This window comes from Cryptomeria japonica, chromosome 9 (genome assembly GCF_030272615.1).
Source record: "Cryptomeria japonica chromosome 9, Sugi_1.0, whole genome shotgun sequence".
Lineage (NCBI taxonomy): Eukaryota > Viridiplantae > Streptophyta > Pinopsida > Cupressales > Cupressaceae > Cryptomeria > Cryptomeria japonica.
Window position 1 is genome coordinate 447,573,731 of NC_081413.1, and position 72,089 is coordinate 447,645,819.

Genomic DNA, 72,089 nt, shown 5'->3' on the forward strand with positions numbered 1-72,089 from the left:
ATTTGGAGATGCTCTTCAAATTTTCAGTCAGAAGTGAAATGAACAACAACAACAAATTTACTCTAGGTATTCTTCATTGTTGAGATATTTATTTGTTCCTTATAAGGTGAAGCAAGTCACAAATAAAAGGAGTATTGGTTCTAAGGTTACATACTTCTTCTTTTGAAAAATATCAGTCAGAAATATGGTGAGAAGTATGTCTAGTTAGAAAGTTAATGATTGCATATGTTTTAAAAAGAGAGAAAAATAGTAAGATGCATTATCATGGTAATGGTTCAATAAATGTTTCAAATTTCATGGATCTAGATGTGGTTCCTAGATCTGAAACTTCTTTGTCAAATTTGAAAGACATTGATAGGGAGATTGAAATACATCTTCAAATGATCCAAGATAGGTGCATGTTGTTTTTAAGAAGGAAAGTAGGAAAGAGGAAGGTAGAATCTCACATGTTTTTATGAAAGATTTATTGTTGCATTAAATTAGATTCCAGTTGATGTTAGACCTCATGAGTCTATTTGGATTGAGTTATTCTTAGAGCTTGATGAGACCAAATCAATTAATTAGTCTACAACCTTGAGAGAAGAAAGTGTTGCCAATATTAAAGAGTGGATAGATGAGATTGAAATCGATAAATCTAAAAATGCACATAGTTTTGAGTACAATGATGGAGATGAATCCGTGAGTGGATATACCTCTTATGATACTGAAGGTGACTCTTATTCTTAGCATGACAGTGCATGTGTATTTAGAGCAAGAAGAAAATTGTGAGAGCATAAGTTATTTCTCAAATAGTCATGAGCCTATTGAGGTTTCAAATTTGAATAATATAGATCACCTTGCTGTCAACCTCAATCCACAAAGTGTTTGCAACCAAGGTTATGAAACTATGTTGCAACATATAGCAACACTTTATGATCAACATGATAAAGGTCATCATGCAGATGCAATTTGTTGTAATGATAAAATAAATGTGCATGAAGACATGAGCATTGTAGATTTAATGCATGCATCAGATTGGGATAATGTTTATAGCATAGAAGAAGAAGCTAGGGAAAATAAAAATGAAAGAGAAGGTTCACTAAGTAGTGAAAAAATCTTATAGCTCTTAGCTACTGATCTTAAGAGGTATACATCCAAAAATGTCCCCAATCTCTCATACCCAATCAGTATATGTTTTGATACTGATGATGTTCTTGAGGGTGTGAGGTATGATACATATGATATTTCTTTCACTACATTTGATTTGAACAATGGACAAGATGAAAATGCATATAAGGTTGATAAATGTGATAATGTGGATTCATATGAAATTAGAATTTGATATGCATTATGTGGATCTTGGTGTTAAAGAGAAAGACTAATCTGAAGTGGTTTTCCCAAATTTGCAAGTGGCAAATGAACCAGTGACATGTGATCATGCATTTTCATGTTTGCAAAAGGCTGATATAAGGTGTAATCAGCATGCTAAGTTGCAGTCCTTTTATGAGGAAGTGTTCCTCTCTAGTTTACAAGCCTGTATTATGGATGAGTGTTTTCCATTTATGCAAACTAGCAATCATCATGTGCCTGATGTTCCCAATGGTCAGATGGAGTTGGGTTACTTTTCTTTTCAACTGGGAAGTAATTGTAAACAATATGACAGTTATGTGTCATTTGATGACCAACATTCAGAAGTGGGTTATATTTTTCAAAGATTGAATGATTACCAACATGTTGATTATCTTTTATGTGATGAGCTAATGAGAAGTTGTAGAGTTTGTGATCAGGAAAATGTAAATGAAACTTCTAGCTTACCCTTGATTCATGGAAATGAGAATCATGTGCTTGACAGAGGTAAGCATTGATTCCAATTTTTATCAGCTGAGGCCATATGTAAATAAGTTCTATTGTATATTTGCTTTGCTTTATGTTGTGTGGTTTTCAATAAGGAGCCTTATTGTTGGGTGGAATAAGGAACCTCTATTTTGGAGAGTAAAGCTAATTGAAGAATTTAAAAAGCATAAATGCCCTATTTTTTTTTGGGTGGTCTACTCTGCCATAGATTCTAAAATTCTTGTGTTGATCTTGCAATCAACCATCCCTAGTCAGAGCCACTATTGGGACTCATTAAAAATTAGGTGACTTTGAGGTTGTTTGTGGCATTTTTTTGAATTTTTGCGTTATCGGCAAGACCTACCCCGATCGGCAAGACTTACCCCTATGAGGTTGCTAGAGTGAGTAATGGACTGGAGTAGAGCCATCGGGTATCAGGTGGAGTAGTTTAATGTTACACCAATGACCCGATAAGATGTGTGGAGCATAGAAAGTCACCTCAGCCATTAAAAGTCAGGTTTTGATGTCTTCTTGATGACTTGATGGAAAGTGTTTTAGTGATGACTGATGGTTCTTTAGCTCTCTATTACTCTCTATCTTTCTCATGTCCCTGATCTTGTTGTTCAGTCATTTGAACATCTTCAGCCTATATATTTTTAGTTTGTTCCTCCTTTTGTCCCTCAGTACCAGTTATATAGATTTCTACATCATCATTAGGAATTACAACTATCTCATTCTATACATTAACCGATTTATCATCTTCTTGTTGATTAGAAAAAATAATCTCATCCAGTGAAAAATCATCAATATCTACATCATCTGGGAGATCTTCTACCTTAATCTTCTTTGGTTTCACTTCTTCCTCATCAGGTATCAACCCCAAAAATTTATTTAGTATTTCCTTAGTCTCAATTTGGACTGAGTGGGTCTCACCAATAAGAATCTAGTAAGTCTTTTCTTTGATCTAAAAGAATATTTTATTTTCAAAAGAATATCATCTAATTCTTCTTTAGAAGCTTCCGGTTGAAGATTCTTAAGAGTGAACTCAATAGATTTGGTGTCTTGTTTAATGGTTGCCTGCCATCTTGCATCAAGTTTATTATACAAAGTAGTGGGAATTTTCCCTTATAACTCAATTAGGGCTTTCCTATACTTATTCATCACCAAAACAATTGCATCTTCTAACTCCCTTTGCTCATCCTCACTAAACTTATCATATAGTTTATTCAATCCAACATGAATACCATATTAATTAATACTTATTAACATCTTTTCAAAAGGTGCAGATTTAGTTATCAGTTTCTTTGTTGATTTAATAGTAGATACTCCTACAACCTTTGTCTTTTTACCACTAACTCTCAGAGATTTCTTCTCACATTATGATTTAGTTTCTTCTTCATCAACAACTGTTGGTTACTTTGCTTCCTCCTTTTTCCTTTCACTGGTTACTATGGGTGCCTTAGATGTAGGGGGCTTAATTTCTTTCCCCTTTCTATTGAACAAGATTTTAGAAGGTTTCTCCTTCTTAACCTCAACACTTCATGTCTGCATACTGGTGCTAGTACCAGTTGGGGAACTAGATGATTCAACCTTCCTAGCTTCAAAATTTTCTCTAGCCTCAACTATTGCCTCCTTGATAAATCCTTGTTGAACTAAAAACTCTTCAACTTCCTTTCTAACCTCCTTTGCAATTACCGGTTTGTTAAGTTTAGAATGTACTAGTAAATATTTCTCTTTATAAGTACCAAACCTTTCTGTAGTATAATCTATCAGTTGTACAAGCAAGTGTTCAACATAAGAAATCAAAAGATCAACTCCAATTTCATAGCCCATAGGCATCACCCAAGACATTTTGGGATCAACTACCTCCATCTAACAAGTGTCAGTGTCAACCATAAAGAAGATGGTATCCTCATATTTCTTAACAACCTGTGCTAGTATCCTCTCTCTCTCATGCATCTTTTTTTAAAAATCTTTGAAATAACCCCAAGCAATCTTGTTGAAATAATTTCCCAACATCCTTATAGTGTTCTTCATTTGTAACATTGTCACTGTGTCCTTAGACCATTGAACATCATTGATACCTAGAAAATAAGTTCTGAAAGTAAAAGAACAGACCAACAATCAGTTATCCAAACTTGAATTTTTGTCTTTTATCTTTCTTTATGGATTCAAGATTTAGTACCAACTGACTTCTTAATGCCTTAGACAAATCATAATCCACATTTTCCTTAATCATCCAGTAAGCTATGTGAATGGTTGCAATAGGGATGTTGTTCATCTTGCTAGAATGATATACTTGGTATCCAATGACCATAGAATCAAATTTCACCATGGGATCGTCAATCTCATTGACAATCATCACTCTTCTATCCCATCGTGACTTGGTCATCTTGGCTACATCATCCTTAGGGACTGATCTTAATACAGGAACTTCATTGATGACACACAATCTGGTTACTCCATGAATTGCTTCCTTAGTGATCTTATGTGGTTAATCAAGCCACATAAACTAGTCACACACACAACTCAAAACATATCTCACATGATCATCCTCAAGATCATCAATAGAGTTCAGTGCATGGTGAAAAACTTTGTCGGTAACACTCTTAAACTATTCCTTCAGTAGTCCATTCTTATCAAACAATAAGCTATAGTCATCAAATATAACAAAGATTCCAAGATCTTCCAACTTACAGCGAATATAGGATCTAACATCTTCTACATGCAAAACTCCATATGGAAATCCACATAGGGCTCTGACGGGATTGGTTTTGATCATTTTAAAAGGGTGCCTCTTAAACTCCAATTGAGGTCTAACAGTTACATCTACCAAATGTGGTGTATCCATCTTCAAAGACCCATACTCTTAAATAGATAGACAGATTTTCAAATAAATACCTTTTGTGTCGACTTGAATTTCATCATCAGAATACTAACTGCAACATGTTCATTTCACAAAATACAAAGGAAATGCTATAGGAAATCCAAACTCAACCAATGAAACTACATGAAATGAATATTAAAATAGAAACATTATTTTTACCTTCATGATTTAAGTCTCATTGTGTCCTAACTCCACTGTTCTTGGTTGCAAATGATTTGCTCTCAGACAAACACTGGTAGCTTCCAAGATGGCATATGAAGAATGGACTGATAACTGATAGTTAACTAATACTATGATATGCAATGCAAATGATTTAAGATTAAATGATTATGCTAAATGAGAAATGCTAAATTGATAATCACTTCAAGATTAAAACTCACGAATGCATAAGTTTTCTCAAACTGTTAACTTGAAAACTCACTTGAAGACTAACTCTATCTCAACTCAAACTCCCACATTTATAGACTTTGAGAGGATAAGATGATGTGGCCTAAATCAATGGTCATGATCAAATCTACAAATTTGGATGGCTGTGAGCAAAGGTGATGGTTGAGAGAAAGGGGGAAGAAGAAGACAAGTTTCACTCATCTCACCTTGACTAGGCTGTTGACTGAGGGAATCTAGGGATGGCTGGAGAAGATTTAGGCATGAGAGTTCACATGGAATCAAGTCCTTCCTAATATATAGGGATGTTGGAGAGAATATAGAAGGTTAAGAAATATGTGTACATACACAATATTTCATTTATTTTGGAAGTTTGAAGATAAGTGGCTAATAAATGATTTTTCTTTTAAATTTTGTTAAATTAATTTAGCCACATGATGGATGAGTTGGCAAAGGAAAGATGAAGTGAAGATGGAAGATGAGTTGTAAAATGAAATTAAATAAATAATAAATCATTTAATATTGGAGACTATAGGATAGAAGAATAACTATTAAATATTAGATATTTAATTGATTGAAGGAATAATTAAATATTAGATATTTAATTAATTGATTATAGGAATAATTAATATTAGATATTTAATTAATTGATTAGAAGAAAAGGATAAATGAATTAATTAATAAAATATTTCAATTAAATTAATTAATAGAAGGACATGAAATGAATTAAATAAATTAATCTTTTCAAATTAACTATTTAATAGGAGAATAATTATTAAATAAATATAAAATATTTATTTAATTTCTCATAGCCATTTTTATGTGTATACATTTTGCCCCTCTTTGAAATGACACCAAGACAACATTTTTTCAAAGATTAAATCAAGTCTTGAGTGTGCTTGATGGAGATAAAAATCCTGATTGTGTAGCCTCTGAAGAGATTGATCGTGAAATTGTTGAAAATTTTGGATAAGCGATTGATCTCATGATAATTGAAAAGGTCCTCAATTAAATCCATTTCTGAAAAATAAATAAAATTGCCCCATTTAAAAGCATTAATTACCCTTCCAAATGGTAAATATAAAATTAACCAAAATTAATTTTCATCTCATTTGCATCCTTGTCAGCTTGTGGAGAGAATTTTCGTTGGTGAGGTGGCAAAATGTTGATTTTGTTTGAGAACCATTGATTTGAGTGCGTTTGACGATATCAATACCCTCCTAACTATGGTTATCCGGTATGTACCTAATCCTGAGCTTTTTTGCATCTTGTCATACGATTTTTCTTATTTTTTGGCGCATGTGAGGCTATTTTAAATTTTTTCAATTTTTGGCTTTATGTTTTAATGCTTTTGTTTTTTATGTTAGCGCATATGCATTTGATGTTAACACTTTTGATAGTTTTAGCGCATTTGTTTTTTTTGTTCATGCCTCTATGATGTATTTGAGCTCTTATGCTTTGAGTGTTTGTGCATATGTTAAAAAGGGTAGTGCATATTACTGTTTCACGCTTTTGTTCCAAGGGTTAGCACTTTCATGAAAAAGATTCACGCATATGTGTGTTTCAGCACTTGTTTTCAATAGAATAGCGCTTTTGTTTAAAATATTAGCGCTTTTGTTTCAGATGAATTTGTTTGATGTTAAAATTCATTTTGATGATGTGATTGATGTATTGTGATGCACAGTTGTGATTGATAGGTATTCGATTGATGTCTTGATTGATAGAAATTTGATAATGTTGATTGATAGGATTAACGATTTATTGATTGATTTGATTTTATTGGTAAATTGATAGATTAGATCTAAGAAACCAGTTTAGTTTCTGATGAAGAGCATAACAAGTGTGATTGAACTCATTGATTGATAGGTTTAGATTTATTTGATAGCGTGATTTGCTTCATTTGAAAAGATGTACCAATTGTTGATGTGATAGATTAGCGATCTCTTTGATTTGATATATATATGAGTGATGATTGATAAAGATCAAATTATCTTGTTAAATAGGAGAAACTCAATGTTCTCCAGTATCGAGAGAAATTATTGACTATGTGCCACTTAATACCAGAGCTTACATAGGTCGAGGTTAGACACATAGATGCCTGCAGATTACGCCATTTATTATATATGCTTGATATTACCCATAATAGGGGATTGTTGACTGCCTTAGTAGAGAGATGGAAAAGCGAGCATAACACTTTCTGTGTGCCCACTGGTGAGATTAGTGTGATAGACAGGGATATCTATAGGATTCTTCACATCCCCGTGACTAGTGAGTTAGTCCAGTATGAATTTTAGGATCGTGGAGGGACAGAGGATTGTAGAGCCATATTTGGTGATGAGAGCATTTCCAAAGGAGAGATCCAATGGGAGGATATGCTTATGTATTACAAGACTCTCCCTGTTATTCTTGCAAGTTTAATTGCGGGATTTATCTATCCAGACATGAGATCTCAAGGTTTTGTTGTTGGTTGGGGTGAGATTCTTTAGAGCATGATGTAGCATCATTTGTATCATAATCTTCATCAGGTTGTTTTTGATGAGAGTGCTAGTCTTTCTATAGGATGCACACTTTTACAGATCTAGTGCTAGGAGCACATTGCTATTAATCGGCCTATCCATCATAGAGTTTATGGTGAGAGGCGGCCATATGTCTATTTATATGCAGGTATCCCTACTTAGCATAAGCTGGGTAAGATGGAGTATTGGCTTTGGGTTCTAGATTCATTGGATAATGTTATCTGGAGACCTTATATCGATTGTGAGCCATGGATGGATGTTGCACGGATATTACCATATATTTTGCAGAGTAGATATCTCATTGGTTGGACTCCATACATTATTGAGTGGCAGTTGATTAGTCGCATTTTGAGATAGTTTGGTATCATTCAACACATGCCTACTAGTGTCACTATATATGCACGATGGTACAAGGATAGGCAAGACTGGGGACCATATTTTTCTTTTGAGATAGCACACGTAGAGTTTCTGGATACTCCTAGGGTGGCTTTGTTAATAAGATGAGAGGGGGGGGGGAATCATAAAAACTCACTATGCAATATATTTATCAGATTCAACCTTAGTAGCCTTTACTGCTATACAACTATGATTGTAAATCATTCAAACTCATAAATAGATCCACTTAAAACATCATAACACATTTAACACCAGATTTAACATGAAAACCCAAATAGGGAAAAACCACTGTGGGATTTCGAACCCACTAAGAAATATACCCTTCTAGAATATGCTTGGTTAAAAGCCAATCTTGTTACAAATTACATAAACACATTGCTAGATGTGACCCAGTTAAGGGATTTCCCTCAGACTTGTTAGAATCTTACACTTTGTTAGAAGTGACCTTGTCAAAGCATTTCAAACACTCATTCAAAATTTTACCTTGCTAGAGGATTTGCAAATAAGACTGTTAGGTCCACTTGGTTAAGAGATTTCCTATCACTTACAAAATAAATAATAGTATAAGATATATCTGTGCTGTATATCTAACTCCTGTATTTTCATTGTCATAGATCCTTAACAAACTTCTTACATGACATACCAATCATCTATACATCTCCAGCTCATTTGCATCCTTCATTTAATAATACTTTTATCCATCCAATGCATTCTATTATTACTTGGTAAATACTGAACCTCACTCGGTATATATTCTACCTTCTTTAATCGATAGCGATAACCTTAGGGTTTACCAACTAACATCTTGCTCGGTAACATAGAACAATATCAAACCTTAACTAATTCTCTAGCTTGAAATATTTTCTCCTTCTTATTCAGTCTTCGAATACTCATATATAGGATATCAAAACAATCAAAACAACAAAATCTCATCATTGTCTAACTCGGTAATAGTTTCCCATTGAATAACTTATTACTCCCCTTCATTTTCATTCTCTCTATGTCACTTACCAACATCTTTATACTCATCAAAACATACTCATTAAGATATGGCAACATCATACTGAATCACAAAATCAATTGCTTGAATTCAATGACAGAATAATATTATTAAGACAGTAATCATCCTTTCTCAGTTATATCCACAATCTTCAACAACCTTCTCAATATCCTCATTCTTTGTGAAATGTTAACAATCCCCCCCTTTGGCATTGATGGCAAAACCAACTTTTAATGGAAATACCTAACTTGATTTTATTTCAATTGATTTGGATTCAGATTGTTATTAATCTTTTCCTGTTGTTATCCTTGAACTCTGCAACCAGTCATTAGTCTTCTCCCATCTTCACCTATTAATCTTCACTAATTAGTCTTCTCCCCCTTTGACAACAATGCCAAAAAGTAAAACTAATTCATGATTCCTTCTGCTGTGAAGTAATTTTCTTGCTGAAAATACAAATGTATCATCTCAGTCTTGATCAGAGAAACTTGTCTTCAGTCACTATTTCCTACACAACTTTAGGCAACCTCCTAAAGTGTGTAAAGCAGCATCAACTCATAAATAGGTATCCTATAGATTCATAGAATTGATGCTTTCACCGAACTTTGTGAGTGAGTACTAGATAGGGGTAGGACCCCTAACTTACTTTTGAGATACTCAAAAGTGTCCCTTGGCAGTGGCTTAGTGAAAATGTCTGTTATTTGTTCCTTTGAACTAATATATTCTAGCACAACTTTCTTCTCTTGAACTTCTTCTCTGAGATAATGATACTTTATAGAGATATGCTTTGTCTTAGAATGCATTACCAGATTCTTTGAAATGTTAATGGCACTAGTATTATCACAGAATATAGTTACTGGCTCGGTAACTTTCTCATTCATACCTTCCAACAGTTGTTTGATCCATGCTATATTGGTACAATTCAATGTTGCAGCAATATATTCAGCTTCAGCTATTGACTGTGAAATGCATCGTTGTTTCTTGCTAAGCTAACTTACTAATTTGTCTCCCAAAAAGAAAGCTCCACTGCTTGTGCTTTTCCTATCATCAATGCTCCCTACCCAATCAGCATCAGTGTATACTTTTAAGTCAAAATCATTCCTCTTTTTATACACTAAACCATAATCTTCAGTGCCTCTTAAGTATCTGAAAATTCTCTTGATTGTTGTCATATGGGTTTTTTTGGGATTTGCAAAAAATCTTGCAACTATACCTGCTGCATGTGCTATATCCAGCCTGCTATGAACCACATATTGCAACTTTCCATTCATAGATCGGTAAAGTATCTCATCAACAAATGTAGATTCATCATTCTTTGATAGTTTACAATTGGTAGTCATAGGAGTACTTACAGGTTTAGAATCCTCCATTCCAAATTTCTTCAAGATTTCCTTTATATACTTGGATTGAGTAATAAAAATCTCATTTTTCATTTGCAGTATTTGTAAACCTATAAAATACTTTATCTCACTGATTAATGACATCTCAAATTCTTTTCACATTTCATTTCCAAATTTCTTGCATAAAGAGTCATTTTAACAAAAAATAATATCACCAACAAATATGGCCGAAAGCAGTATTCCATTGTCTTCATCATTCTTCATATACATGTTGTTGTTTTCAGTTGTCCTTATAAATCCAATCTTGATTAAGTAAGAGTTTAGTCTTTCATACCATGCTCTAGGTGCTTTCTTTAGACCATATAAAGCTTTGTTCAACTTAGATACCTGATCTTTATTCTTGTCTTCAATAAATCCTTCAGGTTGTTCAATATAAACTTCTTCTTCTAGTATATCATTTAAAAATGCAGATTTAACATCCATTTGACATACCTTTAAATTTTTGTACGCAGCATATGCCAACAATGTTCTCACTCCTTCAAGTCTTGCCACAGGTGCAAAAGTCTCACCATAATCTATTCCTTCTTCTTGAGCATAACCTTTGCAAACTAGTCTTGCTTTATTCTAAATGACCTCTCATTTTTCATTTAGCTTGTTTCTGAAAATCCACTTTGTACCGATCACATTTTTATCTTTTGGTCTTGGGACCAATGCCCATGTTTCACTCTTCTTGATTTGTTCAATCTCTTCTATCATAGCATTTACCCAATCTTCATTACTAAATGCCTCTTTTACTATTCTCGGTTCAAATTCAAATATCAGACATGTGTTTTGTCTCAGTTTGTTCCTTGTCATCACTAGATCATCCTTATCTCCTATAATTTGACTTGATGCATGATTTCTTCTGACATACTTGGCTAATATAGGCTTGGTAGGCTCTGTATGATCTTCTTCATCACTCGATAACTGAGTATTTTCTTTATTTTCTTCATCAACTTTCTTGGTAGGACTTCTCAGTCGAACATATACAAACTCTTCATAATCTTTTGGTTCTTTGGAATTTCCTTCATCACTTCTTTCTGCAAATTCGTCAATTTTCACATTTGCACTTTCCACTATTTTGTTAGATGATTTGATCAGACATTTAAATGCTTTACTTCTAGAAGAATAACCAAGAAATGTTCCTTCCTTACTTTTTTGAACAAACTTTCCATTTCTATCATCTTTGTGAACATAACATCCACTTCCAAATATTTTAAAGTAACTTACATTAGGTTTCTTGTCATACCAGATTTCATATGGTGTCTTCAAAGTTCCTTTCTTCAGTTGTACTCGATTCAGGGTGTAAACTGTAGTGTTGATCACTTCTCTCCAAAATGTTTGAGGTACCCTCTTTTCTATCATCAGGGTTCTGGTACAATCTACAATTGATCTATTTCTTCTTTCATCTATCCCATTTTTCTGAGGTGTTTTCGGTGCAAATACTTGTCTCTTGATACCATGATCGTTGCAAATAGGTTAAATTCATCAGAAATGAATTCTCCTCCTCTGTTAGATCTTAGACATTTCAACTATCTTCCCGTTTCTTTTTCCACTCTAGCCTTGTACCATTTGAACATTTGAAAGGCTTATGATTTCTCTTTTAAAAACATAACTGACATCATCCTTGAGTAATCATCCACAAATAATATAAAGTATTTATCACCATAATAACTTTGAAATTTCATAGGGCCATAGAGATCAGTGTGCACAAGATCTAAAATTCCTTTAGAAGTGTAGGACTTACTTGTAAAGCTTGACTTTGTCATCTTACCCATGTAGCATCCTAGGCATATTGCTTTCTTAGGTTTTTCCAAGCTCGGTAGACCTCTTACTCAGTGCTTCTTACTTATTTTGATCAGGTTATCAAAATTTACATGACAAAACATTTTATGCCATAACCAGGTATCTTCTATTTTAGCATATAGACAATTGTTCCGAGTTGAGTCAAGATGAAATGTATTATCTTTTGTTTGTGTCCCAGTAGCAACCAGCTTTCCATGTTTGTCATGAACTTTGACACTTCCTTTTTGAAATTCTATTTGGTATCCTATATTGTTTAGCTGTGCTACACTCAACAAATTGTATTTCAAACCTTCAACCTAGTACACATCATCATATTTAGCATTGTCAAGAAGTGTGATAGAACCTTTACCTTTCACTAGACATGGTGCATCATTACCAAATCTTACATAGCCTCCATCATAGTCTTCTAATTTAACAAACTTGTGTTTATCACCTGTCATGTGATGTGAGCATCCACTATCTATGATCCAAGAATCATTTTTATTTATGTGAGGTATCAAGGCTTTTTCCTCATACCTTTCTTCATCTAGTCCATCTTTGGTAGCCACATAAACAGCTTCCTCTATCTCAGTCTCATCAGATTTGTCATCATTAGATTCCTCATTAGCTACTAGGCATGTCTTTCTATCTATCCTTCTGAAGTCTCGGTGTCCTCTGTATTGATTGTCTTTCTATCTGTCATCTTGGTATTCTCTCTTTTCACTAGATTCTTTGTCAGGATAGTTAGAAGCCATGTGTCCTATTATATCATAGTTAAAACATTTTAAAGGTAACTTTCCTTTATACTTACCTTTGCCTCTTGGTAACCTTCTGGCTAATAATGCTTCAAACTCTTCTTGCTTTCTAATTTCCTCATATAGTTTATGTACCTCTTCCATGTTTTTGCAAAATCTCTCACTTGCTCCACTATGATTTACTTTAGTATACTTATACATTCTATCATTGTAATCATCAGATTCACCAAGATGAAAACAACTAAATGCAGATTCAACTTTATTTATCGAAGACCCATTGTTATCAAAAGTACTTAACTCAAATGCATGTAGCTTACCGATAGTAGCATCCAGAGAGACTGGCATGTTTGGTACAGACCTTAATTCATTGATTGCAAAGACTTGAATGGCATAAGTAGGTAGAAGTGTTCTAAGCAACTTACTTGTTACATCCTTTTCTTCAATAGTTCTTCCTGCTCCTTTGGTTTGATTGACATTTTCCTTTAACCTTGTATTGTATTGGGTTATGTTCTCACCTTCATTCATTCTCATGGATTCAATTTGACCTCTTAGACTATCTACTTTTTCTCTCTGAACATGTTCATCACCACCATACACAGATATAAGCTTGTTCCACATTGCTTTGGCATCAATGCAGCCTTCTATATCATTAAATTCTGAGTTAGTTAATGTTGATGTTATCTCAATCATTTCTTGAATATGCTCTTGCTTTGCCTTTATCTCTTCCATTGTCATTGGGTAGGTGCTAGGTGCATTGTAATCATTCTCTAGATAATATATTGCATATTCTCCAATTCCTAATAAGTGTAGCTTCATCCTTTTCTGCCATGTGGAGAAACTAGACTTGTTCAACTTTGGTGCATCCTTTTTATACATCTTCAGATCTTTCCTCAAGTACCTTTAAACTTTTCTTTCAGAGTCCAAAGCTCTGATACCAATTGTTAATAAGATGAGGGGGGAGTGAATCATAAAAAACTCACTATGCAATATATTTATTAGATTCAACCTCAGTAGCCTTTACTGCTATGCAACTATGAATTTAAATCATTCAAACTCATAAACAGATACACTTAAAATATCATAACACATTTAACACTAGATTTAATGTGGAAACTCAAATAGAAAAAAACCACTGTGGGATTTCAGACCCACTAAGAAATATACCCTTCTAGAGTATGCTCAGTTAAAAGCCAATCTTGTTACAAATTACATAAACACATTGCTATATGTGACTCAGTTAAGGGATTTCCCTCAAACTTGTTAGAATCTTGCACTTTGTTAGAAGTGACCTTGTCAAAGGATTTCAAACACTCATTTAGAATGTTACCTTACTAGAGGATTTACAAATAAGACTGTTAGGTCCACTTGGTTAAGATATTTCCTATCACTTATAAAATAAATAATAGTATAAGATATATCTGCAACTTCACATCTGAAATGCTAAAGCAAATTCTATGTGCTCATTGTACTCAAGGTAATCTTGTCATAAGACTTATCTTGCTTCTTGATGGGCTTCTCAATCTATTCTTTAACCAGATATTCAATCTTCTGTGCTCGGTGATCACTACTGTAGTATCATTGTTCTTCTATTTTCCCACATCCATTGGTCATCAACAATTTCTTATTTATAAACAATTCATCACCGCTTAATCTCCTTGATCACATTTCCCATGATCAATCTTAGCCATCAGATCTTAAAATTTGACTAGGTTCATTGTATCTTTCGATCTAAAAACATTTTATCTCACCTTGGAACTTGTGCTAGGTTATGATTGTTCAATCTGTGCTGTAGATCTAACTCCTATATTTTCGTTGTCGTAGATCCTTAACAAACTTCTTGCACGACATACCAATCATCTATACATCTCCAGCTAATTGAAATCCTTCATTTAATAATTCTTTTATCTATCCAATGCATTCTTTTATTACTCGGTAAATACTAAACCTCACTCGATAGATATTCTGCCTTCTTTAACGGATAGCAATAACCTTAGGGTTTACCGACTAGCATCTTGCTCGATAACATAGAATAGTATCAAACCTTAACTAATTTTGTAGCTTGAAATATTTTCTCCTTCTTGTTCAGTCTTCGAATACTCATATATAGGATATCAAAATAATCAAAACAATAAAATCTCATGATTGTCTAACTCGGTAATAGTTTCCCATTGAATAACTTATTACTCCCCTTCATTTTCTTCTTTCTGTGTCACTTACTGACATCTTTATACTCATCAAAACATACTCATTAAGATATGGCAACATCATACTGAATCAAAAAATCAATTTCTTGACATCAATGATAAAATAATATTATTCAAACAGTAATCATCCTTTCTCAGTTATATCTAAAGTCTTCAACAACCTTCTCAATATCCTTATTCTTTGTGAAATGCTAACAGGCTTATGATTTGAGATTACACATTCTAGATCCTAGGGTAACTGCGAATTATGCTTAGTACATGCTTGCACACCCATTTCCTCAGATTACCGATCTAGCAGACCCTCTTCCCAGCTCAGTAGATGAGGAGGATGATTCAAATGATCCCATCATTAGGAGATGGAGACAAAGACAAGAGCCTAGAGTTGCTTAGGAGGACTAAGGTGATGGAGATGAGGGAGGAGATGGAGGCGGAGGTGGTAGGAGACCCAAATGGAGAGGAGGTCACTTGAGGGTCCGTGGAGGACCTTTTGGACTAATTGGTAGGATTGGGAGACCACTTCCCATGGGTGGGAGAGAGGTAGGATGGATTGGGAGGGATACTGGAAGGGCGGGTATGATATCAGTGATAGGGTTGCCCTCTATAGGAGGAGATAACATTACTGGACTGGATGGGGGTTGTGGGAGATGCATTGATTATGGTTAGACTCAGCTAGACCCTAGGGTTATTGTAGCTCATGGTAGAGAGGAGGAGGATCTAGAGGATTATGTTCCTCTTATTAGATGACGGGTGCTTAGAGCTACTCAGGCTAAGATTACAGGAGGTGGATAGGGAGGTGGAGATGAGGGGATTGAGGGTCATGTTCCTCAGTAGGATGTGCCAGAGAAGGATACCTTGGAGAGTCTCAGAGCATAGGTATAGACACTCATGACAAAGAGAGACAGGGCTGTTAGGAGACAATAGGATACTCAGGGTCTTCTTGATCACATTTAGCAGGTTGGATTAGGCACTCTCTTAGCTGATACCGTTACAACACTATTTTGGGCCAAGAAGGAGACATCACATTAGTGATGATTATATGAAGATTTAGTCATAGAGAGCCAGAGGGAAAGTAGCTATCATACAACTATGAGGATGGATACTACAAGCTGTGGAGTCATGGGACCTCTTCAAAGGAGTGGTGATCGTGTGAGACAAGCATCAGAGGATCTTCTCACCCACAACCACAAAGATAGATAGAGTCAAGTGGTAGTGGTACATGACAACCTTGACTTGATTTATATTGATGAGGCACTTGTATTTTTTATCTGATATCATTGTATACTTGGACTTTTTATTGTTTTATGATGATCTATATGCATTGATTACATGGATGATGTTCTTTTCTTTTCTTTTCATGATGATGATGTTCCATATGATGATGCAATGAAAAATGCTTTTGATTTTTGATGATTTAAAAATGCAAATGAGAATGATTACTAACTTAAATAATGCAAATGCAATAATCTATATGAAAATGCAAATGAATGATTAATTTAATAAGTAATTCAAATGTTATTGATTTTGATGATTTAAAAATGCAAAAGATGATTATGAAATGCAATTAAATGGCCTTAATGGATAAAAAGAACTACAATGATAATGATCCTAATGTAAATACTAATGATGATATACTACATGATTGAAATGCAACTAAATGAAATGAATGATGATAATTTAAATGATTCTAAAGATGAATGCACCTACAATGATCAAATGCAAATAGTTTTTGGTTTGTCCAAGTATACTCAAATTTTATTTATGATCATTAATCTATGAATGAAATGAAATTCTTATAATGCAACTGACAATTAATGCTTATAATGCAGACAAATAATGAGCTAATCTAAAAAATGATCTAACTAAAATGATACTTCCATTCTTCATATGTTGTCTTGTAATAGTGCTTGATTTCATCACTGAGATTTTAAAATGTTGTAAGAAAATACAAGCAACTTGACATAATGATTCAAGCTGACCTAAGTATTTCTTACATGGCTTTTGATATAGCAAGTTTATACAAGCAACATGATATAATGAATCAAGTTGACCTGAGTATTTCTTGCAGAACAGACAAGGATTATCTCCTTTCATTCATGACTCAGAACATCCTCCTTGATCTTTTTCCAATAATATCCTTAGATAAGTACATACCTTAATAAGGGATAAACCACAGACAACAAACAAAGAAAATAATCATTCCCCATTATAAATTCCCTAGTCATGGACATCTATGAGTCACATAAAGTACATGATTAGCAATAAAATCAAGATATAAACACTAAATCTTGTAAGTCATTCACATGTTCTCATGGTCATTACTTGTTATAATAATCTTGATGAATGATAATTGATAATTCTTTATTACTTACTGGTTGATTCTTTGTTTCCTGAGTTTCATGATTAGTTGCTATAAAATGCCTTGATTTTTGCTGCTTTGTTACTCGTTATATGTTTTAAAACCCTAGGCATTTTTTGTTTTTCTAAGTTTTCTGAATGTTTTGAATTTTCAAAGATTGAAAAGATCACCTTAGCAAAAGGAATTAGGATTTTTCCCCTAGTGGGAACAAAACTTTATTATGGATGTATGAAGAATGACCCAGACCATGGTGGGATAAAATGCAGATATGATTGCTAAAATCCAAGACAGTGACTACACTAAGTATGTCAAAGATTGATAATTATTGGTAAGCTGCATATTTCCTTCTAAATGGTGCAAAGCGATGGATGTGAAAGATGAAATAGATGAGCTAGGATAGATGGAAGCGATAGATGAAAATAAAATGGTTAGATGAGATAAGATGGAGTGGATAGGTGCACGAAGCGATCTCATAGATGGAAGAACTCACTCTTTTAGATAGCGCCTATTTACCAGGTTTTCACTGTCTAAATTTATTGCATTTTTTCCATATTTTGATTTTTTTCTTCTTTTCTGTTTTCGCTATTTTATACTTTTTAGGGATTTTCTACTTTTCTGATTTTTATTGATTTTTTCAAGACTTTATATGCTTTTTTTATTGATTTTTTCAAGGACTTTACATCTCAAGCATAGAATTTCTTGAGATGGATAGAATTGATAGGTTAATCAAACCAATCACCTTCAGGGGTAGATAACTTGTATGCTCATAAGCCATAAGTTGCTACTATGATAAAAGTACCTAACCAATTTGGTTCAAATTTACCTTTCTTTTCTCGGTCTTGCTGATTTCTTGGATTCTACCTTAGAACTATATATCCAATCTAAAAAATGCATGGCTTGAATCTATGATTATAACTTCTTGCCATTCTCTATTGATATACCTTCAAATAATCTATTTCATTTTGGCAACATTCCTGAATCAGCTCAAGTTCTTGAAGTCTAGAGACCCATTTTTCTTCATCTGGTATAAGACCTTTCAAGGAAACTTGTAGAGAAGGTATCTCTACTTATATTGGTAATATGGCTTCAGATCCATAGACTAAGAAATATGGTGTTTCCCCTATTGGTGTGCGGATTCTAGTTTTGTATGCCCAAAGAGAAGGATTTAGTTGAATGTGCTAGTCTTTTCCAGCTTCATTAACTGTTTTCTTCAAGATTTTAAAGAGAGTCTTGTTTGATGCCTCAACTTGACCATTTCCTTGTGGATAATATGGAGTAGAAAACCTATGTGGGATATGGAATTTCTCATAGAGTTCCTTCACATCTTGATTCTTAAATGGTCGTCCATTATCAATGATAATGGCCATAGGATCTCCATAGCGAAATATTATATAATTCAAGATGAATGATGATATTTGTTTTCCTCTCACTTTTGTCAAAGGTACTTCTTCAGTCCATTTAGTGAAATATTTAGTAGAAGTCAGAATGAACTTATGTCCATTAGAGGATGAAGGATTTATCTTACCTACCAAATGAAGGCCCCATTGAGAAAATGGCCATGATCCTGCTATAGGATGCAATTCTTGTGCTGGTGCATGAATGAGATTCCCATGGATCTGGCATTGTTTGCATTTCTTGGCATATGTGAATGAATCTCTCTCCATAGTAGGCCAATAGTAACCCATTCAAAGAATTTTCTTAGCTAGCGTTAGTCCACTTGAGTGTGTGCCACAAATACCTACATGAACTTCGTTAAGAACTTTTTTAGATTCTTCTTGTTCGAGACATCTCAATAAAGTGCTATCTAGACCTCGCTTATACAAGGTATCAACAATAATAGTATAGCAGAAAGACTAATGGATAAAATTTCTTCTTTGATTATAGGATAGGTTAGGAGGAAGGATTTTCTCTTTTAAGTATTGATAAGTTTTCCCATATAAGGATTGATCGGTTCATGATATATGGAAAATCATGTAGGTATGCTTGGATTGAATGGTAGGGGTTAATATATCTTCCACCAATAATTCATAATGTTGTTGATTCTCCTGATTCTGCAAGATAGATGCTATTGTATCCATTGCATCTGTTGCTTTATTCTCATTTCGTGGGATCTGAGTGAATGATACTTCATCAAAGTGTTCTTTAAACTCTTCTACCAACTATTTGTAGGGCATGATATTTTCATCCTTAGTTTGATAATCATCATTTATTTATTTGATGATAAGGTGTGAATCACCATAGGCATGTAATTCCTTGATATTCCATTCAATAGCCAATTTGAGACCAATAGTCAATGCTTCATATTCTACAATATTGTTTTTGCATGGAAACCACAATCTATATGATTTTGGAATTATGTGTCCCTGAGGTGTGATGAACAAAATTACTACGCCTGATCCACATTGTGTATAAGAACCATCAAAGTACAACTCCCAAAATTTTGTACTTATTGTCAGAATGTCTGCATTAGGAAATTTAATGTGGAATGGTATGTCATCTTGTAAAGGTTCTTCAGATAATTGATTAACGATGACTTGTCCTTTGATATCTTTTTGATCAACATATTCTATATCAAACTTACTTAGTACCATAACCCACTTTGCCATTCTGCCTGTCAAAGTTGACTTGTTCAGCAAATACTTTAGTGGGTCAATTTTTGCTATCAGTTTCACAAAATGAGTCAGCATATAATGTCATAGCTTCTAAGTTGCAAATACAACTACTAGCCATGTCTTCTCTATTTATGTATAATTCAATTCATAGATGACAAGTGTTTGAGTGATGTAATACACTTCTCTTTCTTTTCCTTCTTCATCATGTTGAGCTAGGAGAGCTCCTAATGATACATTTGTCACTGAGATATAAAGTAGCAATGGTTTCCCTTTGATTGGTGATACAAGTAATGGAGGATTCATGAGATATTCTTTGATTTGCATAAAAGATTCTTCACACTTATGATCCCATTTGAATGGAACATTCTTATGTAAAAGATGAGTAAATGGATGACATCTATCTACTAATTAAGAGACAAATCTTCTAATTGATTGCAATATTCCTTGTAAAGAATACAATTGACTTATGTTCATAGGTGACTCCATTTCTATGATAGCTTTGACCTTTTCTAGATCTACTTCAATTCCAAGAGCTGATATAATGTACCCAAGAAGTTTTTCAGAGGTTACTCCAAATGCACATTTCTTTGGATTTAATCTTAACTGATATCTTTCAAGCCTATGAAAGATCTTGCCCAAGATGTTTAAATGTTCTTTTCTTTTATGAGATTTTGCAAGTATATCATCTACATAATCTTCCATAAATGTATGCATCATATAATGAAAAATTGTTGTCATAGCTCTTTGATAAGTTTCTCTCACATTCTTAAGCCCAAATGTCATAACATTCTAGCAATAAGTACCCCATGCACAGGTGAATGCTATATTTTCTTGATCTTTAGGGACAATTATATTTGATTGTATCCTAAGAATCTATCCATTAATGAAAACATCTTATGTCTTGTTGATAGGTCCATAATTAGATCAATGTTGGGTAGTGGGAAATCATCTTTGGGACATGCCTTGTTCAAATCTCTGAAATCGGTGTAGACTCTTATGCTTTTATCCATCTTTGACATAGGCACAATGCTTGAAACCCATTCTGGATAGGCAACAAGTCTTATGAAACCCACATCTAATAGTTTCTTTAGCTCAACTTTTACAAGGAGAGTGATGTGTGGATGCATCTTCCTTATATATTTTTTAATTGGTTTTGATTTTAGATCCACATTGAGATGATGCATGATAAGATCTAGATTAATTCCTAGCATCTATGCATATGACCAATCAAAATTTATCTGTCTCTGTTTGAATAATTCTATGTATTTTTTCCTCTCTTTATCTGATAATGATGCAATAGAATGAAGTATCTTGGGATCCTTTGGTGTGCCAATGTTTATTGCTTCTGTTGGTTCTATTATAATAGCAGATCTCTACTAAAAATATGCAGGGAGGATGTCAACCATTCAATCTTCTAGTGCCTCAAAGAGGTTTTCACCATCAGATACATCCTTTATTTTTCCTCTTGATTGATCTAGTGTTGCCATGAAATGGTTTTCGACACTAGGTCTTTTTCCTTGTTTTATTCTAATTTTGTCACTCGAAAGTTTGGCATTCTCCCAAGTGCAAGAAATTTTACTTGATTCCATGATGGAATATATCTTAAGTATTATGGGTTCAACAACATTAAGATACATAGCTAAGTCATGGTCATTGGAAAAGACATCCAATTCAGGGTTTTCTAGGTTATCCCAATCAATTAGTTCTAGATGAAGAAGGGGTAAGTCATAGTCATCGTCATTGTTAGGTGCTTCAAGGTTCATGACATAATAGTCATAATTTGGCATAGAGTAGGTAATATCATAGATAGAATGATCTTGAGGATAGTCTCTCACAAGTGTTCTCCAATCAGTTCTAACAAAATCAGTATTAGTATTTTGTGGTTCACACTTAAGTGACTCTTCATCAAACGTTTTTCCCTCAAATGAATAGATTATATCAACACACACATATTTAATACTGCAAGTTCCTTCTTGATTAATTTCAATAGATTCATTTGTATTTTTAAGTTGACATACTTGTGCACATGATATAGAGGATTCTTTTGCTAGGTTTTGTCTTCTCTCAAACTCAACTTCTTCTAGACTAATAGTCAATCCTACTTGACTATCTCTTAGTTCTTATATGGTTCTTCTATACCTTGGTACATCTTGTTCCTCATTTGATAGAAATCTGATATTTCCTGATGCTTGATCAATATCTATTTGTGCTTCTTGTGGCGTTACTTCTTGGTCTTTTCATCCTCTTTCTTTTGTTTTCTTGTATATCACTCTTTTCTCTAGATTTTGAGTTCTTCCTATCTTCTTTCTAACTCCATCTCTTTTTTTGTAAAAGACAAGTCTTCATTTGGGATAGCTTCTTTCTCTTCATTCTTTTCTTCACTTGATACACTAGATGATACATATGGACCCCATTCATAGTCATTTGAATATGTCTCTGAATCATTGTCTAGGATTACACCACTCTACCATATGAGAATATTGTATGGTGCAAATAGTTCTCTGATTTCTGCCATCTCTTCTTTTACTGCTTCTGGAATATCTTGTTGAGATTTAGCATTTTGTCATATTCCTTGAACTTGTTTACAAGATTCTTCTTCTCTTTTGATTGCAAGTTCTTCTTGTTGTTTCTCATATTCTTCTTGTTTTTGCTTATTGGCTACTATTTTTGTTGCTTGATGTACCTTTTCTTGCCATTGTTCTTCTTTAGGGACTAATTTCTTTCTCTACTTTAGCTATTGATAATTATGTTGCTTTTGATTTGGTTTTGAATATCCAAGTCCTAATTTATCTTCTTTAGATTGTGAGTGAGGACAAATAGGTTCTAAAATACCTTGATGTCGCTTAACAATTGGTCATTTTCCTTCATATCCCATTTTTTGCATGATCCTATAACCATTGCCATATTTCTCTATGGGAATATTGACTTTTGCAGTTGTTGCCATATTTTCATTTTCATCTTTGTACAACCATCCAAGAATGTCCTTGTCTTCAGTTTCTTTTGTAAGTGTTCCAGCTCTAACAAATGCTCCATTAAACATTTCTTTTGATTTTTTTGAGATCTGTGGTTGGATATTTGTAGGCTTTCCATATGATTTAGGTGAAAGTAGAAAATTATGCAAAGAATATTTTCCCTTTCCTTCATCATTTAATTTCATTTTTTTCTCAAAGCTTTCCCAAAACTTTTCTTTAATTTCTTTGGTAGGATATACTGATTCTCTGTTATGTGCAACTCTTGTATCTTGTGCTAGCTTCAAATTATTGCAATATTGGCTAGAGTCTGCAATTATAGTGACCTCTTGTCACACATGAGGAAACTTTACACATTGGTGATATGTTGCATGTTGTGAATCCATGGCCTTCCTAGAAGAATGTTATAAGAGAGGTTCAAATCTTAAACCTAACATAATGTATTCCTTTCCATAGGTCCTATTTTCATTGGTAGCACCACAAATCCTTTAGAAGAACGATCCTCTTCATCATAAGCCTTAATGGTTATTTTCTTCTTTCAATCTACTACATTTTTTGAATATCCCCAAGCCTATTAAAATTAATGCACAAATTTTTAAGCCAGCTCCACCATATATGAGTATATGTTTGACATGAGTTTTATTAATGGTGACTTCAACATGTAAGGGAGAATTGTGAGGATGTTGCAAGGATGCATCATCATTTTCAGAAAATGATAAGCAATAAGGGGCTATAAGATGTCCCACCATGTTTTGGAACTGATCTACATCCAAGTCTTTTGAAACTATTATTTTTGTTAGAGATTTTTCTAAAATTTCCTTATCATATGTGAAACTTTGAGAAGTTCCAAAATTGATATTTGAGAAGGTATTCTTTGAAATTGTTCCACTAAGTTATATTATTGTGACGTGGAGGTCGATTCATTTATTATACCTAGAAAAGTGACCTTCGCTTTGCTTCTCATAATAACGTTTATTGGTTCTGAAGGTGTGTTATCTTTAACGATGATGAAATTTACCATATCATCATATGTATAAGTGTAGTTCACTTTGGATTTTTCTTTTTCATCTTTTGATTTAGATTGTTCACCTTTTTCATAGTTTGGAAGTGGAGTTTTGAAGGCTAGGTGGGATTTATTTGTCTTATGACGATCCACTGTGATAGTTCCATTATCGATTAAATCTTGGATAAGGTGTTTCAATCTTTGACAATCATTAGTTTGGTGTCCTTTATTTCGATGGTAATTGCAAAAATGATTGTTGTTCCACCAATTAGGTTTGACTTGTGGTTCAAAACTTCTTAGTTCTGGTAAAATAATCAGTTTGTTTGCAAGAAGAATTTTCAAAGCTGATTCCAAGGGTTCTCCAATGTTTGTGAATTTCTTGTGAGGATTGGAGAAGAAAGACTTGGATTTATTGTTTTCTTAATTGCTATTTCTTGGGATTTTACTTGATAGATTAAAGATTGGTTTCGTTTCATAGAATTACTATCATCATTTCCTCCATTGATGACATTCCTATTCTTTGACCAGAACTTGGGTTTGTCATTGTTGTTGTTGTTATTATTGTTGTTGTAAGAATTATCATAAAGCTTTAGCTCTCCTTTCTTTACCATTGCGTCTTCTATTTTTAGACCATTCTAAATCATCTTGGAGAAAGAAGGACATTGCATTTTTAGACGATAACTCATTTTACTAATAAGATTATGAATGAATATGTCCATATTTTCTTGATCAGGTACATCTCTTGGATACCTATTAAAAATTTGTTTCCATCGCTGCAAGAAGATCATGAACAATTCACCATTCTTTTATTTAACATTGCATTAATCCATCATTGTTATCTCATTCATTACATTGTAGGAGTATTGTGAAATAAACCTATTCATAAGTTCTTCAAAAGATTTAGTTCTAGATGCTAATCTTGAAAACTATTCCATTGATTGTCCATTTAAACTCCTAGAGAATAGATGAATCAGGTAAGTTTCGTTGTGTGTAAATTTCATACTCATAGTACAAAACTCCCTAATGTGATCTTGAGGATCAGATATCCCATCATATTTATCATATTTAGGGATCTTGCAATGTTGTGGAAATGGTATCATACTCAAACTTTTATCAAAAGGATACGGGAAGATATCTTTCAATGAATACTTCTTGGAGCTTGTTCCATTCTACATTTCTTGTATTTGTTGTTGTAGAGTTTGCATTCTATGAGTGAGATTTAACACCAAATTATCCATACAATCTCTCCTTGTCTCTTCATAATTTCTTCTATCACTATGCTCTCTTCTTGTGGCATCATGTTCTTTTCTTGTTTCTTCATGGCTTTGTTTGTTTATATCTTTGTTATTTGGATCATCTATGTTTTGAGTTCTACTTGTCTCTGCATCTTGTTGCAAACCTTCTATGTTAAAGTCTTGTGGCAATTTAGCTCCCGATTTTGCCAACATCAAAAGATATTTTTCTTTTTACTTTCCTAATAATTTTTCCATTAGTCTATCAAATTTGAAATCTTGCTCAAGGTCTCTAAAGGTGTTATTGACCGCTTCTTCATCAACAGTCGTATACCCAAAAGTTTGGAATGTTGAATTATCTTCTTCTTCCATTTGCTTTTGTTGTTTTTTGAGTTGTTTGTATTGAGCTCTAGTCCAAACTGGTATGTGATTATTTCGTATGTTTTAAAGTTTTCTAAAGACAACTCAATAGGTGATTATTGGTTTAGGAAGGTTTGATTTGTTGATTTTACCACTGTTGTTTGTTCATTGTGATAAAGCGTCTCTTTGTTGAAAAGCATGTCCTTGCAAAATTTCTCTGTTGAATTATATCCTGCAGCCACGTAAATAGTGATGCAAATGGTGTAGGAATGTCCTATGTTTTAATAAGATCTTATGATTGATATACAAGAATCTTATCCATTTCTGAGTAGCTTTATAACTAGGTTTTCTTTTCTTAAGGCGATACTTAAAAGTCATATAAGCATATGATAGTTTACAAGTTTTCTTGATTCCAATGTGAGCGCAATTCTGATTTTGTTATAACCTAGGTTCAAAATAGGAAAGATATATCCAAGGTAATGAAGACAAGGTGGATTGATCAAGTTTCTTGATAGAGGATTTGATATATCCTATTGAGAAATTGATAATGATGTTGATTTTTGCACTTAAGATATTTGAAGCAATAGCTTGTTGAATGTTTCCTGATCACCATATGAGGGTGAGAGCATACTTACCTACTACTTCATCAAGTATGGAAAACACAAGTTTATTTTAGCCCTCTACAATCTATGTGCAACTACTTTAAAGAAGTCACTCAAAATGCAAGTTACATGATGTCAATTTATCCCCTTAGTTAAGCTAAATGAGCAAGATATGATGTGTTACTTTCCAAAATAAAACTCTTAATTAACTATGTGAAGAAATGCATGAAATTTTCTTTAAAATAATCTTGCACATAGATATATCAGTAGTTTGAAAATTTTAGTTCTTGGACATTCGAACCTGTAGAAAATGTTTGTTAGCTGCAAATAAAAGTGCTATCCTAACAAATGTGTTGTCTTTCAACTCAAAAGCGCTAACCTAGAGGACAAAAGAGTGAACCTGCGATACAAAAGCATTTCTCTATGAACTAAAAAGTGAGAAATCATTGACAAAAGTGCTAACCAAAATGACACATGCATTAACCTATGAGACAAAAGCATTATTCTAAGCATTAAATGCGTTGATTTACTGACAAAAATGCTAACCTAAATGTCAAATGCGCTAACCTACAAGACAAAAGTGCTAACCTATTAAATAAAATCTTCTCAAAACTCACATAGGCATGAATATGGATTACAAATGTGTTAACATTGTGTTTGCGGGAACTAGACAGGATATTAGAAAGATATATGCAAGGCTCCAACCCCACGGTGGGCTCCAAAATGTGTCGACTTGAATTTCATCATCAGAATACTACCTGCAACATGTTAGTTTCACCAAATACAAAGGAAATGTTATAGAAAATCCAAACTCTACAAATGAAACTACATGAAATGAATATTAAAATAAAACATTATTTTTACCTTCATGATTTAAGTCTCATTGTGTCCTAACTCCACTATTCCTGGTTGCAGATGATTTGCTCTCAGACAATCACTGGTAGCTTCCAAGATGACATATGAAGAATGGACTGATAACTGATAGTTAACTAATACTATGATATGCAATGCAAATGATTTAAGGATAAATGATTATGCTAAATTTCTAATTGCTTCAAGATTAAAACTCACGGATGCATAAGTTTTCTCAAATTGTTAACTTGAAAAATCACTTGAAGACTAAATTTAAGACTAACTCATTCTTAACTCAAACTCCCACATTTATAAACTTTGAGAGGAAAAGATTATGAGGCGTAGATCAATAGTCATGATCAAATCTGTAAATTTGGATGGCTATGAGAAAAGATGAAGGTTGAGAGAAAGGGGGAAGGAGAAGAAAAGTGTCACTCATCTCACCTTGATTGGGTTGGTGACTGAGGGAATCTAAGGATGGTTAGAATAGATTTAGGCATGAGAGGACAAGTGGACTCGAGTCCTTCCTAAGATATAGGGATGTTGGAGAGAATATAGAAGAAGGTTAATAAATATGTGTACGCACATAATATTTCATTTATTTTGGAAGTTTGAAGATAAGTGGCTAATAAATGATTTTTTATTTTAATTTTGTTGAATTAATTTAGCCACATGATGGATGAGTTGGCAAAGGAAAGATGAAGTGGAGATGGAAGATGAGTTGGAAATGGAAATTAAATAATTTAAGAAATCATTTAATATTTGAGACTATAGGATAAAAGAATCACCATTAATTATTAGATATTTAATTAATTGATTAGAAGAAAAGGATAAATGAATTAATTAATAAAATATTTCAATTAAATTAATTAATAGAAGGACATGAAATGAATTAGATAAATTAATTTTTTTCAAATTAACTATTTAATAGAAGAATAATTATTAAATAAATATAAAATATTTATTTAATTTCTCATAGCCATTTTTATGTGTATACACCTTTTACTACTTCTGCAACGAGGGTTTCAACACCGAAAATGCTCTTTCATCGATTACTGGTTGTAAATCTCCTGTTAATCTTTTGTCAATCCAACAATCACAAGCTTTTTCTTCTTTCTTTGCTCTTCAGGTGCTCTCAAGAATGAAAAGTGACAAATGACATTCAAAAAATTTCTTTTATTTTCTTTATCACCTACTGCATTAAATGCTTTTCTTGGTTGTATAAACACATAAACCCTAAAATACCATTCAACCCAAAAGAATACTACTAGTTTGATCATAATAACACTTCACAATATTATAATGCATCAAAGCATGTAGATTTAAGTTACCATACATCATATAGAGGGTTTCGAGATAGATCTGACAATAAGCTCCCCCTAAGCTTTATAGATATCTTAGTTAACTAGTGAAGGTTTCTCCACACTAGGTGAAGAATGAGACTCTTCTGATGGCTTCTCATCACTCTTCTTTCTCTAGATTTTGTTCATTTCATTCCTAGTCTCCTCCACATCAACTTTCTTCTTACCTTTCTGGTCAACAAATTGATTTACCAGTCGATTCATTCTTGCTCTGCAAAACCTAGCAATGTGTCTCAGTTGAGTATAATGATAACAAGCCATACTAGATGCTCTCTAGGTTCCAACATTGCCTATACCAGTTCTTCTTCTGCAATTCATAGCAACAAGTCCAAAATTATGATAGATTGTATAAATCACATTCATTCTCTTTTCCATCTAATAGGGACTATATTGATTAGCATAGGGTCTCTGCCAATTAGGATTTCTTTGGTTATTAAAAGTTCTTTCCCAGTCACCACCAGACCTCTGATTCATGTGAGGTGTTGGATTATTTGCTCCATACTTGCATTCAACTATTATATGCCCATACATGTTGCAATTCTAGCACTATCCATTAAAATTTATAGGTTTATATCCTTGATAGGTATTAGGTCCATAACTATCAAAAGAACTAGATCTATTTCTACAAACATTAGCAGTATGTCCTATCTTATAACATTTAAGACATATAGGTTTGTGGACTTTCTTACTAGTAGTTTTCTGGATCTTAGGTGTAGATTTACCTTCTTCCATGTTGTCCTTAGTACCAGAAGACTCACCTTTCTCATATGTAGTATAACCCAAGCCTTGTGTCTCTCCTTTCATCCTCTGAGACTGGATCTTCTCATCAAGCATAGTAGAGCTCTTGTTAAATTTAGACAATAACTCATTAGAACCAACCAACTCTTTAGTTAAATCTCCATTCTTCTTCATCAAACTTTCTCTAAGAGACATTTCCATGTCTAGATAAGCCTTTACTTCTTCTTTTTCCTCTTGAAGATATGCAGTCAGGGTTCCAACCTATTGGTTCAATTTAAAGATCTCATGTTCCTTTTCTCTAATTCTATCTTCAGCAGTCCTTGTAGCTTCCAACTCTTGACTCATCTTAATAGTCAGGGCTTCAATTTCTCTCCTCAAATTTGACTTATCATCATTTAACTTTTCTACCTCATTAACCAAAGCATCCATGTTTTCTTCCTCGGATGAACTACTTTCACTAAGTTCATAAAATTGTTTAGCTAGCTCTCTCCTCTTTGCCAATAAAGATTTATACGTAACCCTCAATTCACCCAGGACTTCTTCAGAGTCTGCAATCGGGTTAGACAACTCTCTATAACTCATTTTTTCCCCCATGTTAGCCTTAGGGATCCTTCCCAAGTGATTAAGCCTTAAGGAAACTAGGCTCTGATACCAATTGATAAACTTATAAGGCATTGAGAGGGGGGATGAATCAGTGCAAGCAAAAATAATATAAATATGATCACCACTTTAATCAACTTTAAAATCAATAGGCATGCAAGAAAGATAACCGCATAAGACAACATCAATTAAGACATGCACACCATAACACAATGATTTTCATGTGGAAAGCCAAATGGGAAAAACCATGGTGGGAATTAGAACTCACAAGGTTCACTATCTGTGGAATAGAAATCTTTGACCGGTTAAGGTCTTACAAAATTGCCTAGTTGAGAGAAGACCCTATTAGGAGTCACCCATTCAGGGTATTTACAACTTAGCTATGTTATAATCTTTACTCTATTAGGAGTAATCTCATTGGAGGATTTAAACTTAATTTGTTGAGCTACCTGGCTAAGGGATTTATACAATCAGTCCTATTGCAACTATTAGGAAACAATAGCTAGATGATCTGTGTTGTTCTCAAATTTTGATTCCCCCCCCAATCCTCTATTTAAGAAAATTTGCTAACTCTATTTGCATATGAAGAGGACAACAAGAAAATAGAATTCCAGAATAACATATAACAAGGTTTCAACAAAACCTTCTATACTTTGAACTTATCCAAAGCTCAGGTGGGTATACCTTTTGTGAATACTTTCACACTTTTAAATTGAGATCCACATTAAACCAATGCTAAAAACCTATGAACCTCATCACCTCAATAATACTTGAAATATTAAAAGAAAACATGTGATTATTTTTAGTTTTGACCTCCAAGAAAGATAGAAAAAACCCCACAACTACTATCAATGCCTTATCCAGGCTACAGAGTCACCCAATTTTAAATAAGAGTTCCAAACCTGGATATTCTCATACATCTCATCACTTTGGCTTTTATTAACCTAATATATGCCTGACATATATAAGCTCTTTCCCTTTAAAATAAAATTGTTTATCAAATTCAGAGCAACAAACAATTGATTTACTAACAGAGATATTTCAAGTATATTTAATTCCTCTCCTGAAGAGAAAAGCCTAAAAAATATCTTTAAAATTTCCTTTCAATCCCTATTCAATCGAATAACCCTAAATTATCCAAAAGAAACCAGTAAATCAATGAATACACACAAGAAGACAATGAAGATTTAGGTTTAAAAAGTTTTGATCTGTATATTAATATTCATGTTTGAAAATCTTACATAACTCAAGGTGATTTCTGAAAGAACCAGAAAACCCTAGATATATTTCAGCAGAGTTTCTTTACAAATTCTTGTGATGATTTCTTTCCTAAAGTCTCGATATCCATTTATAATGATATGGATACCAACAAGCTATGAACTTCCCTAGGAAAATTTTGTTACAACCATGATTCCCGCTGAAAAGAAATTACAATCATTTCATTCCTAATGGCCTTTTAGTTTGTTATTCCACTACGACGTCTTCTAACTATTCTTAAACTTCCGCTTCTTGCACTGCATACTTGTTTTTCCATTCTTGGAACGCATCATCACCAGCCCAAGAGAAGTTAACAATATTCTTCTTTAGTTTATTTAACCTTTTCCATGTGAATCTTAATTGCCTAGCCTCTATCTCCAAAACACCATAATGTGACTTCACTTTCTCAATTTCCTCAATTGTCTGAATAAATAAAGATGTGTCATCTATATTGATTACTTCATTTATCCATTCAGATAATTTATATCCTAGTTCATCAAGCCATGCCTTTTCATCTTTCAGCTGAATTGGACCAACAAAACCCCCGGGAAACAATTCATACTTATGATTAGCATATTCTCTTCTATACAAGTTGGCTTTTCTCTTTACATTGGCCCTTTCTTCTGCTAACCTGGTCACGCCCTTCACTAACTCACAAGTGGACTTAATATCTACATCAGCCTCTGCTTCTTCATAAGATGAACACATAAGTTCTAAATCCACCTCCCTAGGCATCCACTTATTCAAAATTGGCTCCAAAGTAGCCTTATCTTCTTTCAGTTCAGTCAACATATTCAAAATTCTTTTCATATAAATGTACACAATAGAAGCTCCTACTGTGTTAGAAAATTTCAAGATTGTGCCTCTGACTTTCTCCTCATACTTATTTGTAAATAGGACTTGAGCTTTCTTTAAATTTTCCATTTCATCCTTTATGGTTTCAGTTGCTTGAAAACCAGAAGTCATAGGAGGAGGAATTTCAATGATTGGACTTGTGGGTGGAGGTTTTGCTGGAAAAGAGGCAATCAATAAAGTGAAAGATTCTGCTTTTTGGTATTGCCCTACTAATTGATTCTGCAACTTGGTAATGATGCTATCCCTATTATCTATCTCCCCTTTTGCCTCATTGTAAGCCTCTAGAACCATCTCTAATATTAGCTGGAGATCAACCTTCTCCTTGGCTTCCTTCTCAGCTACTACCACACTAAATTTTGTTGAGTTTAAAACTATCTGGGCAGCTTCTACCACTCCTGTGTCCTACAACCTTTTCACAATCATACCTCCAAGGTAGCTGGACCCTGAAGTTACCTTTCTCTTTCTATTCTCATCCCCCCTTAGAGATCACATGACAAAAGCATCATGGTCCTTGCTAAAAGTCACCCCTTCCAAGGGCTTTGTTTCTTTCCTAACTTCTTCAAGCACTAGTGCATCTACTATATCCCATTCAGGGAGAATTAAGACACCATCTTTTGCTACCATTTCTTTCCCCTATTCAGGAGTAATGGTTTTGAACTCTGTCATCATTAACTATTTTACTTCTTCCTCCACTGCAAATGCATCTTTGTGGGGTTGTTCACTTTTCCTCTTTTCACATTTGGCATTGAATTTTTCTATATTTTGCCTCCAAATAAACTACCTAAAAGACCCTGCTATAACAAAACTATTATCAACTAGGAATTATTTACTGGTCTGTTTGATGATAGGGTCTAACTCTTTTCCTTTAAACTCCTTTGGAGTCAAATCCATTTCAGCACTTGGTGGCTCTTTAGGCATCCCTTCTTGTACTTCTTCATAAGTATAGGCAATCTCCCCAAGACTTCCTAACTAAAATACTTCCTTAGCCACTGCATGTTCATCTCCCACATGGATTGTGGATTGGGATGGAGAGTATAAAGGCTCATTTGTTTGCACCTCTTTTCCCACCCTTTGCCTTTTAGGGGAATCTTGGGTTTCAACTACATCTTCCATTGCTCTTTTCCCTTTTGAAGTGGAAGATTCACCCCTTACTGGCACTAGCACATTGTACTTTGGCCTCTTGTGCATCACATATGAAGGGATGGCCTTAGCAAAGGAAGGCTTGGCTAAAAATCATCTTAGCCTTTTCAGGATCATTTTTCAATATAACTTCCCTCTTCTCCTTCAAGGTCTACATTAAATCTTCAAAATGTTGGCAATATTGCATTATAACAGACAATGGAAGATTGTTGGCATTTCATAAGGATATTGAGAAGGTTGTTGATGATTATGGATATAACTGATTAAGGATGTTTACTGTCTTGATATTATTATTTTTTCATTGATGTCAAGAAATTGATTTTCTAATTCAGTATGATGTTGCCATATCTTGAGAAGTATGATTTGAAGATTATAAAGATGTCAGTAAAAGACAGAGGAAAGAACAAAATGAATAAGGGGATGAATAAGGTATTCAATGGGCAACTATTACCGAGTCAGACAATGATGAGATCATGATGTTTTAGATTGTTTTAACATCATACATATGTTGTAAATTGTAAAGGTTAATACTATACTATGTTATCAAGCAAAAAACCTAGTCGGTAAACCCTAAGGTTATCGCTATCGGTTAATAAAGGCGGAATGTCTACTGAGTGAAGTTTAGTATTTACCGAGTTATAACCGAGCTATAACAGAATGCATTAAATGTTTGCATGCATTATTTAATGAAGGAAGCTGATGAGCTGGAACTAATTGAATGATTGGTAAGCTATTAATATAGTTTGTTAATTAATCTAAGGTAATAGAAAGTCGACATGAAGATCTCCAGCTCAGATTGAACCGCAATACCCTGGCACAAGTTCCAAGAAATATATGCAAGTTCCTAGGTGGGGTAAAACATTTTCAGATCGAAAGATGCATTGAACCTAGATAAGATCAAAGATCTGATGGCTATGATTGATCATGGGAAATGTGATCAAGGAGATTAAGCGGTTACCTAATTGTTTATAAATAGGAAACTATTGATAAACAATGTATGCAGGCAAGTGTATGCACAGGGATGCTACATAGTGATTATTGAGCACAGAAGCTTGAAGACCTGTTTGAATAACAGAGTATAGAAGCCCAACAGATAGAAAAGATTACTTCTATGTCTAAATTGTATTGAACAAATAAGAATCTTCTTTAGCATTTTAGATGTGAAGTTGCAGATATATTTTATTACTGTTATTTGGTGAAAGTGACAGAAAATCTCTTAACCGAGTGGAATTAACAGTCTTATTTGTAAAACCCTCTAGCAAGGTGACATTCTGATTGTGTGTTTGAAATCCTTTAACAAGGTCACTTCTAACAAGGTGAAGATCCTAATAGATCTGAGGGAAATCCCTTAATTGGGTCACATCTAGCAATGTGTTTGTAATCTTTAACAGGATTTGCTTTTAACCGAGCATACTTTAGAAGAGTATATTTCTTAGTGGGTCTGAAATTGCATAGTGGTTTTTCCCTATTTGTGTTTCCACATTAAATCTGGTGTTATGAGGTTTATGATGTTTATATGCTTTTGAGTTTGCATGTTTAACAATTTTGGTTATATTACTGAAATATATGTTACCAAGGTTGAATCTGATGTTTTTTATGGAAGATTAAGTTTGTATGATTCATCCCCCCTCTCATCTTGTTGGCTATTGGATCTGTACTTATATTAAGTATCAGAACTATCGCAAAATACAATATCAAGAATTTAGCCTTCTCCTCAAAGGGAGTAAAACTAGATAAAGGGTCATAACCAATATCAAATTGTTGGATAAAATCAAGAGCCCTTTTATATGCTATCCACTTTTCATTTCTTAATTCTTGTTCATCAAGGTTGAATTCATTTCTGATGAAATCCTCAGGAAAATGGAACTGGTGTGGTCTACCTTTACATATAGCTCTCTTCTTGAACCTACCATTAAAGAAGTCTTCAGGGTCAACAAACCTTGATAATGTAGTAGACAACCTATATGGCTAGAAGAAGTCATCAAAATGTTTCCAACCACCCTTGGTGATTACAAATTTATGTGCAATGGTGATAATTGGGAAAATTGTCCCTTTCCCCCTATTTGTTAGTTCTGCTTCTTGCAAACCTCCAATTTGCCTCAGGACCTCTGCAATTCCTATCTTCAATGGGACTTGGTAGGGGAGCAAATATGGAGTTCCTCTGAAACCATAGACTCTGAACACAATATAGATAGGGTACAAGTATATATCACCCCAATTATGAACAATCTTAATATCTTGAGAAAATTCCTTAGGCCTAAGGAATTCTAAGAGAGCTTTGGGAATTCTAGGGTTTTGGGGGCATAAGAGGATCCTAAGCCTAGATGCAAAACATCTATCAATCTTCAAATAACTAGCATCCTCTCTATCCTAGGACAAAATTGTGCTCCATAATTGAACAGGCATCTCCTCAGTATCCTTTTCCTTAATCAGGTCCATTTCACTAGCAAAATAATCAGCATCTTTAAATAAAAACATGTGCATAAGAAGAGAATACCATCCAAAAGGTCTATCTACCTTAGAATTTTTTATCCCCATCAACCCTTCATGAATGGCATCAGTGAGATAGGGTGCAAATTCAAAAGTTACTGCCAGAGATGGGTTCAAAATTTGCGCTAACATGAGCATGTAATGGGTTGGCATGGTTGTTTCATCATCTTCCCCTAAAATATGAAATAGGGACCAATACATCCCATTAGCTCTCAAAGTAAAAATATTTAAAGAGAAAGGCTCCATGGTACTAGGGCCTTCAACAATCAATCCTCCTATTTTGACAAAAAGCTCTTTCAAAGGGCCACTCCTGAGGTGATCTCTCTGCACATTATAGACTTGTGCAAGTGTTTCCAAATTGATGGGCTCTAAATAATTCAACACCTCACTGAGTCTGAATACTTTCCTAAACTCATCATCATTTATTTCAATTAATGATCCTCCATTTACATTTCTCACACATCTAGCAACATGGTCATAGTTATTTGCAATCTAGGTCAACAGGTCCACATCCATGAAAACCCTAGGGACTATGAGCTTTCCAACATGTAACTCCCATATACTATTCATTGGAGAAGAGGAACTTCTCTAGCCAAATCCTACTTTGAAAAGTCCCAAACCTAATATCCCTATCTGTGAATCCCTTAACCAGTTCCCTTTGTCATACAAACCATCACCAATTCTCAGACAGGGAGCCTTGGGTACTAATTCTTTCATTTTAGCTTTGGTATTGGTAGACATAGTTAATTGTTCTAAAAAATAATCACAAATGTCTCATACTGGTAATTAAAATTCCTTGTGAAATCTCTTCATGATGCCATCTCAGAATTACAACTATTTCAATTAAACTTAAACAGACCTCTGAGAATTCAAGCACCCAAGCATATCAATTCAAACTGTAACTATCAAGCAATATGTAGAACTTACTTGTTGCCTGAAGAAATTTGCTTTGTGCACTGGTTCCTCTGCAAGACCTTTCACAATGATGCCAATGTTTCAACTGATGGGAAGCTTATTATGGCAACTGAGCATTGAATAGAAATATTATGTCACATGCTTCGGCAATCAATTCGCAATTGAATTCGAAAAATGGCTCCAACGGACCACAAAGAATTTTCTAACTGTTTTGCCTTTTCGCTTCTTCGTGAAAGATAAAAACCTCACACCTTTTCATTGCAAAACACCACCATTCATTGGATCCTAAAAGATGTGCATGTTTTTTACCTTACCTGAGTCATCCTGCTTAGAAATGGGCCCACCTTCTTTTCGCTGTTTCGTGAAGCATAAATCTCATGCATCTTTCCTTTTATGAAACAACGCTAACCTTTAGATCTTCTACAATCCGCTTGACCATTATTATCCATGGTGACCTCTAGTTTATTTAAATAACTGCATGAAACCTTCACTGCTAATGGTTTTCGCTATTTCGTGAAGCACAATCACCTCACATCTTCACCATGTAAAACAGTGCACATCGTTCGATCAATTTTTAGATGTGCAACTTTTAACTCCTTTAACCTTTAAAGTGGGCCCTCTATGCGAAATCCACTTGTCCTACCAGTTTCTGGAAAATAGCCTCCACATGTTAGCCATTCATTTGCTCAACAACTCTGTTAGACTCCACATCTGAACCACCATGTATCTTAACTAGCCATGGATTTCATCAATATTGTCACTTAATCAAACGGGCCCCACATGATCCACTAGGAGCCACGTGTCCAACTGACAGATCACCTTTTACCTCAGCCAGACATCCAGCTATATTTCCACCTTACCCACCACATAACTGCCAACTCTTTTTTGTTGCTTCGTGAAAGGTAAACTTCACGTTACTTTAGGTTGCGAAACAACGCACACTGTTGGATCTTCTCAGAGATGCACGTCTTTTATCTTACCTGCCATTCCTTCACTTGGCCCACTACCCTTTCATAGCTTTGTGAAAGGTAAACTTCGCACATCTCCACCATATGAAATAGTGCCAACTATTGGGTCATGAACAAGATGCATGATCCTTAACTCATTCTTCAGCTTACCTGCCAAGACCGCCACTCATTTGCTATTTCACGAAACATAAACCTCACCCATCTTTTCATTGCAAAACAACATAGACCATTAGATATACCAGAAGATATATGTCCTTTATCCTTCCTTGCAACCGCTTTACCCAGGCCTGCCACCTTTTCACCACTTCACGAAATGTAAATCTCACGCAACTTCCCTTTGTGAGATCGCATGCACCGTTAGATCTATTAGCACTTGCACAATCTTTATGAAGCCCAAAAAAGAAATAAAAACTTAGGAGAAGGGAAAAAATTAAAACATTTATTAAAACCCACCTAAGGCAAAACTTTAAAGGGGGGACCTCTCCTCACGATGGACCGACCCTTCCACTTGAGTGGAATAAGTAACAAGGAAATATAATGCAGGGATCTCAAGGTAGAAGAGGGGTAAATTACAAAAACCTTAAACCCTTAGACTAATAACCATCAGAGGCAAACTGAAGTACTAATTACAATTTTGCATATTTTTAGTAGATTAGAGAACAAAATCACCCAGTAGTCAAAATAGTGATAACAATCTGCATATAGCACCTCTGTGCCTGATAAGATCCACTTCAGTTCTAAAATATACTTCAACAATACACCAATACAATGCTTCACAATTTATCGCACAATCAAATTCTCAATATACACTTATGATCTCATCATTTATCTCATGACTCATCACACTTTTTATAAACATCTCAATTTAGTCGGCTAACAATCTTGGAACAAGTTCCTAGGTTCAATGAATCTAGTCAATCTTGCTCAGTGTGCTTTACTTATATCGGCCACTGACATAACAACTAATTAACCTATTAATGTTATTCTTCTCTACTAATTAACAATTTTTCAAGATCGATTGCCCTATATACCATAACTCACTCATACTGTTGAATCTACCAATGTGGTGTGGGATATATCTACAAGTATCTGTCTCCAACATTCCAGTAGAACTGCATCACCTTACTCTGCATCGATCACCTGTACAAGTTGTCAGAATGTAATACTAATCCTTGTTTACTAGTTGAAGTCCTATTTGTCATTTCACTATTAAACGGTCTCTTGTACTAGTTATGCTTTACCAGCTGGCCTAAAAGACTTAGATGACTATCAAAACATAGTTGCCATCAATGACAACATAAAACAAGTCATCAATCAACTTATTACATCATATCATCATCATCAAGTGAGCAATATGGTTTACCACAAGTTTAAACTTTGTTGGACCATGAATAAAAACATGATATATCTGCAATAAGAATGGGGGGGGCAAATTCCAACCCATTGGTGCAACAACTCTGGGTGTAGATTCCTTTGCTCCTCTACTAGAACATTTGGAAGGAAAGGAACTATAGGATCTTTAGGGGCAAGGAAGCCTTTGTGGAAACTGTATTCACTTGTTCCTCACTTATTTCTAGAGAACGTCTCTATAACCTCTATTAAGAAGCCACCTAATCCCCCCCACAAACAAGGACTGGGAGGTTACTCTCTGCTGGAATCTCCCTCGCTCCTTCGCTCACACTAACAACTCCAAGTGTCTCCTTAGACAGAATACCAAGCAACCCCTCTTGATTCTTGGCTTCTTGAAACTCAATTTAAATGTTGTTTCAAGACATGGCTTGGCTCGGGTAGGTGGAATTATCTGAATTCATAGTGCGCCACTTATTAATGCCTATGTAGGTAATTTAAATGGTCACTCTAGAAATCAAGATGAAGCTATGGCCTTGTCTTGAGGTGTTTGTATTGCCCTCTCCATTGGCATCAGGTCAATTGTCATTGAGGGGGACTCTAAACTTATAATTGACACTATCTAAGGGATGAAAAAGCTTAACTAGTTGATTAAAAGTATTATTAGAGACATTATTAGGCTTATCTTTGGGTTAGAATCTTTCAGCATCAATCATATCTATAGAGAAGGCGACAAGGTGATTGATGCTCTTGCAGCTCACAGGCTTCTAGTTGAAGTTCTTAGATGTTGGAAGAATCCCAACTCCTTGCCCCTTAGTGTTACCTCCCTCCTACATGGAGAAGTGTACTAAATTTATGCCTCATGGGAAATCCCTCTACTAGTTGTTCCCACCCTCCCCTCTCAGCTCGAAGGGGTTGTTGGAGGAGAGGCTTTTCAAATATGAAAAAATATAACCTTGTGTTGAATGGCATCAATGATCAAATCATGTGGACTACCACCACGACTATGAAGTGTGATGTTTGCATCATCCTCATTTACTGGCATACTATCATATTATTCTTGCTAATTATTAATTTGGTGTGTGCTATCACACATGTGAACTCGGTTGGAGGGACTGCAATCATTGGACAAATCAAGAAAATTGCTCCACATGGATCCTACATTAATCATTATTATTCATTCTACAATTCCAATATGGCCTTCTACATGCCCAAGGTCATGTTGAAAGGTTTTATTTATGTTTCATATGATTTATGTTGTCTACTGTATAATTTTGTAAATTATTTCATAGCAGGGCTACATGATTGCCAAATCCCTATCAAAATATCTAACTTTTATGATAAATTTTTTTCTATTTTGATTAAGTTTTGTATTCTGGACACTTTCTCTACCTCTCTACATATCTCCCATTCTTGTGAAAAGGCTCTCACTGTTAAGTGTCCTAATTTGACCATGAGAGGCAATAGAGTTTGATATGAGCCTGAAAAACTAGATGATTTTAAATAGGATGTGGTTGTCTAGAATTATTGTGTGGAAGGCGAGGTGGCATAATTTATGGAAAACCACCCTAGCCATGGCAAGTATCTTTCTACTCCATTTGTGGCTTCTTGGAGTAACATAAGGGTTATTATTGGAGGAATCTCCTTTGATGTCCCTAAGGAAACCATTGCTCAGGTGACATATCTTTCTCTGGATAGTAGAAGGTGGAAAAGGGCTAGTCATGTCGCCAATAGAGAGAGCCAGAACAATTTTTTAGGGGAAAGGAAGAACCAATTAAAATATGAGGGTTTACTGGGGAGGATCTCAAACACCTGTGAAAGCCAATTTGTCTTATGATTATTAAGTATTTCACCTTGGAGGGCCACTACAAGGTATTCTACTACTACCATTTGCCCTTTTTAAACCATTTTTAAAACAATGATTTACTTTGTTTGCCATTTTATCTTTTGCATTCCTTGGAAAATTTTATAAAGGAAGCCCTTGACCCTAAGAATGCAAATAAGCCTCCCATCCCCCTTCACCAAGGCCTTATCTATAGGCTTTATAATTCCCACTTGTCTCTATCCCCCTTAGAAATTTCATGCTCATTCAACCCCCACTACCTATCTCTCATCACCTAGCGGCCTTTGGCAGTGGCCTAGCCCCCACAACTTTGTTTCATCTTTTTGTTGAAGCATTTTCTTTCCCTTAGTTTCCCTTGTCCTCGGTTTCTATTTCTAAGCTAGCCCCTCACACCTTCTCATCCTTGTCACCCAAGAAGGACAATAAACACATTATAAACAAGGGAAAAGGAAAGTCCCTTGGGAAGTGGAAGAGAATTATCTTTGATAATTCCTCCTTTGATGAGTTGGAAGAGGAGAACCCTACTCCTAAAATAGAGCATTGAAGGAAGCCTCATAGGCTTGCCTCCAAGGGCTCTACTGTGAAGAAGAGAAAACCCCAAAACACTATGGACTCTGAGGATGATCTTGATGAGGGTAGTGGTGGTGGAAATTTCAAGGAGTTGGTAGGAGAAGAGGTTGCCATTTCCTCTATGGACACAATGGATGTGGTGATCCCTAGGACCCCTCTGGATATTGGGAATTTAAATTTTGGTAATGAGGAACCTGGTGGAAAAATTAACCTAGTGTACCTAGATAAAATCATGGAAATGGTGAACCCTATTGTTCGTATGGCCTCTAAGCTAGATTCCAGAACCTAGGCTAATGTGGGGGTTCCTAGGGATGATGGGGTCAAAAACAAGGAGTCCAATAAGGACAGAAAAGAAAAATAAGATAGTATGAGTTTTCCCATGCACGAGGAGCATAAGGATATTTGAAAGGAAGAAGAAGAGGTTCCCAAGGGTAACCCTAGTATGGAGGAGTTGCAAGGCCTTAACAATGAGGTTCGTGAGCTATTGAAACACATTGACAACATGAGACTAGTCATATAAACCAAGGAACTCAAAGAGGAAATCAAGGAAATAAAGTATACCTTGGATATCATAGAAAAGAAGATGGTCAGTATCAACAAGTTCTACCTACAAGTGCTTTATAACTCTACACTGACACTCTCCCTCCTGCAGGAAAGAACTCATGTGGATGATGCTGAAAATAATGTGGCAAGGGAGCTATACAAGTTCCTCTATGATGTATAGGATAAGGTCATAGACATGACTAGGATCTGTAAATTAGTCCCTTAGGTCTTAGGTTGTTGGTCCTTTTGATTTTGTTTGGGGTTGGGCCCTCATGTTCTTCTGTTGAACTTATTGTTCTCAAATTCTGATTTCCCCAATCCCCTCTATAAGAAAATTTGAAACCTCTATTCCATAAGGAGAGGACAACAAGAAAATAGAATTATAGAAAAATATATAACAATCTTTCTACAAAACCTTCCACACTTTAAGCTTATATAAAGCTCAGGTGGGTATACCTTTTGTGAATACTTTCACAATTTTAGTATGAGATCCACAACAAACCAATGTTAAAAACCTATGAACCTCATTACCTCATTAATACTAAAAACATTAAAAGAAAACATGTGTTCATTTTCTATCTTGACCCCAAGAAAGGTAGGAAAAACTCCCCAACTGATATCAGTGCCTTATCTAGGCTACAGAGTCACCCAATTTAAACATGAGTTCCAAACCTAGACACTCTCATACATCTAATCACTTCAGCTTTCATTAACCTAATATATGCCTAACATATATATAAGTTCTTTCCCTTTAAGCTAAAATTATTTATCAAATTCAAAGAAGCAAACAATTGATTTACTAACAGAGATATTTCACGTATATTTAATTCCTCTCCTAGAGAGAAAAGCCTGAAACATGTCTGTAAGACTGCCTTGCAATCCCTATTCAATCAAATAACCCTAAATTATCCAAAAGAAACCAGTAAATCAATGAATGCACACAAGAAGACAATGAAGATTTAGGCTTAGAAAGCTTTGATCCGTATATTAATATTCATTTTTGAAAATCTTACATAACTCAAGGTGATTTCTGAAAGAACCAGAAAACCTTAGATATATTTCAGTAGAGTTTCTTTAAAAATTCTTGTGATGATTTTTTCCTAAAGTCCTGGTATCCATTTATAATGATATGGATGCAAACAAGCTTCGGACTTCTCTAGGAAAAGTTTGTTACAACCATGATTCCTGCTGAAAATAAATTACAATCATTTCATTTCTAATGGCTTTGAAGTTTGTTATTCCGCTGCAGCATCTTCTAACTATTCTTGAACCTCCACTTCTTGCACTGCATACTTATGTTTCCATTCTTGGAACATGTCATCACCAGGCCAGGAGAAGTTAACAATTTTTTTCTTCTATTTATTCAACCTTTTCGATGTGTTTCTTAATTGCTTAACCTCTGTCTCCAAAAAACCATAATGTGACTTCATTTTCTCAATTTCTTCAATTGTCTGAATAAATAAAGATGCATCATCTACATTGATGACTTCATTTATCCATTGAGACAAGTTATATCCTAGCTCATCAAGCCACACCTTTTCATCTTTCAACTGACTTGAACTAACAAAACCCTCATGAAACAATTCAAACTTATGGTTAGCATATTCTTTTCTGCACAAGTTGGCCTTTCTCTCTACACCAGCTCTTCCTTCTGCTAACCTGGTCATGTGTTTCACTAACTCACAAGTGGATTTAATATTTGCATCAGTCTCTACCTCTTCATAAGATGAACACATAAGTTCCAAATCCACCTCTCTAGGCATCCACTTATTCAAAATTGGCTCCAGAGGAGCCTTGTCTTTTTTCAGATCAATTAACATGTTCAAATTTCTTTTCATATAGATGTACACAATAGAAGCTCCTACTATTTCAGCAAACTTCAAGATTGTGCCTCTAACCTTTTCCTCATACTTACATGCAAATAGGTCCTGAGCCTACTTCAAATTTTCCACTGCATCTTTTATGGTCTCTGTTGATTGAAAACCAGAAGTCAGAGGAGAAGGGGAAATTCAATGATTGGACTGGTGGATGGAGGTTTTGCTAGAGAGGAGGCAAACATTAAAGTAGAAGATTCACTTTTCTGGTATTTCCCTACTAATTGATTCTTCAACTTGGCAATGATGTTATCCTTATGGGTTATCTTCCCTTTTGCCTCATTATAAGCCTTTAGAATTGTCTTTAGTTTTACCTGGAGATCAACTTTCCCCTTGGCTTCATTCTCGACTACTACCACACTGGATTTTGTCGATTCCAAAACTGTGTTGGTAGATTCTACTACCCCTGTGTCCTGCACTCTTTTCACAATCATACCTCCAAGGTAGCTAGACCCTGAAGTGTCTTCCTCTTTCTTCTCTCATCCCTCCTTAGAGACCACATGACCAAAGTAGCATGGTCCTTTCTAAATGTCACTCCTTCCAAGGGCTTTGTTTCTTTCCTTACTACTTCAACCACTAGTGCATCTGCTATATCCCACTCAGGGAGAATTAGGACACCAGCTTTTGCTACCATTTCTCTCCCCTACTCAGCAGTAATGGTTTTGAATTTTGTCATCATTTGTTGTTTCACTTCTTCCTCCACTGCAGATGCATCTTTGTGGGGCTGTTCACTTTTCCTCTTTTCACATTTGGCTTTGAATTTTTCTATATTTTGCTTCCAAAAAAATTTCATGAAAGATCCTATTGTAACAAAATTATTATTAGCTAGGAATTCTTCACTGGCCTATTTGATGATAGGGTCTAACTCTTTTCCTTTAAACTCCTCTGCAGTCAAATCCATTTCAGCACTTGGTTGCTCTTCAGGCATCCCTTCTTGTATTTCTTCATAATTACAAGCAACCTCCCCAAGACTTCCTAACTGCAATAATTGATCAACCACTGGATGTTCATCTCCAACATGGATTGGGGATTGGGATAGAGAGTATAAAGGCTAACCTATTTGCACCTCTTTTTCCACCCTTTTCCTTTTAGGGGAATCATGTATTTCAACTACATCTTCTATTTCTCTTTTCCTCTTTGAAGTAGAAGGATCACCCCTAACTAACACTAGCACACTGTATTTTGGCCTCTTGTGCATCACATATTCACCTAAAGAGATGGCTTTAGCAAACACAGGCTTGGCTAGAACCAACTTAGCCTTTTCGAGATCATTTTTCAATATAACTTCCCTTTTCTCCTTTAAGGTCTACTTTAAATCTTCAAAATAAAGTATCAAGAATTTAGCCTTTTCCTCAAAGGGAGTAAAACTAGATAAGGGTCATCACTAATATCAAATTGGTGGATAAAATCAAGAGCCCTTTTATATGCTATCCATTTTTCCTTTCTCAATTCTTGTTCATCTAGGTTGAATTCATTTCTAATGAAATCCTCAGGAAAATGGAACTGGTGTGGTCTGCCTTTACATAAGGCTCTCTTCTTTGAACATACCATCAAAGAAGTCTTTAGGGTCAGCAAACCTTGACACTACAATAGACAACCTATATGGCTAAAAGAAAACATCAAAATGTTTCCAACCACCCTTGGTGCTTACAAATTGATGTGCAATGGTGACAGTTGGGAAAATTGTCCCATTCCCCCTATTTGTTAATTCTGCTTCTTGCAAACCTCTGATTTGCCTCACGACCTATGCAATTTGTATCTTCAATGGGACTTGATAGGGGATAAAATATGGAGTTCCTTTGAAACCATAAACTCGGGACATAGTAGAGACAGGGTACAAGTATATGTTGCCCCAATTATGCACAATCTTAATATCTTGAGTGAATTCCTTAGGCCTAAGGAACTCTAAGAGAGCTTTAGGGATCCTAGGGTTTTGTGGGCATAATAGGATCCTAAGCCTAGATGCAAAACATATATCAAACTTCAAGTAACTCACATCCTCTCTATCCCAAGACAAAATTGTGCTCCACAATTAAACAGGCATCTCCTCATCATCCTTTTCCTTAGTCAGGTCCATATCATTAGCAAAATAATCAGCACCCTTGAATCAAAACATGTGCATAAGAAGAGAATACCATCCAAAAGGTCTTTCTACCTTAGCATTTTTTATCCCCATCAACCCTTCATGAATGACATCAGTAAGATAAGGTGCAAAGTTAAAAGTTATTGCCAGAGATGGGTTCAAAATTTGTGCTAACATGAGCATATAGTGGGTTGGCATGGTTGTTTTAGCATCTTCCCCAAAAATTTGACATAGGGACCAATACATCCCTTTATCCCTCAAAGTAGATAGATTTAGAGAGAAGGGTTCCATGGTGCTAGGGCCTACAACAGTTAGTCCTCCTATTTTGACAAAAAAATGTTTCAAAGGGCCACTCCTGAGGTGATCTCTCTGCACATTATAGACCTTTGGAAGTGTTTAAAAATTGATGGGCTCTAAATAATTCGACACCTCGCTCATCATCATTTATTTCAATTAAAGACCCCCCATTTACATCTCTCACACATCTAGCAATAGGATCATAGTTATTTGCAATCTGGGTCAACAGGTCCACATCCATGAAAACCCCAGGGAGTATGAGCTTTCCAACATCTAACTCCCATATACTATTCATTGGAGCAAAGGAATTTCTCTGGCCAAATCCCACTTTGAAGAGTCCCAGAGCTAATATCCCTATGTGAATCCCTTAACCAGTTCACTTTGTCATACAAATTGTTTCCAATTCTCATACAAGGAGCCTTGGGCACTAATTCTTTCATTTTAGCTATGTTATTAGTAGACATAGTTAATTGTTCTAAAAAATTGTCACAAATGCCTCTCCTGATAATTCACCTTCCTTGTGAAATCTCTTTGTGGTGCCATCTTTGAATTATAGTTATTTTAATCAAAACTTAGATAGACTTCTAAGAATTCAAGCACCAAGTGATACCAAATCAAACTGTAACTATCAAGCAATATGAAGAAACTTACTTGTAGCCTGAAGAAATTCGCTCTATGCACCGGTTCCTTTGCAAGACTCTTCGAAATTATGCCAAAGTTTCAGCTGATGTGAAGCTTATCATGATGACTGAGCATTGAATAGAAACATTAAGCCACATGCTTTGGCAATCAATTCACAATTAAATTCGAAATATGGCTCCAACAGACCACAAAGAATTTTCTAAGTGTCTTGCCTTTTCGTTGTTTTGCAAAAGATAAAAACCTCGTATCTTTTCATTACGAAACAATGTCATCCATCTAACCCTGAAAAACATGCATGTTCTTTACCTTCCCTAGGTCATCCTGCTTAGAAATGGACCCTGCCTTCCTTTCGTTGTTTCACGAAGCATAAATCTCATGCATCTTTTTTGTGTGAAACAGTGCTGACCATTGGATCTTCTATCATCCACTCGACTATTATTCTCCACAGTGACCGCTAGTCTATTTAACTAACCTCATGAAACCATCACCGATAATGGTTTTTGTTGTTTCACAAAGGTTAATCACCTCACATCTTCACCATGCGAAACAACGCGCATCGTTCGATCAATTTTGAGATGTGCGGCTTTTAACCTTCAAAGTGGGCCCTCTACGCAGAATCCACTTGTCCTACCGATTTCTGGCAAATATCCCCCATGTGTTGGCCATTCATTCACTCAAGAACTCTGTCGGTCTCCACATCTGAATCGCCACATGTCTTATCTAGCAGTGGATTTCATCAATATTTTTGCTTAACCAAACATGCCCCGCACAATCCATTTAGAGCCACGTGTCCTACTTCCAGATCACCTTTTACCTTAGCTAGACATCCAGTTGTATTTCCACCTCATCCACCTCATAACTGCCAACTCCTTTCACTATTTCGCAAAGAGTAAACTTCATGTTGCTTCGGGCTATGAAACAACGCACACTGTTGGATCTTCTCAGAGATACACTTCTTTTATCCTGCAAGCCACCCTTTCACTGGGCCCACTGCCCTTTTTCTACTTTGTGAAAGGTAAACCTCGCACATCTTTTCCATGCGAAATAACACCGACCACTAGATCATGAACAAGATACATGATTCTTGACTCATTCTTTAGCTTACCTATTGGGTCCACCAATCTTTAGATGACAGAAAGAGCACCACCTGTGGGGCATTCTTTCTTGGTAGCAGATTGATTTCTTGGTTGAGGAAGAAACAGAGTTGTACATCATTATCATCAACATAATTAGAATATGCTACAACAACAATTAATTGCACTCAGGTATTATGGATTAAGAAAATGTTGAAGGACATAAAGGTAAAATGCAAATAACCTATAATCGTCTATTGTGATAATTCAAGAGCAATTGATATATCTAAGAATCTGATATTTCACTCCAAAACTAAACATGTTTCTATCAAATATAATTTTTTGAAAGAGAATGTTGAAGAAAAATAAATGAGATTGGTTTATGTGAATACTAAAGAGAAGATTGCAAATATCTTTACTAAGCCTTTGCCTAAGGAAACTTTTGAATATCTCAGAGTAGCTTGGGGTTATACCCTCACCGGTAGAGACCTAGACATTTGATGACTAGCATCAAACTAACAGAATTTATAGAGAAACCTTTTTCCAGCTTTGATGGAGGAGAGCTACTTCTCAGGGGGAGTAGTTAGTTATTGTAATTGGTTTTATGAACTAGTTGTATCTCATATTTGTATTGCTTTGGTATTTGATGTCAAAGGGGGAGAGATATCTATGGAAAAACATTATCCTTTGGGGAGAGATTATTCATTGGGAGAGAGATGTTTACTCTCTACATTTGTATTTTTATTTCTGATATTGATCTATTCGAAAGATTGTTGGTTTTTGGTTTTTGGCATTTCTACTTTGGCACTTAGATGGTTTTTCCATCTTGTGTTGCCATCGATGCCAAAGGGGGAGATTGTTGGTATTATGGATATGTTGCATTGGTTTTATCATTGATTTCAACACTTATCTTCACTCATCCTTCTAGAGATCTTTGGTCATGTTGAACCGGCACATTATATTCACCGGCAAGTTCAGTGACTTATGCACAGTCACTAGTATTTGGTTCACCGGAACCGAGGATGACTTGTTATCATCTGGAGATCACTTGGTCATGTTGAAGACATGGTTTGGACACTTGGTTTTGGTATTCTGGTTATTGGTCTAATAGGGTTGACATATTTGTTGTTACCGGCAAATTGATCTAAGTTATGGACCGACATGCATTATCTATTCTAGATCAGCACAAGACGTTATGGAGATGATTTAATCAATCAGTATTGTTGTAATTACACTGAGCCAACAATGATGCATCGCATCCTGACTTGTAAATGATTTAACTATAATATTCTTAGTAATCCGACCTACACATTTGGTCTTAAGTTTTGGTATATATGTAAGATCTCAATTTCAAGATGTAGGGTAATGATATGTAAGGTTATGGTATTGTAACATGGTATGTGCGAATATTGAAGATCATATGAGAAGACCATAGAAAAGGTTCAAGGAAGGTTTGAAGGTGATTATCAGAGCTTAACCGGTACTGAATCTAGCATTGGAGATGCTACTTTGAGCAGTACATTATCATTGGATTTAATCATCCAATTGTAGTCAGTGTGACTCCCATCTTGTGATTTTTCCTTTCTGCATGTGCAAACCCCATTTTTATACACATACTATCTGCAGGAGTATCATCTAATTGTGGGTACAGTCTCCCACCATGGTTTTTCCTCTTATAGGGTTTCCACATACAAATCTCTATGTTATGTGTTGTGGATGTTTTTTCTCTTTCTATTTCATGTATTAAGTTTCACTGGTATTAATATTAAATGTTAATTTGTTAACTGGCATTAAGTTTGGTTTACTGGTATTATGTATCAAGTTTGATTAAGTTATATTTGGGTTGAAATTAATAGAAAACTGATTCACCCCCCCTCTTAGTTGCCTCCGGGTCCTAACATGTTCAAGTATGACCATTGGATTACATAACAATCTCTACACATCATTCAAGAAAGCCTTGACCGCTCCTTGATCACCGCTTCATCGAACTTAGTAACTCATCACAGGCTTTACATTATATGCAATATACTTGCTCATTCCTTAGACAAAAACCATTATCTTAATGCACCATAAACACTTTGAAACTCTCTTCATACAATAAGCATACATGTCATAATCATTGTCGCTCATCATCAGATCATAAACCAATACAACCAATTCACCAAACTTAATTTATTAGGGTTTATCAAATCAACAGGTGGGGTTTACTAATTCAAGTCTCCAATACCTAGCAATACTGATTCACTCCACAAACTTACATACCAATTACAGTTCCCTTCACAAGATCTTCCTCCCGATTACAAAACAACATTATAACAATATCATTACTGGTTAATTGACATCAATGACAAAATAACATTTCATTAATGCAATCTTCATTCAAATGCCAACAATCTCCCCCTTTGACATTGATGGCAATACAATTATTAATACCATTGACTGCTATGATTGTGACTAAGAATCCTGGTTTACATTTTACCATGTACTCTCCTTGTCATCAATTTGTCTTCAACTACAAGGTGGTTGTAGATCTTCTCTCTATCAATAACACAATTCTTCTCCCACATAATCATAGTTCTTCTCCCCCTTTAACAACAATGCCAAATTGAAAGTAAAACATGCAATGTCACACTTCACTATTCAGCATCAACAATCTGCAGCTTGATGCTTCCCATGTGGAATAACTCCACTCCACATCAATCCTACTATAAAATTATGCAAGTAGCTCTAGGACTGATGTACTCTACATCATGCTCAATTCACCTCATGAAGGGGTAGAACCCCTAGCTGACTTCTAAGATACTCAAAAGTAGTCTTAGGCAAAATTTTAGTAAACATATCTGCAAGCTGCTCCTTAGTAGAAACATGCTCCAAGATCACATCTTTACTCCACACTTTTTCCCTCAAGAAATGATACTTAAATTCAATATGCTTGGTTTGTGCATGCAAAACACGGTTCTTGGAAATATTGATGGTAGTGTTATTGTCACATAAGATCTTTACAGGTTCTGTAAACTTCATCTTGAAACCTTCCAAAATGTGCCTCATCCAAATAGCCTAGGTACAATTCATATAAGCTACAACATACTCAGCTTCAACAGTAGACTGTGATATACAACTCTACTTCTTGCTACTCCATGAAACAAGTCTTCCTCCAAGAAAGAATGCTCCACCAGTTGTGCTTTTCCTATCATCAACATTACGTGCCCAATCTGCATCTGTGTACACCTTCAAGTCAAAGTTTCCTTCATATGGATACCATAATCCATAGTCAATAGTGCCTTTCAAATATCTGAATATCCTCTTGGTTGCTGTCAAATGTTTTTCCTTCAAATTCTTTTGAAATCTAGCAACTAGACCAACTGCATGAGCTATATCCGGTCTGCTATGAACAAGATAGTGTAATTTTCCAATCATTGACCTGTACTCCTTTTCATCAATAGATGTGGCCTCATCTTCCTTAAACAACTTACATATTGTAACCATTGGTGTCCCAACTAGTTTACAATCACTCATACCAAATTTCTTTAATACCTCTTTCACATACTTAGACTGTGTGATGAAAATACAACTCTTCATTTGTTGTATTTGCAAACCTATGAAATTTTTTATTTCTCCAACTAGAGACATTTCAAACTCACTTTTCATTTCATTTGCAAAATCATTGCTCATTTCATGATTACCTCCAAATATGATATCATCTACAAACACTTCACTAACCAATATCTTATCTCCTTTAGATTTGAGATATATGTTGGTATCTTCACTACTTCTCTAAAAACCTATCTTCATCAAGTATGAATGAAGCCTTTCAAACCATGCTTTGTGCAACTTACATACCATGTCTTTTTCATTAGTCAAAGCATAACCATCGGGCTGCTTAATGTATACTTTCTCTTCTAGGATTCCATTTAAAAATGATGACTTTACATCCATATGATATAATTTGAATCCCTTATGTGCTACAAATGCAAGTAAAGTTCTGAAACCTTCCAGTTTATCCATTGGTACAAAAAGTCTCACCATAATCTTCTCCTTCTTTTTGTGCATAACCTTTGCAAACCAATCTAGCTTTGTTGTGAACTACTACACCATCTCCATTCATCTTGTTCCTGAATACCCACTTAGTACCTATCATATTTTTATTACCAATCAGGGTAATAGGGTCCATGTATTGTTATTCTCAATTTGATCAAGCTCCTCCTCCATATCTTTGACCCAATGATCATCTCCAAATGCTTCCTTAGAAGTTCTAGGCTCAATAGTGGAGATCATGGAAGAATTTTATCTAATTCTTCTTGTGGTTAGCACTTGAGCATCCTTATCTCCAATAATTTGGTTAGGATTGTGATTGAGTCTCACATACCTCAGAGTAACATGATCATTATATTTAGGTTCTTATTCTACATTATCATCATCTTCTTCTGAATCTACCTATTTCAGTTGAATTGGTACAACAAAATTCTCTTTCCCAGTTTTAGGTTTCACAAGTTCTGGTTCCAAAAACTAAATGCAAGGATCTTCATCTTTTTTCTCCATACTATTTTCCCTTGAGACTTCAAGATACTCATCCACTTGAACATCAACACTCTCAATGATTCTCTGTGTCTAGTTGTTATAACATTTGTAGGCCTTAGTCTTTGTGGAATAACCAAGGAATATACCTTCATCACTTTTAGCCTCAAACTTGCTAACATAGTCATCTCTCTTAATAAAACATTTTCTACCAAATATCTTAAAATAACTAACATTAGATGATCTACCATACCATTATTCATAAGGAGTCTTATCCTTACCTCTTTTTACCAAAATTTGGTTCATAGTGTAGACAGTTGTGCTGACAGCTTCTCTCCAGAAAGTTTTCGCTACACCTCCTTGTATCAACATTGTTCTAGTAACTTCAACAACTAACCAGTTGTTCCTCTCTACAATACCATTCTATTGTGGTGTGCTCAGTGCAAAAATTTGTCATTTGATACCATTTTCTTCACAATATCTAGTGAATTCCTTAGAAGTAATTTCACCTCCTTGATCAGTTCTCAGACACTTTATCTTCTTACCACTCTCCTTTTCAGCTAAATCCCTGAATGCCTTGAACTTACTAAATGCTTATGTTTTATCTTTCAAGAATGTGACCCACATCATTCTTGAGCAATCATTAGTGTGGATCATAAAGTATCTATCATCTTGAATAATTTTAGTCCTTATTGGTCAACAGAGGTCCATATGAACCAAGTCTAATAGATGTTCTGGTGAAAAAGATTTTCTCTTGAAAGTTGAGGATGTCATCTTTCCCAGCTGAAATTCCTTATATAGAGCTTTAACGGGTTTTTCCAACTGAGGCAAACCTCTCACTATCTTGAACTTACTTACTTTAACAATGTTATCAAAAATTATATGACAAAATCTCCTATGCCAAAGCCAACTATCATCTACTTTAGTAATTAAATAGATATTGACTTTAGGATTTAGGTGAAACAAGTTACCTTTAGTCTTCTTGTTAGTTGCAATCAGTTCACCTTTGCTCTCATAGATTTTAGCTCTTGAATGGCTACAACTCGGATAGCATAGACCGGTAGCAAGGTTCTCAACACCTTACTAACTACTGTGGCATCTTCCACTTTACAACCAACACTCTTGATCTCACCAACTATCTCTTTTATCCTCTGACCATACTATTGGATATTCTCACCTTTAGCCATCTAGATGTCATCAAACTTTCCTCTTAGACTCTCTTCCTTGGCAATCTTCACATGTTCATCACCACTATAAATCTCTTCAAGTTTCTTCCATACCTCATATGCAGTCTCTAGACCATGGACATCAACATATTCTGCATCACACAAAGAACTAATAATAGCCTCCAGTACTTGATTTTTTTCTTGTTTCTCTTTCTTGTGATCATCAATCATAGTCCCACTAGGTGCTACATATTGAGGACCAACATGTTCCCAGTATTAATTTCCTAGACTCTTGATATAAATTTTCATTCTATCACTCCATATTCTATAGTTCTCTTTATTGAGTTTTGAACCTTCCTTCTTCATTATGTTCTACAAGATCTTTACCTTAGGATGTTAGGCTTAAACCTTAGAGGACCTGAGGTGCTCTAACACCAAATTGATGGTATGATGAAATAATAAGGATCGAGTCAACTACTGAGAGGGGGGGGGAGTGAATTAGTAGATAGAAAAACTGATAATAAACTCTCAACAATCTCAAAAATCCACCTTTCAAAGTAAACTTAGAACGGACAAGTTAAACCATTGAACTATAAATGCTATATCACTATATCAGAATAAACTAGTTGATTGTTTTGATTAAGTAAAAATGGGTATTTGAAAGGTATCTGAACCTTTTACAAGCCCGAAGAATAGAAAAGCTTAAAAAAGTGTCTGATCACTTCAAAAAGTCAAAATGAACCCACCGGAAGGGCACAACTTAAAACATCATTACATGAAACTCGAAACAGATAGCAAAAGGAAAGCAAAAGACAACAAAGAGACAGAACCAAGGACATCAACTAGAACTAAATACTATTTAGGATCTCCTCAACATGAACAACCATTTGTTTCATGTTGTTCGCTGAGGTCTTCATATCCTCTAGCTCATGACCTTCGATGTCGACCTTATTCTTTGTGTTGGCTCTGGTCCTTCTTTCATGACCCTTCTTGTTCACCTACTCTTTATCACCATCCTTCTCTGTGTTATTCTTGTACCTATTGATAAAGATGTTCATGTTGTCCACCAAATATTTAAGGATATGGAAATTTTGATCAGCAAGCTGCTTGACATTGTGCTCCAGCTTGTCAATTCTGCTACCAAAATCTTTTAGTTTGTTGTCCATTTCCTTTCTATCTCCCATCTCATTGAATTTTTTCTCTGTGGCTAAGATTTTTCCAACCATACATTCAATAGCTTGCACATTATGTAGAATAGCCACTAACTCTTTAACATGCTCTACTAAGGGCTTGTCACCAACTGTAATTCTTGCCATGGCTTGTGTATCAATTTTCAAACTATTAATATCCTTCACCAAAGTAGTAATGGTCTCATAGAAAGCCTTTATGGTATCTTTGTCACCACTATCACTTTGACCCCCTATTTCCTCGTTATGCAGACTAGTGGTATTCACGATCTCCATGATTTCCAAATTATCCTTAACCGGGTTACCCTCCCCTTCTTTGTCTTGACTATCAATCCTCTTATTATCATCATCCTCCTCCTCAGAATCAACCAAAACATAATTGAGATCAGAATTGCTACCCTTTTTAGTATTCTTTTTCTGAGCCTTCTTTCCAGAGGCTTTCCCTTTCCTCTTTTTAACAAGTTTTTCCTCAAGGGAATTAGTTTCAAAGTCTGACATTTCAGATTCCACAATAATCCTCCTCTTCTTTGCCCTAATCCTCCCTTTTTTGTTAGTTTCTTCTAACTCTCCCTCAGTCTCAGAATCAAAGTTGAAATCACTATCCGTACTTTCCATAGTCTCATCTCTGGCATTTTTGCCTTTAATAGGCTTTTCAATGCACTTCCCCTTTAGCATTTTATAAACCAGGACCATAAGCCCCTAGTGGAGGGCATGATCGCCTTTAGGGTCCTTTTGGATCTCCTTTATAGTATGATCCATTAAATAGGCTAGGTAATAGGGAAGGCTAACCCTTTCTCCATGATGGAAATGGTTAAGAAGGACAAAGTGATGCCCATAAGCCCTGATAAACCTACCATCTAAGGTAATATATTCAATAGAAGCAAATAAGACAAACCTCCATGGCCTGCAAATTCTCTTCAAGGAGTGGTAGGAGTTGTCAATTCTGATCATATTTCTTCTCTCGCCATCTGTAACAGGAAACTTATCTGTAGCTTTATCTGATATCCCTCTGTCCCTGTAAAATTCCATACCCTCGGTAGTCATCCCTGTGGCCTCAGTGATAAACTCTTCATCTACATTCATCATATGTGATCCAGTCAGAACTTTTCCATTTTTCCAGTTCTTGATGAAGTAGCTGGTAATTGTGGGGTCCTTCCCATTCAGTCGTTCCATGAAAACATTGAGACCCCCCTGCTAAAGGATACTCCAGACTTCTTCGTTCTTTCTCCATTCAGAGTAGGATGTAGGTTCAAATCTCTTCTTGTTTCCTCCCATTTTTCTAGCACCTTCCTTGCAATGCCTTCTCTTGTTTTGATAAATTTTCCTCTGGTTTCTGTGGTTATTTTGTAAGAGTGCCCATAATCTGTGCCAAATAATGATGATATGACACCTATTTAATAGCTCATTATCTTCAAGCAAGCCCTGCATCGAAAAAGGTAGAAATGTCATTAGAAATAATGATTAAAAGTACCATGTTTCCTTGTATAGCTTCGGTCCTAATTGAGCAAGGATTTCATTTCACTTGCAATCTCCATTTCACCATAACTAGTGATGATGTCTCCCGATTGGCAAGCCAAGTTGGCTGCCCAATCAGCACAAGAGTTGGCCTCCCTGTAAACATGTGTAAAAACACACATTTCAAACTCTTCACTAATTTTCTTTGTTGCTTTAATAGCATTACTAATCGACCATGATGGCAGGAATTTCATATTTAAACAATTGATAATGTTTAAGGAGTCTCCTTCACACCAAACTTTAGTGCATTTGGCTTCTTTGGCAAGGATAATCCCATGATAAGTCATCATGGCTTCAGAAACATGGTTGGTCTATTTTCCTATAGGAATACATTTTATGATTTTACATATTCCCCATTCATCCCTTATGACCACTCCACATCTTGCAACCCCCAGGTTTCCCTCAGAGGCCCCATCAAAATTGATTTTCATCCATCCCTAGGTGGGTTGGTCCATATCACTCCCTCTCTAAGGTTACTCTGGATACTCTCTTGAGCTTTTAATCTCCATTTTTTATAGACAAATTGATCCTCCTTAGTGTTAGGATTATCAATACCACCTATAATATTCATATTTTCCACTATGCTTCTTCTTATTTTTTCAAACACAATGTTAGCCTTAGTATTCTTTTCTCTAAAAATCCTATCATTTCTCTCTTTCCATATACCCAACACATGTGTGGTAAAGAAATTCTCCATAGTAAGGTAGTGGTTCTATTTTTTGAAGGATGATGCCATGACTTGAAAATCTCCTAAATTGAGTTGGGAAAGCTCCAACTGATATTGAATTGATCCAGACAACTTCCCCGAACATCAGCTGAGAAGGGGCAATGAAAGAGCATATGATTTATTGTCTCCTCATTCTGCTTACAGAGTGTACAGAAACTTGGTATGCTAATACCTCTTTTTCTTATATTCTCTGTAGTAAGAATTTTGTCTTGGAGGGATATCCAAAAGAAAATGTTGATCTTGGGGGCAAGGCCTTTCACCCATGCTTTAGCCTAGTAAGGACTTTCCATGTTATTGTATTGTTGATGATAAAGAGATGCCACAGTAAAAGTACCACTAACAGTGAGTTTCCAAATTAACTGGTCTTCTTCTTCAATCGTCACCATTGAGTTCATGACTTTGTTCAAACTACCGAAAGACTGATCCACTTGAGATAAGTCTTTCCACTGTCCATCTTTCCAATAATCCTCCACCTTGGTTCCAAATCTTTCCTTGCATTGGCTCTGATATCTGTTCCACTTAGGGTTTTCATTTAAAGGGATCTCCATAAGCCAAGGGTCCTCTCAGAACTGAATAAGATTCCATTTCCCCAAGTTCCATTTTGTACCTTTTATAATTAAGTCTCTAGTCCTAGAGATATTTTTCCAAACATTGGATCCAATTGGGATAATCTTTGCTTTGAGGAAACTTTGAAGATTTGGACATTGGATTTTATATTTGTTGTCCCATATTTTTTTCTACTCTCCTTGATTTCTATATCCTCTCCAAATCTACTTGGCCATAAGGTATTCATTTATGTCTCTTATTCTTATAAGGCCCAGACTGCCTTTATTCATAGGCTTACAGACCTTCTCCCAAGCAATTAAGTTCATTCTCTTCTTCTCCTCAACCCTACTCCATAAATAGGATTTTTGTATTTTTTTAATGGCCTCAGCACACTTAGTAGGAATCCTAAACAGACTGATGGCATAGAGAGGGATACTTTGAAGAGTGGTTTTTAGCATTTGAACCTTACCTGATTGACTAAGTAGAGCTCCCTTCCATCCAAACAACTTTTTATGGAATTTATCCACCAAGGCTCCCCAAAAGGTATCCGGGGGATCTTGACCTAAAGGGAGCCCCAAATAGGAGGCAAGCAAGCTACCAATTTGGCCACCCAGAATGTTACTAATTTTAATCCTCCTTCTCTTCGGGGTATTGATAAAATAAAAAAAGCTCTTAGACCAGTTTATAAGCTGACCAGTAGCCTCTCCATTGATATCCAAAGCCTTTTTTAGTCTTCTAGTGTCCTTCACAGTGGCTTTTCCCATTATTATAGAATCATCAACAAACTACTGATGAGAGCATATTTGATCTGCTGAAGAAGGATTCAGACCACAAAACTCCCTTTTCTCAACTAGTTTTCCAATACATCTCCCCAAACATTCCACCATGATGATAAAGATCACTGGAGATAGGGGGTCCCCCTGCCTGAGACCTCTTGAGGCTTTAAAGAAAGGAGAGGGGGAGCCATTCATTAACATAGAGAAAGTAGCCAAAGAAACAAGTTGCCTGATAAGGCCAGCACTTCTAGGATTAAAACCAAAAGAAGAAAGAACATCCATCATAAAATCCCAATCCACTCTATCATAGGCTTTAGAAACATCAAGTTTCAGAAAAAAAACCTTCTTTTCTAGAAAAGGTTAGAGAATGGATGTTTTCATGAATAGAGATGATAGAGTCTAAAATTTGCCTTCTCGGGACAAAACCACTTTGCTGAGGTGATATAATGGAAGGAAGCAATTTGAGAATTCTAGAGGTAAGAACCTCAGAGATAATCTTGTAGAGAGAGTTGCATAAGCTTATAGGTCTGAAAAGATCCATTGAATCCGCCCCCATCTTTTTGGGTATAAGAGCTATAAAAGTACCATTAACTTCTTTCAAAAGTTTTCTAGCACCAAAAAACTCTTTCACAGCTCTAGTAACATCATCTCCAATAATATGCCAGTACATTTGGAAGAAGAACATGGGAAAGCCGTCCGGACCTGGGGCTTTGCTGCCCTCAAAGGACTTAACAGCTATCAGAATTTCATGATGGGAGGGAATGGTAGGTATACTATCCAAAAGTTCCCTTTGGGCCTATTTATTCAAATTCTGAACCTTAGCAAGTAGATTAGAGAAAAAATCCATTGCAACCTTGCTCATGGAATCATCATCTTCAACACATCTGCCATTCCCTTTAATCTGTACAATTCTATTTATGGCCTTATGTCTAAGTGTGGACATATGGAAGTATTTAGTGTTCCTATCCCCCTCCTTTAACCAGACATTTCTCGATCTTTGTTTCAAGTAGGTTTCCTCTTTAGCTATTATTTCATGATATCTCATCAGAATAGCATCTTCAATGTTTCTAGACATATAGGTATAACCATTGTGTTGTATCTCATCCTAGATTTCTTTGATTTCTAAGAGGGTCGATGCTTTTGAGGTAAAGATGTTCCCAAAGCAATCCTTATTCCACTTCTTGACATTATCTTTAACATTCTTCAGCTTTTTGACCACTTTATACATGGCATTGCCTTCAATACTGATCTTCCACCAGTCCTTAATCTTACTTTCTAGATCTGGGTGTCTAGTCCACATTTTTTCAAATATATAAGGGAAATGTCTCCTATTTTTTGCTTCAGCCATTAAGGTTATAGGGTAATGAACTGATCCTACCCTTATGTGAGAAGATAAAGAACATTCACGAAGATTAAACCAATCTAAGGAGAGAAGAGCTCTATCCATTCTAACCTGAATGAAATTCTCACCACTTCTTCGATTAGTCTAGGTGTATTCGACTCCTTGCAAATCCAGATCATGAATGGAATTATTGTTTATAAAGTCCATTAGATCCAATCTACTATCCATATTAGCATGACTGCCTCCCTTTTTCTCATTTTCCTTCAAGGGAGTGTTGAGATCTCCCATTATTATCCAGCTATCCTTAGCAAATCTTCTTCTCAGCCCAGTAAGATATCTCCACATCTCACTTCGTCCAGTCTTAGTGTTAGGAGCATAAACATTTGTTAGGACCCATGTAGTGCAATTATTAATGTGCTTAAATATAATACAGGCCAAATTATTGTCCTGAATTAACACCTCTCCTTCTATATTGTTTTTGTTCTAGAATGTAACAATTCCTCTCGAGGCACCTTCTGAACTACCTCCGTTTTTGAAAATATTCAAACTTTCAACTTTATCTTTCACCATCTTAGTTTCTTGAATCAAAAAAATGTCAGGATTTTTGTCTCTAATCATGTTACTAACTAAATTATGTTTGTGAGGACTATTAAGTCCCCTAATATTCCAGGAGATGATTTTCATGGATTTTTAGAAATACCTGCCTCAAAGATGGTTCTTTGGGTACCATCTGCTAAATTCCTTCTTGTTTCCAATGTTCTTTTTTTTGCACTTGAGTGTCTTCTTGGAGAAGTGTGTTGCGCTCCCACATCACCAAGCCTACTTTTGGTGTTTCTAGTCAGCATACTATTTACTGGGTTATTGTTATTCTTTTTCTTTTTCTTGTTCTTTCTTTTATCCTCTGCAACTTCTTCATCCCCCTACTTTGATTCATTCTTCCCCAGTGCCTTTTTTATATCATCTTCATCTCCCCATTTTGGATCTTGTTCCTCCGAATAGGCCAACTTTCCCTTTGCTAGTGTGGTTAATGAGATTTCCGAGAGCCCTTGGCCCAAAATGGTATTAGGTTGGGCCTCTTGGAACTAGTCTATTTCTTTATCTTGATCTTGAGATTTTGAGACAAGGTTGAAGTTATCTCCTTCCTCTTTATTATCTATGGGTTGTTTATCTACTTTCTCTACCTCTGTCTTTTCCTCTTTCTGATCCTCTTGCTGAGTGTTGTCTTTTTCTTTGTGTCCTAAGTCCTTAACACCCTGTTCCAACATCTGAATCTTTGGTTCATTACCCACTTCACTAGTGATTTCTTCCTCCACCCTTACTATCTGGGACTACTTCTCCTGATTAGGATCATTGGAATCCTAAACTTTTAGTGGCTTGTCCACTTTTTTCCAAACCTTAGTTTGGATATGGGGTTTATCCTCTTTAGATGGACATTTTTTAGCCCAGTGTCTGACTTTTTACAATGAAAATAGGCGAAGGGGATTGTTTCATAAACAATATTCTGCTTCCACTTCCCTAGTTTTGATTTTATCTCTATTTCCTCTGGCAACTTCATATCAGGTCCAACTCCAACACAGATCCTTGCATAGATCGACCTTCTTCTAGAAGCCATGATCTGATCAATGGCGATAAGCTCCCCAAAGGTATTGGCAATTCCTGCAAAAACATCTTCCTCCTAGAATTCCATTGGGAGCCTAGGGAGTTTGACCCACACCGGGACTTGGGCCAAAAAATTCTTTCCTTTCGCTACATTAGGGTACCACTTCTAGATGTACATGATGTATTTTCCTATTGCCCAAGACCCACTACATAGAATGTTTCTTCTATCCTCATCACAAGAAAAGGAGAAGGATATACAGCCTTTGTTCATTGCTACCACATCAACCTAACCTTTCAGGTTCCACTTTCTTTTGACAAATCCATGAACTATTTCTATATTAGGTCTAGATCCAAAGAAATAACCAATCAAAGTGTTTTCCATTCTAGCATTGTTTTGATCAATGATTTGGTTAGGAACAATGATAGCAAACTTGCCCTGAGACACATTCAAGGAGTTTTTAATAGGAGGCGATGAGGACTTACCTTTGGGCTTGACCCCAAACACCGAGGACCACTTACGTGTTTGTCCATTGGGTCCCCCTTTAGGGTCCATTGACAAAATAACCTTTTCCGGATAATCTTTACCTTAAACCAGTTGATTGTTACAATAGATTAATGTTGGCATTTCAATAGAAAGAAAGATTGTTAGCATTTCAATAAGGATATTGAGAAGGTTGTTGAAGATTATTGATATAACTGAAGAAGGATGATTACTATCTTAATAATATTATTTTTTCATTGATGTTGAGAAATTGATTTTTTGATTTAGTATGATGTTTCCATCTCTTGAAATGTATGTTTTGATGAGTATTAAGAAGTTGATAAGTGACATAGAAAGAATGTGATAATAAAGGGGAGAAATGAGTTATTCAATGGGCAACTATTACCAAGTTAGACAATGATTAGATCATGTTGTTTTAATTGTTTTGATATCCTAAATATGATGTTTAATACTATACTATGTCACCAAGAAAGGAACCTAGTCGGTAAACCCTAAGGTTATCGGTATCGGTAAATGAAGTTAGAATGTCTACCAAGTGAAGTTCAGTGTTAACCGAGTAACAACCGAGTTATAATAGATCACATTGGATGAATACAAGCATTATTTAATGAAGGACAATGATGAGCTAGAGTTGATTAAATGAATGGTATGTCATGCATAAAGTTTGTTAAGGATCTATAGAAATGGAAGATCAGGAGAAAGATCTACAGCTTAGATTGAACCGCAATAACCTTGTGCAAGTTACAAGAAAGGAATGCAAGTACCAAGGCAATGTAAAACATTTTTAGATCAAAGGATACATTGAACTTGGTCAAGTTTGAAGATCTGATGGCTAAGATTGATCATGGGAAATATGATCAAGGAGATTAAGTGGTTAGAATTGTTTATAAATAAGGAATTGTTGATGAACAATGGATGCGGGCAAGTTTAAGCACATTGATGCTATAGTAATGGTTATCGAGCACAAAAGCTTGGAGATCTGATTGAAGAACAAATTGAGGAGCCCAACAAGCCCAACAAGGGACAAGATAAGTCTTATGACAAGATTGTTTTGAGCAAATAGGATGTGCTTTAGCATTTCAGATGTGAAGTTGCAGATATATTTTATTACTATTGTTTATGTTGTATGTGACAGAAGATCTCTTAACTGAGTGGACTTAACAGTCTTATTTGTAAATCCTCTAGCAAGGTAACATTATAAATGAGTGTCTGAAATCCTTTGACAAGGTCACTTCTAACAAAGTGCAAGATCCTAACAAATCTAAGGGAAATCCCTTAACCGGGTCACATCTAGCAATGTGTTTGTAATCTTTAACACGATTGCTTTTAACCGAGCATACTCTAGAAGAGTATATTTCTTATTGGGTCCAAAATCCCATAGTGGTTTTTACTTATTTGGGTTTCCATGTTAAATTTTGTGTTATATGTGTTGTGATGTTATATGTTAAAGAGCTTAAATGTTTTAAAGTTTTCTGTAGTATATGCTACCAAGGTTGAATCTGTTGAATATCTTGAAGATTAAGTTTGTATGATTCACCCCCCCCTCTCATCTTATTATCTATTGACTTAGAGCTTTACTATTGGCATCTATACTTAACAATTGATATCAAAGCTTTGGACTCTGAAAGGAAAGTTTAAAGGAACTTGAGGAAAAGATCCGAAGATGTATAAAAGGGATGCACCAAAGCTGAACAAGTCAAGTTTCTCCACATGGTAGAAAAGGATGAAGTTGCACTTATCAAGAATTGGAGAATATGCAACATATTCTCTGGAGAATGATTACATTGCACCGAGCACCTACCCAGTGACAATGGAGGAGATAAAACCAAAGCAAGAACATACTCAAGCTATGATTGAAATAACATTAGCATTGATCGACTAAGAGTTTAATGATCTAGAAGGCTGTAATGATGCAAAGGCAATGTAGTCTAAGCTCATATCTGTGTATGGTGGTGATGAACATGTTCAAATGTAGATAGTCTAAGAGGACAACTTGAATCTATGAGAATGAATGAAGGAGAAAATATAACACAATATAGTACAAGGTTGAAAGAAATTGTCAATCAAATTAAAGGAGTAGGTGGAACTATTGAAGAAAATGATGTAACAAGTAAGTTATTGAGAACCCTTCTACTAGCTTATGCCATTCGAGTCTCTGCAATCAATTAATTAATGTATGTACCAAACATGCCAGTCTCTTTAAATGCTACTATCAGTAAGCTACATGCATTTAAGTTAAGTAATTTTGATAATAGTGGGTCTTCAGTAAATAAAGTTGAATTTGCATTCAGTTCTTTTCATCTTGGTGAATCTAGTGATTATAATGATAGAACAAATAAGCATTCTGAAGGAAATCATAGTGGAGCAAGTGAAAGATTTTGTAAAAACATGGAAGAAGTACACAAACTATATGAGGAAATCAGAAAGCAAGAAGAGTTTGAAGCACTATTGGCCAGGAGGTTACCGAGAGGCAAAGGTAAGTATAAAGGAAAGCTACCTTTGAAGTGTTTCAATTGTGATAAAATAGGACATATGGCTTCTAACTATCTTGATAAAGAATCTAATGAAAAGAGAGAATACTGAGAAGATAGATAGAAAGATAATCACTACAGAGGACACTGAGACTTCAAAAGGAGAGATAGAAAGACATGCTTAGTAGCTGATGAGGAATCCAATGATGACAAATATAATGAAACTGAAATAGGGGAAGTTGTTTATGTGGCTATTAAAGATGGATCATATGAAGAAAGGTATGAAGAAAAATCCCTAGTATCTTAGATAAATAATAATGATTCTTGGATCATAGACATTGGATGCTCTCATCATATGACAGGTGATAAACACAAGTTTGTTAAACTAGAAGATTATGATGGAGGTTATGTAAGATTTGGTAATGATGCCCCATGTCCAGTGAAAGGTAAAGGTTCTATCACACTTCTCGACAATGCTAAATGTAATGATGTATACTAGGTTGAAGGTTGGAAATACAATTTGTTGAGTGTAGCACAACTAAACAATATAGGATATCGAATAGAATTTCAGAAGCGAATTGTCAAAGTTCATGACAAACATGGAAAGTTAGCTACTACCAAGACTCAAACAAGAGGTAATACATTTCATCTTGACTCAACTTGGAACAAATGTCTATATGCTAAAATAGAAGAAACATGGTTATGGCATAAAAGGTTTTGTCATGTAAATTTTGATAATCTGATCAAAATAAGTAAGAAGCATCGTGTAAGAGGTCTACCAAGCTTGGAAAAACCTAAGAATGCTATGTGCCGAGGATGCCAGATGGGTAAGACGACAAGATCAAACTTTACAAGTAAGTCCTACACCTCTAAAGGAATTTTAGATCTTGTAAACACTGATCTTTGTGGTCCCATGAAAGTTTAGAGTTATTATGGTGATAAATATTTCATATTATTTGTGGATGATTACTCAAGGATGATGTCAGTAATGTTTTTAACAGAAAAATCAGAAGCTTTTCAAATGTTTAAATGGTACAATGCAAGAGTTGAAAATGAAACAGGAAGACAACTAAAATGTCTCAGATCTGATAGAGGAGGAGAGTTCACTTCTGATGAATTTAACTTATACTGCAATGATCATGGTATAAAAAGGCAAGTATCTACATCGAGAACTCCACAACAAAATGGGATAGCTGAGAGAAGAAATAGATCTATTGTAGATTATGCCAGAACCCTGATGATTGAAAAGAAGGTACCTCAAACATTATGGAGAGAAGCAATAAGCACTGTAGTCTACACCCTGAATTGAGTATAACTGAAGAAAGGAACTATGAAGATACCATATGAAATCTGGTATGACAAGAAACAAAATGTAAGTTACTTTAAACTCTTTGGAAGTAGATGCTATGTTCACAAAGATGACAGAAATGGGAAGTTTGATCAAAAAAGTGAGGAAGGAACATTCCTTGGTTACTCTTCTAGAAGTAAAGCATTTAAATGTCTGATCAAATCATCTAACAAAATAGTGGAAAGTGCAAATGTGAAAATTGATGAATTTGCAGAAAGAAATAATGAAGGAAATTCCAAAGAACCAGAGAATTATGAAGAATTTGTGTATGTTCAACCAAGAAGTCCTACCGAGAAAGTTGTTGAAGAACCTAAAGATTGCATTTAGTTACTGAGTGATGAAGAAGATCATATAGAGCCTAGCCTATATTAGCCAAATATGTTAGAAGAAAGCATGCATCAAGTCAAATTATAGGAGATAAGGATGATCCAGTAATGACAAGGAACAAACTAAGACAGAACACATGTCTGATATTTGAATTTGAACTGAGAATAGTAAAAGAGGCATTTAACAGTGAAGATTAGGTAAATGCTATGACAGAAGAAATTGTTCAAATCAAGAAGAATGAAACATGGACATTGGTTCCAAGACCAAAGGACAAAAATATAATCAGTACAAAATGGATTTTTAGAAATAAGCTAAATGAAAAAGGTGAGGTCATTCGGAACAAAGCAAGACTACTTTGCAAAGGTTATGCTCAAGAAGAAGGAATAGATTATGGTGAGACTTTTGCACCTATAGCTAGACTTGAGGGAGTAAGAACATTGTTGGCATATGCTGCTTTCAAAAATTTCAAGGTATATCAGATGGATGTTAAATCTACTTTTTTGAATGGTATATTAGAAGAAGAAGTTTACATTGAACAACCTAAAGGATTTGTTGAAGACAAGAATAAAGATCAGGTATGTAAATTGAACAAAGCTTTATATGGTCTAAAGCAAGCACCCAGAGCATGGTATGAAAGACTAAACTCTTACTTAATCAAGATTGGTTTTATAAGGACAAGTGAAAACATCAACATGTATATGAAGAATGATGAGAACAATGGTATACTGCTTTCAGCCATATTTGTTGATGATATTATTTTTTGGGCAAATGATTCTCAATGCAAGAACTTTGGAAATAAAATGTGCAAAGAATTTGAGATGTCATTAATTGGTGAAATAAAGTATTTCATAGGTTTACAAATACTGCAAATGAAAAATGAGATTTTCATTACTCAATCCAAGTATATAAAAAAAATCCAGAAGAAATTTGGAATGGAGGATTCTAAACCGGTAAGTACTCCTATGACTACTAACTGTAAATTGTCAAAGAATGATGAATCTGCATCTATTGATGAGACACTTTCCCGATCTATGATTGGAAAGTTGTAATATGTTGTTCACAACAGACTGGATATAGCACATGGAGTAGGTATAGTTGCAAGATTTTCTGCAGATCCCAAAGAAACCCATATGACAACAGTCAAAATAATTTATAGATACCTGAGAGGCACTGAAGATTATGGTTTAGTATATAAAAAGAGGAATGATTTTGATTTAAAAGTTTATACCGATGTTGATTGGGTAGGGAACATTGATGATCAAAAAAGAACAAGTGGTGGAGCTTTCTTCTTAGGAAACAGACTAGTAAGTTGGCTTAGCAAGAAACAAGGATGCATTTCACAGTCAATAGTTGAAGCTGAATATGTCACTGGAGCATTGAATTGTACCAACATAGCATGGATCAAACAACTGTTGGAAGGTATACATGAAAAATTTACCGAGCCAGTAACTATATTTTGTGATAACACTAGTGCCATTAACATTTCAAAAAATCTGGTAATGCACTCTAAGACAATGCATAGCTCTATATATATCATTATCTCAGAGAAGAAGATTAAGAGAAGAATGTTATGCTAGAATATATCAGTTCAAAGGAGCAAATTGCAAACATCTTCACCAAGCCACTACCAAAAGACACTTTTGAGTATCTCAGAAGCAAGCTGGGGGTCCTACCCCTATCTTCTACTCACTGACAAAGTTCGGTGAAAGCATCAATTAACTGATTTCATAGAATATTATTTGTGGATTGATGCTGATTTACGCACTTCAGGAGATTTTCTAAAGGTGTGTAGGGAATTATGAATAGAGACAAGTTTCTCTGACCGAGTCCAAGATGATACATGTGTAACACAGTGAGGCAATCACTTCACAGGTGAAGGAACCCCAAATTAGTTTTCTTTTTGGCATTGTTGTCAAAGGGGGAGAAGACTAAATGGAGTAAAAGGAGAAGATAACAAAAGACTAATGACTAGGGGAGAAGACTTCAAAAAAGACTTCAGACACAGCTGAAGAAGTTGATATAGCAATCTGAATCTGAATCAATTAAATCTAATCAAGATGGTTTTGCCATCAATGCCAAAGGGGGAGATTGTTGGCATTTTAGTAGAAAGAAAGATTGTTAGCATTTCAATAAGGTTATTGAGAAGGTTGTTGAAGATTATTGATATAACTGAAGAAGGATGATTACTATCTTAATAATATTATTTTGTCATTGATGTCGAGAAATTGATTTTCTGATTCAGTATGATGTTGCCATTTCTTGAAAAGTATGTTTTGATGAGTATTAAGAAGTCGGTAAGTGACATAGAAAGAATGTGCTAATAAAGGGGAGAAATGAGTTATTCAATGGGCAACTATTACCAAGTTAGAAAATGATGAGATCATGTTGTTTTGATTGTTTTGATATCCTAAATATGATGTTTAATAATGTACTATGTCACCGAGCAAGGAACCTAGTCGGTAAACCCTAAGGTTATCAATATCGGCAAATGAAGTCAGAATGTCTACCGAGTGAAGTTCAGTGTTAAGCGAGTAACAACTGAGTTATAATAGATTGCATTGGATGAATACAATCATTATTTAATGAAGGACAATGATGAGCTGGAGTTGATTAAATGATTGGTATGCCATGCATAAAGTTTGTTAAGGATCTATGGCAATGGAAGATCGGGAGGAAGATCTGCAACTCAGATTGAATCGCAATAACCTTGTGAAAGTTCCAAGAAAGGAATGCAAGTCACAAGGCAAGGTAAAACATTTTCAGATTGAAGGATACATTGAACCTGTTCAATTTTGAAGATCTGATGGCTAAGATTGATCATGGGAAATGTGATCAAGGAGATTAAGTAGTTAGAATTGTTTATAAATAAGGAATTGTTGATGAACAATGGATGCGGGCAAGTGTAAGCACATTGATGTTACAGTAATGGTTACCAAGAACAAAAGCTTGGAGATCTGATTGAAGAACAAATTGAGGAGCCCAGCAAGCCCAAAAAGGGACAAGATAAGTCTTATGACAAGATTGTTTTGAGCAAATAGGATCTGCTTTAGCATTTCACATGTGAAGTTGCAAATATATTTTATTACTGTTGTTTATGTTGCAAGTGACAGAAAATCTCTTAACTGAGTGGACTTAACAGTCTTATTTGTAAATCCTCTAGCAAGGTAACATTCTAAATGAGTGTTTGAAATCCTTTAACAAGGTCACTTCTAACAAAGTGCAAGATCCTAACAGATCTAAGGGAAATCCCTTAACCGGGTCACATCTAGCAATGTGTTTGTAATCTTTAATAGGATTTGCTTTTAACTGAGCATTTTCTAGAAGAGAATATTTCTTAGTGGGTCTGAAATCCTATAGTGGTTTTTCTCTAATTGGGTCTCCACGTTAAATCTAGTGTTATATGTGTTGTGATGCTATATGTTCATGAGCTTAAATGTTTTACAGTTTTCTGTAGTGTATGCTAGCAAGGTTGAATCTGTTGAATATCTTGAAGATTAAGTTTGTATGATTAACCCCCCCCTCTCATCTTATTATCTATTGACTTAGAGCTTTACTATTGGAATCTATACTTAACAATTAATAGTAAACAACTTGAAACTCATAAACATCCAAATACTTTTACTGACATAAGTAAAACTTCATTTCATATTGTTGCCAGTTATCATGACTTATCAGAGTGGATTAGGTCATTAAGAAAAACACCCATAGAAAACATAACCACAAAAACATTCACCACCTGACACAATATTTTGACGTGGAAGCCCAAATGGGAAAACCCACAGTGAGATGAGACTCACAAGATAACTATTTAAACTCTTCTGAAGTTTTCCCTGTTAGGAGCCAAGCCTATTAAAGCTTTACAGAAAGTCCTGTTAAGAACAGATTCTATTAGGGACCACCTAGTTAAAGGATTGACTATAATGCCTTGTTATAAGCAATACCCTGTGAGGAGTAACCTCGGTAGAGGATTTGAAATCCAAGCAAATGGACCACCTGGTTAGAGGATTTAAATAACACCAAGCTTGTTGGAGTTCTTGGCTTGATGATGATTGTAATGAGTAACTTCATATGTTGTCATTGATGAAACACATACACAAACATATGTTCATATTGTCTACTGGTGTGACATCAAAGTTGTTTATATCTAGTTGGTACATGGTGACAACCGGTATATACATGGAGACAACTAGTGTGTATTTATATATGGATATAGATAGCTCATTGACAACCTGAAGATCCAGCGAAGATTATCAGAGGAGCATCAAAGGACATATGGTTTATATGTCTAACTCCAATCAGTATTCATTGATTATGTGATGAATTATCACTAGTCGTGATGAGTTATCCTTACCAAAAAATTTTGGCAGTACTTTTGTGATGAGTTATTATTGTCTGACTAGATACACTGCACCCACAAAATTGTGATATGATTTCTAGAGGCCGACATGAAATCTAAATGTCTATATACTGACATCCCAATGAATTATTTTGTATGACCAAAGGAGATATGTTATGAGATGATTTCATGTGAAGGAAGAAGTGTTAAGTTGCAGAGTATGTTGGTAATGAAGCTTTGAGTGCACAGAAGAGGATCTATTCAAGCAAGTTGTGCTACTATTAGATCACACCACTTGTTATTTTCTAATCACTACAACAGTCAAATCCCCTAAATGGGTAAGCTCTCACAAGATTCATTATACAAATCCTCTAACCAAGTGATCCATTAGTTTGGATTTAGAAATCCTCTACCGAGGTTACTCCTTACAGGGTACTACATTTTATAGGGTATAGCTTTTAACTAAGCTTTGGGATCTTTAACAGGATTCACTCCTAGTAAAGAAACTTTTTGTAGACCTTAACCAGTCAGTTATCTATTACTATGAATAGTTAACTTGTCAATCACATCACACTGTGGTTTTTCCCATTTGGATTTTCCACGTATAAACACTTATGTTATGGTGGATGTTTTACTTATTTTGGATGTTGTTATATCATTTTGGATTGCATGCATATTGTTTAGCAAACTTGTTAAGTATATCTGTCGGTGAATGTTTAAAGTAGTATTGTATTTAGTGTCACTGATTCAACCCCCCCTCTCAGTGCTTTACAGGTCCATCAATTGGTATCAAAGCCTAACTTCTTTAAAGCCTAATCACTTGGAAGGAAACCCTAAAGCCACCATATGGGATATGAGCTACTTTGAGATGGCTAGAGAGCTTCAAGCTAGTAGAAATGAGCTTGAAACCCTAAGTGCCAAACTGAAAGCTTCTCAAGTCAAAAGGAAAGAGCTAAATGAACAATTGATAGAAATATTTGATAATAGTTCTTCAGATGAGGCCAATATTAATGCTTTAGTTGAGGAAATTGAAAAACTAAATAGTGAAAAGCTAAATCTGAGGAGAGAGTTAGAAGGCCTTACTATCTGCATGAGTTAGGAACTGGAAGCCAAGAGAACTACTGAAGATCTCACTAAGGAAAGAGATCATGAGATTGTGAAGATCAAGTGAGAGAATGCTACTTTGCAGGAGCATTAGAATGCAGAGAAAGGAGAAAAAGAGACCTTACAACTAGATCTTGAATTGGCATCATCTCTAAGAGAGACTTTGTCAAAACATAATGAAGATCTTACTAGCTCACTAAAGCAAATGGGAAACTAGAAAAGTTAAAAAAAAGGTTCTACCTTGCTAGATGAGAAAATTCAATCACAAAGGATGAAAGGTGATACCTTTGGACTTGGTTTTCACACATCTAAGAAAGGAGAACCTCTAGGTACCAAGAGAAACACTCATAAGGACAAAACTGCTCCTAAGGTTAAAAAGCCTACCAGTAAGAAGATATTTAAATCTGTTTGCTTTGTTTGCCATAAACTTGGTCATACTACAAATGTCTGTAGAAACATACCTAATGTAAATACAAGCTACAATACAAATACTAGGTATATATCGAACAAATTTGAAGGACATTGTTTCACATGCAAAATGTATGGACATAGATCAATTGAATGCAGATATTGAGAAAATAATCTAGTACCACATAAGAATCTAAGATCAAATAGAAACTGGATGAGAAATTATGATAACTGGGATAACATGAACTGAAAAAGACCCTATGTTAACCGGTTTAGTCCATTTTAGATGGAAATGGTAACAAATGTCATTTGCACCATCTGTAACAATTTTGGTCATGTGGCTATGAATTGCAGAAGGAGAACTAGAAGAGGCAATGCAGGACCTTGGAGATCATCTGGAATGGCTTGCTATCATTGTCATAAACTGGGACATATAGAAAAGTTTTGTAGATCCAAAAAGAACAAACTGATTAATCATTCTAAAGATCAGAAAGGCTAGCAAAAGGTCAATATTGAAGAA